Below are 71,454 nucleotides of genomic sequence, written 5' to 3'. Positions count from 1 at the left end.
CACATTCGGTGTAGAGATTACTTAAAAAAATAAATTAAAATAAAAATTAAATTTTAAAAAAGTTGCTGTTGAAGCACTAATTTTTAAAAAATGGGGGTGCCTGGCTGGCCCAGTCATTGGAGTATGTGACTCTTGATCTCCATGTCGTGAGTTCAAACCCCACATCGGCCACAGAGCTTACTTAAAAATAAAAAGGAAAAAAGAGAGAGAAAAGACAAGAAATAACAAGTATTGGTGAGAATGTGGAGAAGAGGGAACACTTGTGCACTGTGGGTGGCAATGTAAACTGCTGCAGCAGAACAATATGGAGGTTTCTCAAAAAATTAAAAACAGGGGTACCTGAGTGGCTTGGTGTGTTAGGTGTTCAACTTCAGTTCAGGTCATGATGTTAGGGTTCGTGAATTTGAACGCTGCGTGGGGCTCTGTGCTGAGTTAGTGGGGCTGGATCCCACTAACCCTGAGGTCATGAACTGAGCCAAAATCAAGAGTTGAACATTTAACCAGCTGAGTCCCCTAGCCCCACACATTACTATTTTTTTTGTTTTACATTTATTTATTTTTGAGAGACAGAGTGAGACAGAGCATGAGCAGAGGAGGGGCAGAGAGAGAATCTGAAGCAGGCTCCAGGCTCTGAGCAAGCATTTAGCACAAAGCTCCAGGTTCTGAGCGAGCATTCAGCACAGAGCCTGATGCAGGGCTCAAACCTACGAATCGTGAGATTATGACCTGAGCCAAAGTCAGACACTTAACCAACTGAGCCACCCAGGCACCCCACACATTACTACCTTTAACCAAAGTAGCCAACTTTTGTTTTGTCCTGACATAGAAAAGCCTAGAAGACAGTAAACTAAGAAATATCCACCTAATTTTTGAGCACACATTTTAGATAATCTTTACAAATTTTAAGCTGATAAAACAAACCTAGGGATGCCTGGCTAGCTCATTTGGTGGAGTATGTGACTCTTGATCTTTGAGTTTGAGCCTCATATTGGATATAGAGATTACTTAAAAATTAAAAAAAAAAATCTTTAGGGCACATACACCCCAATATTTATAGCAGCGCTATCAACAATAGCCAAATTATGGAAAGAGTCCAAATGTCCATCGACTGATGAATGGATAAAGAAGGTGTGGTATATATACACAATGGAATACTACGTGGCAATGAAAAAGAATGAAATCTTGCCATTTGCAACAATGTGGATGGAACTAGAGTGTATTATGCTAAGCGAAGTAAGTCAGAGAAAGACAAGTATCATATGATTTCACTCGTATGTGGAATTTAAGAAACACAACAAATGAACATAGGGGAAGAGAAAGAAAAATAAGATGAAAAGAGAGTGGGAGGCAACCATAAAAGACTCTTAAATATAGAGAATAAACTGAGGGTTGCTGGAGGGGAGGTAGGTGGGGGGGATGAGTTAAATGGATCATGGGCATTAAGGAGAGCACTTTTTGGGATGCACACTGGGTGTTATAGGCAAGTGATGAATCACTAAATTCTGCTCCTGAAACCACGACTACACCATATGTTAACTAACTTGAATTTAAATAAAAAAAAATCTTTAAAATTTTTTTTAAATAAAAACCATTTTATATTTTTAATCTTAAACAATTATTAGAAAGGATAACTTACTTAACTTATAAGGTCAATATAAAAATTTATATAAATTAAAGCATGAGAATTTTAATTTTAGTCCTATAAAGGTTAAAATATAGTGTTAGCATTAATTTTATACAATAAAACACAGTTTGGGGCGCCTGGGTGGCGCAGTCGGTTAAGCGTCCGACTTCAGCCAGGTCACGATCTCGCGGTCCGTGAGTTCGAGCCCCGCGTCGGGCTCTGGGCTGATGGCTCAGAGCCTGGAGCCTGTTTCCAATTCTGTGTCTCCCTCTCTCTCTGCCCCTCCCCCGTTCATGCTCTGTCTCTCTCTGTCCCAAAAATAAAAAAAAAAAAAAAATTAAAAAAACGTTGAAAAAAAAAAACACAGTTTACTTTTTCTTTCTTTTAGAGATGTTTATTTACATGGACTAGGTATTCCTAAACTGCATAGATGGCAACAGAATTATTTTTTTTCTAGTCAATCCACCTTTAAAATTTCTCAAGTGAGGGGAAGAGGGATAGGACAGAAGGGGGAAAAAGTGAGTGGGAACAAGCTTTAGACAAATACAAAATTATCATTGGAGAAAGGCTAATAATCTTTCTGTTGCAAGGTGAGAAAAAAGTTTAGATTTAGAAAAACTCATTTCAACACACACACACACACACACACACACACACACATGAGTCGTTAACAACCGGTTTAAACAGTAACTTGGGCTCTTGGCAATTTTATCAAGTCAAAGAATAGGAATGGAAATGAAGGATGTTTATGGAAGGAGGGAGTCTTCCTTAAAAGAAATCTCTTTTAGACAGATAAGATAGACAGTCCCAGGGTACCTGGGTGGCTCATTTGGTTAAGCTTCTTGATTTTGGCTCAGGTCATGATCCCAGAGTGGAGCACTGTGTTGGGCTCCATGCTGAGCATGGAGATTGAGATTCTCTCTCTCTCCCTCACTCTGCCCCTCTCCCTAGCTTGGGCTCGAAAGAAAGAAAGAAAGAAAGAAAGAAAGAAAGAAAGAAAGGTAAAGAAACAAAGAAAGAAAAAAACAAAGAAACAAAGAAACAAAGAAAAAAGAAAAGGTAGACAATCCCCTTACAAGAGGTTCTTTCCCCTTTTCATTCTAAGGCATCTCCAAAATGAAAAATATAATTTATGTCAAAATTCTTCAGAGTAGCCACTACAACTCCAAACCATCCTCTGTGAAGTTATGTCAGTGAGCAGTGCAAATTCATTAGTAGGCAACCCATTAGAAGTTGGTTGACAGCTGGTCAAAAATAAAAGTATCACAGAGTTTTGGACCCTAACCCCAAGGATAAGTTGCCCTGCCTACTTACTCAAGAAATCAGCATGACCCTGAAGCGACAGAGAGATCATAAAAGTCTAGATATAGCACAAAATCCATGCAATCAAGGACAGAGAGCCCTCGAGCAGGGGTAACTCAAATGGTCTCAGATGTGCATGTTCTTACTGAATGGAGGTCCGAGTCATAGCAGGAGGGTCTTAGCCATCCGTGGTAGTAATTGTTCTGGCCCAATCAGCCAAAGACCATCTGGGACAAACCTGTAGTCAAACAAAGTGAGATTCACTCATTTGTTGCAATGAGAGACACTGCACATGGAGAAACTATGGGATGTCCCACTAAACAAAGGAGAAGATGAGTTATAGGATTTGGGGGAAGAGTGACATTTAGGCGAAATTTAAATGAAGTAGTGTTTTGATAGGATCAAAGCAAAGCAAGGTCATATATAAAGGAGGCAAGGTCAGATCTGGACTGCAAAATTGAACAGGCACCTGTTTCTTTGAAAATTGCGAAGTTGAAGTAAGGGTGGAATATTGTCTTCAGAAACCTCTTCTCTGAAGTTCCACACCTGGACTGCAAATCAGTTTTGCTTCTGTGGGCCTTAGATTCTCTGAGAAAGAGTGGGATATTTCATTCTTCTTGATGTTATTTCAAACAGCAAAGTTTCTAGTCTATGATTTCAAGCATCAAGTCACTCAGCATAGGGGGCTGTTTTGATACTTTACCACTGCACCATGTCTCTGGGGGGAACATTATTATTCCTTGTTAAATTTATGCTAACTTTATCTGTATCTGTCCTCCTAGACTGACACATAGCAGGGCATATTTTTACTTTGCCAGCTCCGGCCAATTTAATACTTTCTCAAGTTTAAAGCCTGCCAAAAAGTGATGCTCTTTCTAACACTATTCAGGACAGAAAAAAAAAATAGGATTGAGATATTATAAATCAATTCTTACTGGTTGAATATACTTAAGGGGTATATACTGGTATATAGATGATCTTTTTTTTAAGTTTATTTATTTATTTTGAGGAAGAGAGAGTGTGGGTCTACAGGGGAAAGGCAGAGAGAGAGGGAGAGAGAATCCCAAGTCGGTTCCACGCTGTCAGCACGGAGCCTGATGTGGGGCTCTATCCCACAAACCATGAGATCATGGCCTGAGCTGAAATCAAGAGTTGGAGGCTCAATCAACTGAGCCACCCAGACGCCACTAGAGCATCTCGATAAACTTTTCCATAAGGATCCAAGCTAGGGAAAACAACTCTGAATACAAAACTGCAATGTTGCACACATAAAAGGGCACAGGTTTCTACACATTCACGTTTGAAATCCTGGCTGTAAAAGGATGAGACATTGGACAAATTAGATGCCTTTGCTGAAGTTTTCATCAACTTGTACTCAGCAAGTTACTTCACACTCTAAGCTGGATTTCTCTCATCAGGTTAGTGTGAGAATTAAATAGGTTAACAGCTAAATAGATCTATCATTGTTCTTTGAAATGTAAAAGAAAGTGTGGAGGAGGGGACCCTAGAATTACAGATGTATTCCTCCTAGCAGATGGGGGGGGGAGAGAAATAATTGTAGCTTGCACAGGGGGAGCAGGGGTCTAAAAAGATAGTCTCTATGGTGTGTTGTCTTTTCTAAAATGATCTTTTTCACATTAAAACATTTTTTAAATGTTTATTTTTGAGAGAGAGGGAGACTGAGCACGAGCAAGGGAGGGGCAGGGAGGGAGACACAGAAACTGATACAGGCTCCAGACTCTGAGCTGTCAGCACAGAGCCCGACGCAGGGTTCGACCTGGGGCTCGAACTCACAGACTGTGAGATCATGACCTGAGCCAGAGTCAAATGCTTAACTGATTGAGCCACCCAGGCATCCCGATCTTTTTCATATTAAAACATTTTTAAAGTTAGGTTACAGGTTAAAGGCTGTATATACATTTAATACAGTATTTCTTAATTTCAACATGTTTGGATTTCTTAATGACTGTTATTTTCTTTTAATTTTATTGCATTGACGTTAGTGAAACTGGCCTGATTTCTGTGTTTTGAATTGTGTTTGGTTCATAAAGGCTCAAAACTAGTATATCTTCCTTGCGTTTTATACTTTTATTAATATGAGATATTTCACATTACCTTCTTTGCTTTTTTTTTTTTTAACGTTTATTTATTTTTGAGACAGAGAGAGACAGAGCATGAACGGGGGGAGGGGCAGAGAGAGAGGGAGACACAGAATCAGAAACAGGCTCCAGGCTCTGAGCCATCAGCCCAGAGCCTGACGCGGGGCTCGAACTCACGGACCGCGAGATCGTGACCTGGCTGAAGTCGGATGCTTAACCGACTGCGCCACCCAGGCGCCCCCCTTCTTTGCTTTTTACCTTGAATTCACTTTTCCCTTATACCAGTATTGTTAGTATATTGTTGTAATGTTGTATATTTTCTGATGTCAACATATATTTTTTAAGTTTACTTATTTATTTGAGAGATAGAGCGAGAGATCACAAGCAGGGTAGGGCAGAGAGAAAAGGGAGAGAGACAGAATCCCAAGCAGGCTCTGCATTGTCAGCGTGAAGCCCGCCATGGGGCTGAACCCAGGAACCCACAAGATCATGACTTGAGCCAAAGTCAAGAGTTAGACCCTTAACTGACTGAGCCACCCAGGCGCCTCCCCCCCCCCCCCACCGATGTCACAATCTTTAATCTTCTTGCATCATTTTCTTTTGGATATATCTCTTATAAATGGCATCTAACGTGTCTTTATTTTACCCATTCTGTCTTATATCATTTGAATTTAATTCATCCATGCCATGGTTTCTGTTATGTTTGGACTTACTCCAGCCACCTGAATTTGTGCCTCGAATTTATCATTTTTTCTTCAAGTATATTATCTTTCTTTTTAACTTTCTTTCTTTCCAACTATGTCAGATAAACTCTAAGGTGGCAAACACCCCGTTATCCCGTCTTCCTCATATGCACGCTTTTTTGTTAATGATCTACCCTTGACTGTGGATGGGATTTCTTAATTGCTTCTAATGAACAGACTACGGCAAAGGTGGTGAGATATCACCCCCATGATTACCTTACCTTGCATAAGACTCTGTTTTGCTATCTGACTCACTCCAGAGACTCTTCATACGGGCTTAATGAATCTGAATGGATCATTTAGACAAAGCTTATCCTGGATTGGATATTTAATAATTTTCTTTCCCACTAAAGCAGAGGGAGAGCAGATTAATTTTAGGTTAAAAAAAATTGTGATTGAGTGCCTGGCTAGCTCAGTTGGAAAAGCATGTGACTCTTGATCTCGGAGTTGTCAGTTCAAGCTCCATGGTAGGTGTGGAGATTACTTAAAAGTAAAATCTTAAAAAAAAAATCCCAAACAAACACACAATTGTGTTGTGCCCTACAGTGTTGTTTTATTGGTGGGAAATTGGCCAGACTTCAATATACATCAGTGGGGGTAACAAATGCATTATGGTACAGCCTTATGATGATTTATTACATAGCCATGAATTCTTATTTGGAACAAACAAATCACAGAATCCTAGAATATCAGGATTGACTAGAATGTCATACTTCCACTGAATAAAAGGTCCAGTGTAAGAGGAAAACAAAAAAACAACTTCTGTTTTTTACCCTGTACATCTGAATTGTAGTAGGAAATAAAATTTTGAAGTTATTTCACAAGGCTGTCATCAGGAAATGAAGACAAAAGAAAAAAATCAACAAATAAAAATAATATTTTTAACCCATTCACGCCCCAATCTAATATGAAATTAAGAGTTTTTTTTTTTTTTTTTTTTAACGTTTATTTATTTTTGAGACAGAGAGAGAGCATGAACAGGGGAGGGTCAGAGAGAGGGAGACACAGAATCTGAAACAGGCTCCAGGCTCTGAGCTGTGAGCACAGAGCCCAACACGGGGCTCGAACTCACGTACTGTGAGATCATGACCTGAGCTGAAGTTGGCCGCTTAACCGACTGAGCCACCCAGGCGCCCCGAAATTAAGAGTTTTTATACCATCTATAGACCAACTTCCCTGATGAACATGGATGCAAAAAATCTTCAACAAGATACTAGCCAACTGGATCCAACAACACATTAAAAAAGGTTATTCACCAGGACCAAGTGGGATTTATACCTGGGATACAGGGCTGGTTCAATATCCGCAAAACAATCAGTGTGATTCATCACATCAATAGAAGAAAGGACAAGAACCATATGATCCTCTCAATAGATGCAGAGAAAGCATTTGACAAAATACAGCATCCTTTCTTGATAAAAACTCTTAAGAAAGTAGGGATAGAAGGATCATACCTCGGGGCGCCTGGGTGGCTCAGTCGGTTAAGCGTCCGACTTCAGCTCAGGTCATGATCTCACGGTCCGTGAGTTCGAGCCCCGCGTCGGGCCCTGGGCTGACAGCTCAGAGCCTGGAGCCTGTTTCAGATTCTGTGTCTCCCTCTCTCTCTGCCCCTCCCCTGTTCATGCTCTCTCTCTGTCTCAAAAATAAATAAACGTTAAAAAAAATTAAAAAAAAAAAAAAAAAAAAAAAAGAAGGATCATACCTCGAGATCATAAAAGCCATATATGAAGACCCTCATTACCTCAGTGGGTAATGAGGAGACTTAGCTCCTCATTACCAACCAACCATGAGCTCCCAGATTCGTCAGAATTATACCACCGAGGTGGAGGCCGCCGTCAACCGCCTGGTCAACATGCATCTGTGGGCCTCCTACACCTACCTCTCTCTGGGCTTCTATTTCGACCGTGACGATGTGGCTCTGGAGGGCGTGGGCCACTTCTTCCGAGAGTTGGCTGAGGAGAAGCGGGAGGGCGCAGAGTGCCTCTTGAAGATGCAAAACCAGAGCAGCGGACGCGCCCTCTTCCTGGACGTGCAGAAGCCGTCCCAAGATGAGTGGGGTAAAACCCTGGACGCCATGGAAGCCGCCCTGCTTCTGGAGAAGAACTTCAACCAGGGCCTTTTGGATCTGCATGCCCTGGGTTCTGCCCGCGCAGACCCCCATCTCTGTGACTTCCTGGAGAATCACTTTCTAGATGAGGAGGTGAAACTCATTAAGAAGATGGGCGACCATCTGACTAATCTCCGCAGGCTGTCAGACCCCCAGGCCGAGCTGGGCGAGTATCTCTTCGAAAGACTCACCCTCAAGCACGACTAGAAGTCTCTGGAGCCCAGCAGCCTTTGAGAGGGGCCCTCTGGCATTCCCCCCAGATGTCAGGGCTTGTGCCTGAGTCTCTCCTTGCAGCCACTAGGCAGCTTTTTAACCAACCTAGAGCCCTTTCCCAAGCCATGGACCAAATGAAAACAATAAAGCTTTTTTGCAGCAAACAAACAAACAAAAAGACCCAATGTTATTATCCTCAGTGGGGAAAAACTGACAGCTTTCCCCCTAAGGTCAGGGACAAGACAGGGATGTCCACTCTCACCACTGTTATTCAACATAGTATTGGAAGTCTTAGCCTCAGCCATCACACAGCACAAAGAAATAAAAGGCATCCAAATTGTCCAGGAGGAGGTCAAACTTTCATTCTTCGCAGATGATGTGATAGTCTATATGGAAAACCCAAAATATTCCATCCAAAAACTACCAGAACTAATCCATGAATTCAGCAAAGTCGTAGGATGTAAAATAAATGCACAGAAACTGGTTGTATTCCTATACACCAACAATGAAGCGATAGAAAGAGAAATCAAGGAATCGATCCCATTTACAATTGCACCAAAAACCATAAAATACCTAGGAATAAATCTAACCAAAGAAGTGAAAAATCTATACAATGAAAACTATAGAAAGCTTATGAAAGAAATTGAAGACACAAAAAAATGGAAAAAGATTCCATGCTCCTGGATAGGAAGAACAAATATTGTTAAAATGTCGACACTACCCAAAGCAATCTACGTATTCAAAGCAATCCCTATCAAAATAACACCAGCATTCTTCACAGAGCTAGAACAAACAATCCTAAAATTTGTATGGAACCAGAAAAGACCCTGAATAGCCAAAGCAATCTTGAAAAAGAAAACCAAAGCGGGAGGCATCACAATCCCAGACTTCAAGCTATACTTCAAAGCTGTAATCATCACGACAGTATGGTACTGGCACAAGAACATACACTTAGGTCAATGGAACAGAATAGAGTACCCAGAAATGGACCCACAAACAAATGGCCAAATAATCTTTGACAAAGCAGGAAAGAATATTCATTGGAATAAAGACAGTCTCTTCAGCAAGTGGTGCTGGAAAAACTGGACAGAGACATGCAGAAGAATGAACCTGGACCACTTTCTTAAACCATTCACAAAAATAAACTCAAAATGGGTGAAAGACCTAAACATGAGACAGGAAGCCATCAAAATCCTCAAGGAGAAAACAGGCAAAAACCTCTTTGATCTTGGCCACAGCAACTTCTTACTCAACATGTCTCCAGAGGCAAGGGAAACAAAAGCAAAAATGAACTACTGGGACGTCAAGATAAAAAGCTTCTGCACAGTGAAGGAGACAATCAGCAAAACTAAAAGACAACTGACGGAATGGAAGAAGATATTTGCAAACGACATATCAAATAAAGGGTTAGTATCCAAAATCTATAAAGAACTTATCAAACTCAGCACCCAAAAAAGCAAATAATCCAGTGAAAAAATGGGCCAAAGACATGAATAGACACTTCTCCAAAGAAGACATCCAGATGGCCAACTGACACATGAAAAAATGCTCAACATCACTCATCATCAGGGAAATACAAATCAAAACCACAATGAGATACCACCTCACACCTGTCAGAATGTCTAACATTAACAACTCAGGCAATACAGATGTTGGCAAGGATGCAAAGAGGATCTCTTTTGCACTGCTGGGATGGGAATGCAAACTGGTGCAGCCAATATGGGAAACAGTCTGGAGGTTCTTTAAAAAATTAAAAATAGAACTACCGTACGACCCAGCAATTGCACTGCTAGGTATTTATCCAAGGGATACAGATATGCTGTTCCAAAGGGGCACATGAGCCCCAATGTTTATAGCAGCACTATCAACAATAGCCAAAGTATGGAAAGAGCTCAAATGTCCATTGATGGATGAATGGATAAAGAAGATGTGGGGTGTGTGTGTGTATATATATATATATATATATACATATGTATATATATATATACACATATACATTGTGTATATATATGTGTATATATACATTGTATATATATACAATGTATATATATATATACAATATATATACAATGTGTGTGTATATATATATATACATATGTATATATATATACACAAATACATATGTGTGTATATATATATACACACACACACATTGTATATATATTGTATATATATATATATACACATTGTATATATACACAAAATATATATATATATACATATACAAAGATAAAGATAAAGAAGATGTATATATACACACACACATTGTATATATATTGTATATATATATATACAATGTATATATACACAAAATATATATATATATATATATATATATACATATACAAAGATAAAGATAAAGAAGATGTGGGGTATATATATATATATATATACACATTGTATATATATACATTGTATACAATGTGTGTGTATATATATATATACACAATGTATATATATACAAATATATATATAATGGAGTATTACTCAGCAATCAAAAAGAATGAAGTCTTGCCATTTGCAACTAAAGGGTATTATGCTAAGTGAAATTAGTCAGAGAAAGACAAATACCATAACACTTCACTCATATGAGGACTTTAAGATACAAAACAGGTGAACATGAAGGGAAGCAAAAGTAATATAAAAACAGGGAGGAGAACAAAAATAAAAGAGACTCTTAAATATGGAGAACAAACAGAAGTTTGCAGGACAGGTTGTGGGAGGGGGGATGGGCCAAATGGGCACTAAGGAATTTACTCCTGAAATAATTGTTGCACTATATGCTAACTTGGATGTAAATTTTAAAAAATAAATTTTAAATAAGTTTTTATGCCACTATTTTGAAATTAGAAAAATTTTTATCATATATTTTTTATTAAAAATATTTCAATAGAATGTTAATTTGATCAATTATCAAATCTCTAGGTGAATATAAAGTAAATTTAAATTTTTAATTTCATATGTAGAGCAGTAAAAACATTTCTAATGTTTTTCATTTTCTTTTTATGTCTCTGAAATTATTTAAACAGAATCAATTCTTTATTTTGAAGATTTAGTCATGTTTTGCCCATGTCTAATTTTATCATTGAAGATTTTGCCACTAAATTTTCTTTTCTTTTCTTTTCTTTTTTCTTCTCTTTTCTTTTCTTTTGTAAGTAAGCCCTACACCCAATGTGGAACTTGAACTCATGACTCTGAGATCAAGAGTTGCATATTCTATCAACTGAGCCAGCCAGGCACCCCACTATCATTTCTTTTTATGACCATAATGTCTACCAAATCACATTTTCCCAGCTCTAATATTCACATCTAAATTTTGTCAAAAAAAGATTTTGTTCTTTAAGTTTTAGTTAATAAAGGTTTTCCTTTTTTCAGTTGAAAGTTTTTAAAATAAAATTTTAAGTTTATTTATTTATTTTCAAGTGGGGAAAGTGCAGAGAAAAAGAGAGAGAGATTCTTAAGCAGGCTCCCCAGTGTCAGCGCAGAGCCCCATGCAGGCCTCAAACCCACAAACCATGAGATCTTGAGCTGAGCTAAAATCAAGAGAAGGACCCTTAACTGACTGAACCATTCAGGTACCTTGAAAGTATTGTCTTTTAGTTCAATATTTCTAAGGTTTCCTGGGTCAATATATAAAATTTTCCATGATATGAAAAGAGATGTGATTTTTAGAAATAAAATTTACATCATTAATTTCACCATATGCAGTTTTAGGTGAAATTATTTTTATTTTATGTCATTCATACCAGTAATATTCATTTTGGATTTAACAAAAGACTGATAATTTGTATTTCTCTCTTAGAAAATCCATGAGAAAATTACACACTTTTTGTGTGTAATTACTCAAGCTTCCTCCATTGTACTGGATGGTCTAATATTTGGCCAGTCTAATTTCTCCACATACTTAGGTCAGTTTCTATATGATGTAACAACTTTCCACACTATGGCTAATACAAAGAATAAATAGTGGTATATGAAAATATTCTCAATGTCCCAAATGACAGAGTCAAAGTATCCTACTTCAGTAACACAATTATAAGGTGGATAATAAAATTTATTTTGCATTTTAGGAACTAACTAGTTCAGTCATATTAAGATATAATGAAAGCAAACTAAAAGGGCTTAAGCTAACATTGTATCTCTCTTAAACTAGAAAAAACAAGTAAAGACCAATGTTGGCACACACACAAGAATAAAATGAATTAGTACAAATATGTTATAAGTAGCCCTGTAGATTATTCAGCCTTTTTGGAGAGCACAATAGATACACAGGTATACTACTTTGAGAAATGTACAAGAATTACTCAAATCCAAAGGAATAAAAAATATTATGCAAAGCTATTTATAGCCTTCTTCATACCAACTGAATTCTGAAAACCCCAAATTGTAACCATGATCTTATGAAAATGGTGGAATGTATACAAGAACACATACCTCTTTATGAACATTTACTTTTTCTTTAAAAAAAATTTTTTTAATGTTTATTTTTGACAGAGAGGGAGAGACAGAGTGTGAGCAGGGAAGGTTCAGAGCAAGAGGGAGACACAGAATCTGAAGCAGGCTCCAGGCTCTAAGCTGTCAGCACTGAGCCCAACATGGGGCTTGAACCCACAAACTGGGAGATCATGACCTGAGCTGAAGTTGGACGCTTAGCCGACTGAGCCACCCAGGTGCCCCTATTTTTTCACAGTGAAAATTCATTTACATTTCCCCACATTTACACTAACTCTTCCATTTCTTTTTGTATCTCAGGACTTTTCTCTGAGGTTCACTTATTTTCTATATTTACTTAGGCTTTAACATTTCCTTTAGTGAAAACTTCCTCATGGTGAAGTGTTAATTTTTTTCCAGAAAATATCTTAATTTCACCTCCAATCTTGAAAAAGGTTTGGCTGATAGAGAATTCTTGGTCACAGTTAGCCTATTTCAGCATAGTAAATATATCGTTCCACTGTCGACTGGCTTCCATACTTTCCACTCAGAAGTCAGCTATAAGCCTTACTGCTGCTCCTTTGGAAATAATACTTCTCTCCCCAGTTGCTTCTTATTTTACTCCCTTATTTATAGTTTTTTCATATTTTTAAAGGGAAACTTCCAAGAATACACTAGACTAGAAATAATCATATAAAGGACTCATGTACCCATCACCCATTTAAAAAAATTATCAGTGTTATTCCTATCTTTTTTTTTCTATGTTTTCTTCTTATGCTGTAAATACCATATACCATACCATGTTAGCACAAATGTTTTTTGTATGTATCTCTAACAGGTAAGAACTTTCTAAAAAATAACTATGTACTATTGTGATGTCCGTATTTTAACTTAATGTGTTTTAAAACTGTCTTGTCATAGTTGATTGAATCTGTTTCAAATAAAGGCATATAATTTGTACTGGATGGATTTGTATTTTTTTAGTAATAACTTGAAGGAGATATAACTCATATAGTTAAAAAATTCATCTTTTTTAAATGTACAATTTAATGGTTTGCAGTTCACAGAGTTATGCAACCATCACCACTTTACAACTTTTTCTTCACCCAAAAAGAATCTCATACATAAAAGCAATAATTTTCTACATCTTCTTCTAGCCCCTGGGCAACTGTTAATCTTTTTTAGGTCTTTATGGATTTACATAAATGGAATCACATAGTATGCGACCTTTTGTGTCCAGCTACTTTCAGTTAGCATGATGTTTTCAATTTTCATCCATGTCGTAGTATGTACCAGTGCTCTATGATATTTTACAGCCAAATAATATTCTATCATATGGATATACCACACTTTGTTTATCCATTCTTTAATTGATGAACATTTGGATTGTTTCTATTTTTTGGCTATTATGAATAATGTTACTATGAATATTTAAGTACCAGTTTTTGTGTGGACATGTTTACATTTTTTTGGTATATATTTAAGAATGAAATTGCTGGGGGGTGGGAGGGAGAGGAGGGTGGGTGATGGGTATTGAGGAGGGCACCTTTTGGGATGAGCACTGGGTGTTGTATGGAAACCAATCTGACAATAAATTTCATATATTGAAAAAAAAAAAGAATGAAATTGCTGGGCCCTATGATAATTCTACATGTAACTTTTTGAGGACTATGTCACATTGTTTTCCAAAGTTGCTCCTATTTCACATTCCAACCAATAATATATGAGGGTTCTAATTTCTCCATATTCTCACCAAAACTTGTTATTGTCTGTTTTTTTTATTTAGTTATCCTAGGGTGTGTGAAGCAGTATCTCATTGTGGTTTTGATATTTTCGTTTCCCTAATGACTAATGATGTTCAATATCTTTTCATGTACTTTTTGACCATTTGCATATCTTCTCTGGAGAAATGTCTATTTGGATGTTTTTGCACATTTAACAATTGGGTTTTTTTTTTCTGAGTTGTAAGTGTTCCTTATATATTCTAGATACAAGTCTTTTTATCACATATATGTTTTTGCAATATGCTCTCCCATTCTATGTGCTGCCTTTTTACTTACTTGATGTTGTCCTTTGAAGTACATGCTTTTAATTTTGATGAAATCCACTTTATCTATTTTTTTCTTTTGCATTTTTTCTTTCAGAAAGTGTTGCCTAAACACAAAGATTTACTCCTATGCCTCTACATTTTCTTCTAAGAATATTATAGTTTTAGCTATTGTATTTAGATGTTATATCTATCTGCAGTTAATGTTCGTATATGTTATGAAGTATGGGTCCAAATGCAATTTTTTTGCATGTTGATATCAAATTGCCCCAATACTGTTTGTTTAATTTTTAAAAATGTTTTATTTACTTTTGAGAGAGAGACAGAGAGACAAAGTGTGAGCGGGGTAGGGTCAGAGAGAGAGGGAGACACAGAATCAAAAGCAAGGTGCAGTCTCTGAGTTGTCAGCACAGAGCCTGATGCAAGGCTCAAACTTGTGAACCTCAAGGTCATGACCTGAGACAAAGTTGGACGGACGCTTAATATACTGAGCCACCCAGGCGCTCCAATGCTGTTTGTTTAAAATATTATGCTTCCTCCATTGAATTGTGTTGGTAACATTGTCAAAATTCAATTAATTATAAACATAATGATTTATTTCTGTACCCTCAACTCTATCTCATTGATCTATACGTCTATCTTTATGCCAGTACAACACTGTCTTGATTAATGTAGTAGGAAGTTTTTGAAGGAAGTTTTGTAGGAAGTTTTGAAATCAGGAAGGGTGAGTCCTCCAACTTTGTTCTTTTTTCCCCCTAAGATTGTTTGGCTATTCTGGGTCATGTAAATTTACACAAGAATTTTAAGGTTAGCTTGTCAATATCCGCAGAATATGCAGCTGAGGTTTTGATAGTGATTGCATTGAATCTATAGATCAAGTTAGGGAACACTGTCATTTTAACAACATTAAGCCTAGTCCCTGAGCACAGGATTTCCATTTAACAATGTCTTCTTTCATTTCTTTCAGCAATATTTTATAGTTAGATATTTACAAGTCTTACACTTATTTTGTTAAATATATTCCTAAGCCTTTCACTCTTTTTGATGCTATTATAAAAATTATTGTTTTCTTAATTTTATTTTTGGATTGTTCATTGCTAATGTATAGAAATAAAGCTGATTTTCATGTATTTATCTTGTACCCTGCAACCTTGCTGAGCTCATTCATTACTTCTAATATTTTGTGGAGTCTTTAGGATTTTCTATATACAAGATTATGTCATCTGCAAATAGAGATCATTTTACTTCTTTTTCAATCTGGAAACCTTTTATTTTTCAATCTTGCCTAACCAGTTTGATTAGAAACTTCAGTACAATAGAAGCATCAAGAGTTGACATCTTTAGGGGCGCCTGGGTGGCTCAGTCGGTTAAGCGTCCGACTTCAGCCAGGTCACGATCTCGCGGTCCGTGAGTTCGAGCCCCGCGTCGGGCTCTGGGCTGATGGCTCGGAGCCTGGAGCCTGTTTCCGATTCTGTGTCTCCCTCTCTCTCTGCCCCTCCCCCGTTCATGCTCTGTCTCTCTCTGTCCCAAAAATAAATAAACGTTGAAAAAAAAAAAATTAAAAAAAAAAAGAGTTGACATCTTTGTGTAGTTACTCATTTAGGGAGAAAGCATTCAGTATTTTTGTTTTTGTTTTCTTTTTTGCATCCAGTCTTTCTTAAGCATGATATTAGCTGTGGCATTGTCTAGATAGTTTTTATCAGGTTGAGGAAGTTCCCTTCTATATGTCTGCTCAGGCTGCCATAACAAAATATTATAAACTGGGTGATTTAAACAGTAGGCATTTATTTTCTCACAGTTGTGGAGGGTAGAAGTCCAAGATCAAGGTGCCAGCAGGGATGAATTCTGGTGAGGCATTTTTTACTGGCTTACACATGTCCTCCTTCTTGCTGTGTCCTAGCATGGTCTTTTCTGTGTATGTGTGTTGAGGAAGAGATTGATCTCGGGTGTTTCTTCCCTTTCATATAAGGATACCAGGTCTATCAGATTAGGATCATACCCTTATGACTTCATTTAACCTTAATTACCTCCTTAAAGGTCCTATTTCCAAATACAGTTGGGGGTTAGGGACTTAACATATGAATTTTAGCAAGGGAACACAATTTAGTTCATAACACTTTGTATTCCTAGTTTGTTGAATTTTTTTTTTTTTATCATGGAAGGGCATTGGATTTTGTCAAATGCTTTTCTGCAACTGTTGAGGTTATCATATAGTTTTTGTTCTTTCGTATATTAATATGGTATGTTATGTGGCATTGATTTTTTATTTTTATTTTTATTTTTTTTAATTTTTTTTCAACGTTTATTATTTATTTTTGGGACAGAGAGAGACAGAGCATGAACGGGGGAGGGGCAGAGAGAGAGGGAGACACAGAATCGGAAACAGGCTCCAGGCTCTGAGCCATCAGCCCAGAGCCCGACGCGGGGCTCGAACTCACGGACCGCGAGATCGTGACCTGGCTGAAGTCGGACGCTTAACCGACTGCGCCACCCAGGCGCCCCGTGGCATTGATTTTTTAAATGTTAAGCCAACCTTGCATTCCTGGGATAAATTCCACTTGGTCATAGTGTGTAATTGTTTTTATATGTTGCTGGATTCTCTTTACTAGAATTTTCCTAGAATTCCTAGAATTTTTTTAAGACTTTAGGTGTATAAATATTCATAAGAGATATTAATCTGTAGTGTTCTTGTTATATCTTTGCCAGGTTTTGATATTAGGGTAATACTGGCCTCATAGAATAAGTCAGGAAGTGTTCTCTCCTCTTTTGTTTTTTGGAAGAGTTCATGAAGGATTGGTTTTAATTACTTGGGGGGGGGGCGCTGTCTGTTAATTCTTTAAACATTTTGGTAAAATTCACCAGTGAAGCATCAGGTTCTTCATAGAAAGTTTTTTTTTTAACTTAAAATTTTTATTTTGTAATTTTGTACTTTTTATGTTTATTTTTTTTTTAATTTTTTTAATGTTTTATTTATTTTTGAGACAGAGAGCATGAACAGGGGAGGGTCAGCGAGAGGGAGACACAGAATCTGAAACAGGCTCCAGGTTCTGAGCTGTCAGCACAGAGCCCGACGCGGGGCTCGAACCCACGGACCGCGAGATCATGACCTGAGCCGAAGTCAGCCGCCCAACCAACTGAGCCACCCAGGCGCCCCAAGTACTTTTTATGTTTAAAAAATTTTAGGGGCGCCTGGGTGGCGCAGTCGGTTAAGCGTCCGACTTCAGCCAGGTCACGATCTTGCGGTCCGGGAGTTCGAGCCCCGCATCGGGCTCTGGGCTGATGGCTCAGAGCCTAGAGCCTGTTTCCGATTCTGTGTCTCCCTCTCTCTCTGCCCCTCCCCCGTTCATGCTCTGTCTCTCTCTGTCCCAAAAATAAATAAACGTTAAAAAATTTTATTTGGGGGCACCTGGGTGGCTCAGTTGGTTAAGTGTCCAACTCTTAATTTCAGCTCAGGTCATGATCTCATGGTTCATGGGTTCAAGCCCTGTGTTGGGATCCACACTGGCAGTGGGAAGCCTGCTTGAGATTCTCTCTCTCTCTCCCTCTCTCTCTGCTCATGTGCTCTCTCTCTCAAAATAAATAAACTTAAAAAATACTTTCTTCAATTTTTAAGTTTTAAAGTAATCTCTATCCTCAACGTGGGCTTGAACTCACAACCCCAAGATCAAGAGTTGCATGCTCTACCAACTGAGCCAGCCAGGCACCCCTCTTCAAAGAAAGTTTTAAAAAAACTATTAATTCAATCTCTTGTTCAATTTGTCTATTTCTTCTTATATAGTTTCAGTAGTTCTTATCTTTCTAGGAATGTGTTCACTTCACCTGGGTAGCTAATTTGTTGGTATACAATTGTTCATTATATTCCCTTAAAGGGGAGTTACAACACCATAAAGTTCTGAGTCGGTCATTAAAAAAAAAAAAAAGAATCTTGGATTGTTGCAAGACTATTTCCAGAGACCTAAAAAAAAGTTGATTTTGACAGTTTTTTGCCACTGCACTCATTGCTTTTATAGCGAAATGAAATTTTGGATGTCCTCACTCTGCTGTTCTGTAAGTGCTTCTGATTACTGTCTGTTGTATATCTACTCCATATACACATATACATATATATTTAATAATGACTAATAAATTTAGTAATTTAATAATGACTATTTTAGTATCTCACACCCTCTAGGAGAGTTGGAAAGCCACACTTTGAAACTCTTATCCAGGAACAATTTCCAAATCATACCACAGAATTGGTTCCATAAGGATTCCTCTGTTTCTACTGCTGCTCCTGTTGCACACAGATGCTGCCACTAGAACCTTTAGGAAATTAGCTCCTTTAAGAAAGTACCTGCAACCATGGCTGCCACCTGTCCTAGCACTGACTCCACTAAATCACTTTGATTCACTAGCTCCCTGTCTCCAAGTCTAATGTAGGAGGATTTTGATTGATAGGTCACAAATCTGTGCTCTGGCTGTGAGCCTGGGAAGGTGATTATTAAATTACTATTTTAGGGACATCTGGGTGGCTCAGTCAGTTAAGTGTCTGACTCTGGATTTCAGCTCAGGTCATGATCTCACAATTCATGACCTCAAGCCCCACGTCTGGCTCTATGCTGACAGCGCAGAGCCTGCTTGGGATTCGTTCTCTCTCTCTCTCTCTCAAAATAAACCAAACCAACCAACAAACAAAAATCTTTAATATTTGTTTAATATTTATTTATTTTTGAGAGAGAAAGACAGAGAATGAGTAGGGAAGGGGCAGAGATAGGGGGAGACACAGAATCTGAAGCAGGCTCCAGGCTCTGAGCCATCAGCACAGTGCCTGATGCAGGCTGGAACTCACAAACCATGAGATCATGACCTGAGCCGAAGTCATATGCTTAACTGACTGAGCCACACAGGTGCCCCCCAAAAATGTCTTAAAAATTTTTTTGAGTGTTTCTCCTTACTTCTTGCCAGGCCTCCTATGATAAGAATTCTCCAGACATGGGGAAGTTCTCTCCATTTTGCATATAATCCATACAATGTCATAATTAAGGCATAATGATTTGTACATTAAATGGTTGCTTGCGATAATAATTTTGCTTTCCATAAGTCTTCTTTACTCTTGGAACCACCTCACTGCACACTTTTTTCAAGTCACTTATTTGTTGAAGAAATGGAACATTCTAATTGTTGAATTTTCCATATTCCAGATTTAGATGGTTGCATTCTCATGGTAATTTAACATGTGTCTCCATTTCTTGTATTTCCTTGTTACTGGTGGTTGGATCTAGACTTAGCTGCCTTTAAGGTTTTTCTCTTTGTTGTTAAATATTTTGGCTTCACCAAGATGTATCTCTGTATAGATTTCACTGTATTTTTCCTACTTGCAATTTGTTGGTATATTGAATCTGTAGATTGTCTTTCATCAATTCTGGAAAAAATTCAGCCATTTTCTCTTCATATATTGCCTCTTATTCTGTCTCTTTTTCTGGGGGGGGGGGGGCAGGCCTCCCTGCAGGAAGACCTTAGTGCTCCTCTCCCATCCCTCAGCCATGCACCTTGCTCACCTTTTCAGCTGGCTGCTATATCCTTTATGTCATTTGTTCTCCATGGCAATTTTCATGTGTTTGTCTTTCCATGCTACATTTTAGATAGTTTCTTCTCATCTGTCCTTCAGTTTACTAATTTTAAGTTGCATCTACTCTTGTTTTCAGACTCATCCATCCTTGGTTTTTAATTTCATTTATTGTATTGTTTTATTTGTATAAGTTCTGATACTTTATCAGATCTACTATTGCTTTAAAAAAAAAATGTATTTAAAAAGAGGGGCAGGGGGAGAGAGAGAATCCCAAGCAAGCTCCAAGCTCAGTGTGGAGCCAACACCAGGCTTGATCCTGTGACCCTGGGATCATGACCTGAGCCAAAATTAAGAGTTGGACACTCAACCAACTGAGCCACCCAGGTGCCACTACTATGTTGCTTTAATAGCTTCCTCTTCTTTGGAGATATTTTCAAGCTTATATTTTATTTCAATGTAATAAGCATGGGGGGGCCTAATATCTGCTGGGTTTGTTCACTGTGTTCTCACTCATGGTGGATTTTATTATGTATTGGTTATTATGTTTGAAAAAACATTCATAGAAACAATCAGAAATCAAGGATGAAGAAATTATTTTCATTTGCTTTTCCAGGCACTTGTGGCCCCTTACTTTACTAGAACTATCTTAATCTAAATTCTGAGATTAAAGTTCCCTTAACTGCCCAGGTAAGGAAACTGGTTTCTCTTGTCTTTTGTAAGCCTTTAATTTGACTAATTGGGGTATCAGAGTCTCCCCTTGGGGGTGGCCTAGGGTTTTGACTTCTGTGCCCATTGGTAAGGCCATCAAACCCAACTTTGAGTGCTAGGCTTATTCTCCTGGTTTTAACATTCTCTTAGATTAGATTTTAGTCAGGTGGATTATTCATGATCTTTTTAGCTCTTTTAAGGATATTTAAAAATATTTTGCATCCTGCTGGTCTTCCATAGGATTGGTTTGAATTACTTAGGCCATAATTGCTGAAAACAGAAGTATGGAATACTTTTTGAAAAAATTATGTCTGATAATTCTAATATAGTTATAGACATACACTTGAGTACATATTATTACCCTATATGGAGGAATGTGCTAATGCATGGAAATGTATGTACTACTAAATAAAAAAATAGAATATGATCTTAGGAGCATTTTATGGAATAATTTTAAGAACCTTTGACATCTTCATGTAATGCTTTTTCTTTTCTCATGGCAACAAATGTAGTTAATAAATTGTGACCACTGTTCCTAAATTGTACTGAAAATTTGCATACCTTTTCCAGAATTGCCAAGAGAACAGTAATTAATGCCTAATGCCTATGTATTTCCTGGTTAAGAGTATCTGATTGATTCTATTAAAAGGCAAAGGAGAGAAATTTGTCCCCTGTGTCTCTAAATGAAGAGAGGGATGATTTCATCAAGGGGCAAATATTTATACCCAGGAGAATTTAAATAGAAAGATTTAAACAACAGTAACACTAGTCTAGTAGTATTGTGGAACTTGGCTATGGGTCATTGGTAAATCTCTGTACCTGCCACTAACACCAAGACCCTCCTCTCTTGGGGTTGAAGATTTAAAAAAAAGGAAAGAATCCCACTGTCAGCAGAGAACTGAAAGTGATATGATACGGTGTGACTGAATGTCACTGTGTTGGTTGGGGAACAACAACAAAAAAACCCTTTTGTTGATGTCTGTATCTTCGTGTTCTAAAACATCATGCTAATAGTAATTAAAATAGCTTTTAATTAAAAGAATAAGGTAAGATCTAGGCCAAGGTGAACTTATTCTCAGTTTTGACAGGATCTAAGTCCTACGTTTACATGGATTATAACTAAAGAATAAATACATGAAAAACATAGAAGTGTATTTTAAAATTTTTTTTGCGTTTTTATTTTATTTTTGAGAGAGAGACAGATCACTAGTGGAGAAGGGGCAGAGAGGGAGACACAGAATCTGAAACAGGCTCCAGGATCTGAGGTGTCGGCACAGAGTATGACGTGGGGCTCAAACTCACGGATGGTGAGATCATGACCTGAGACGAAGTCGGACGCTTAACCAACAGAGACACTCAGGTGCCACAGAAGTATATATTTTAAATAAGATCAAAAGTAAAATGGGGGGAGTCTTTTTGTTTCTGATGCAGTCGTTCAAATGTATAATTTAAAAGAACTTGAATTGTATCCATACTGCATGTATTTTAAAATCACTTTTCATCCAGAATATGAAGTAACGCATACTCGAAAATGCCTTTTCCTTTTCCTTATTTCCAATGATATGTTAAGTGCAGTGCTACAGTCCTAGAAAGTAGTAATGAAAATTCTTAGACTTATTTTCAGTATTTAAAAAAAAATTTTTTTAACGTTTATTTTTGAGACAGAGAGAGAGCACGAACAGGGGAGGAGCAGAGAGAGAGGGAGATACAGAATCTGAAACAGGCTCCAGGCTCTGAGCTGTCAGCACAGAGCCCGACGCGGGGCTCAAATTCACGGACCGTGAGATCATAACCTGAGCCAAAGTCGGACGCTTAACCGACCAAGCCTCCCAGGCGCCCCTATTTTCAGTATTTTAAAAGTCTGATAGAAATCACAGATTTTAAAAAATCTGCACAAGCCAATGAAAATATTATTGCTTTGATTTTGACTGGCAATAAATTTGGTGGTATGATGCTTATTATCACACTATGGAAATTCTGATTGGCTCAGTTGTTTAAGCATTGGACTTTTGATTTTGGCTCAGGTCATGATCTCACAGGTTCATGGGATTGAGCCCTGCAGCAGTCTCGGGATCTGCCAACAGCAGAGAGCCTACTTGGGATTCTCTCTCTCTCTCTCTCTCTCTCTCTGCCCCTCTCCCCAGCTTGTGCGAGCACTCGCTCTCTAAAAAAAAAAAAAAAAAAAAAAAAAAGTATCATCACATGAGAGCAATATACTTGATAACATGTATTCAAAACATATAGTCCATGGAAGAATATATTTAAAAGACTTGTCCTGGTAATGGAAAATGTTGGAACTATCCTAAAATACCACTTAGCCCCCACTATCACATCATTCTTTCATCCTTTCACTTACATGGTCTATGAGAAACTTATGTCTCAAATGTCTCATGGTTCAAGAGACAACCTAAATAATCACTGTCAATCCCATTGGACAGATCTGTCATGAGAATAAGGAGTTTGCTACAGATTATCAAGGCTTCAGTGTCATCAGAGGAAAAAGAATCAATCAATTGTACTAAAATCTTATTTTCCTACAAAAGATCTCAGTACTTACAAATTAATTGTATTAAAGACTGCTGACCAATCTTAATGCTAACAGATCATTCCCATAGGTGGCAAAAGCTTGTTCAAAATCTAGGACTCAAGAGATGCTTAAGGGAATAGAAATCTAAGATTCCAAAATGTAGTGCATTTTTTTTTCTTTAAAGATTGTTTGAGAGAGAGAGAAAGTGCAGGCACACATGAGTGGCAAAGGGGTAGAGAGAGAGAGAGACAGCAAGTGAGAATTCCAAGCAGGCTCTGTGCTGTCAGCCCAGACATCTGCACAGGGCTTGAACTAACTGTGATATCACGACCTGAGCCGAAACCATGAGTTGGATGCTTAACTGAGACACGCAGGTGCCCTGTGAGTTGGTATTTTTAATTAGCTAACTTCTACAATTTTAAAATCAGGAGATTAACCAAAATTTTGCATAGGGCCTTTTGTGGGGTTGTTAGTTCCTGTCTTTTAATAAAACTATCACCCTATGTAAGTGTTGACAACCCAAGACACAAATACCGAAGTAGAGAACATCTGAAGACACCCCTTGTGCAACCTCATCAATGATAGCAAATTCAGTAAATTTTAGTCAGTTACCATAAAAGCCACCAACTGCAAGAGCCTTTTAAAGTAGATAGCTTTCAAAGAATTTCTCTGAATCCACCCTTAAAATATTTATGTATGGATAGGCATTTTTCTGTCAGAAGAGAATTCATTTTTGGTCAGATTCTCGAAAGGACATAACCACTGGAACAGCATAAGGAAAATTTTTTTTTTTAGAGAGAGCACGTGCGAGCAAGCACATGAGCAGGGGAGGGGCAGAGAGAGGGAGAGAATCCCAAGCAGCTCCACACTGTCAGTGCAGAGTCTGTTAGGGGACTCTATCTCACAAACCCTGACATCCTGTCCTGAACTGAAAATTGAGTAGGATGCTTAACCAACTGAGCCATCCAAGCACCCCTGCAAGATACTTTCTTATATATTTCTAATTTGTGTTGGCCTTTGATAAACTCTAACCATTCTGTTATTCAACATTTCTAGGTTTTAAGTAAATCAGAAATTATACTGAATATCCTTTTTAAAACTACAACTCCAGGCACCTGGATGGCTCGATCAGTTGAGTGTCTGACTCTGGATTTTGGCTCAGGTAATGACCTCATGGTTTGTGGGACTCTCTTCCCCTCTTCTCAAAACAAACTTAAAAGAACAAACACCCTACAACTTACTCCCAACACCCTCTGACAACATACCTCCCCCCAAATGGGGGTACACCTTTTTAAAAAGATTTTTAAGTTTTCTCTACCCCCAACATGGCACTCAAGCTTACAACCCTGGGATCAACACACATGCTCCACTGCCTAAGCCAGACAGCAAGCCAAAGGGGTGCACCTCTTAAATGACTCCTAAAAGAATAAAACCAGGGGTCAAACTGCCACATAAACACAAATCTTCAGAATGTTTATTTTCCTGTAATCCCCAGGACAGCACTATATTCTATCCTAGTTTATAAAATGCAGTGGTTGAAGTGTTATAGGTGGTTTCTTACCATTTCAACCAAAATTTGTTGCAATTCCACATCCAACCCAAGACAAAAATACAAAACCCCATCTAATCCTAACAGACCATATTTTATGAATGACTTCATAGAAAAGGCAATAAAAAAGTTTCTACAACTGCAGCATCCTTAAAAGCGATTCAGTGAAATTTAGCATCCCGTGGTTGACATCTTATCAAATCTTGGTATTGGGTAGTGATGAAGTTTTCATATATTAAAAAATTATTAAAGTGTAAGATTATCAAGAAGTCCAGTCCCTATCACCATCTTGAATGATGCATCTGAGAATGGAATAAAAGCTCTGCTTATCCACATTAGTACCCCAACACACATCTTAATTCTTAATATCCCCAATTATATAAATTTAACTGAAACTAATGAAATCAAGTTTCTATTAGGATGAGGAACACCACACAGAACTTGATCAAAACCATTCAGATAGCATACTTAACAAAATACACAGGCTACTTGAATGTTTGTCATAGGCTTTCAGAATTTCCATCCTCACCCCTTCAATAAATTATCAAATTAGTTCTAAATGAATACTTCAGGGTATCTTGATAACTTTCATTCATCAAAATCAAGTGCCTAGAGCACTTTTCTTGGCTTATTTAAAATTTACATCATTTGGCACTTATAGAGCCTAAATTCTTAGTAAGAGTCCAAAGCCTCTTGAGGGGGTAAAAAACCAAGCACATTGTTTTTTGCAAACCTCAGACAATAATCTCTAGATGTAGTGTATTTCTTCAAAGCCATATATACCAAGACTTGATTGAAGAGTTTGGATTTTGTTTAAAAAGCCTTTATTCATTTTTGATCAGGGAAAGGACAATCTCAATGTCAACTTGTCACCTAATCATAAATTTGAACTTAACAGGATTCACTGCCCTAGACACTGCACCTACAGACTTTGACAACATAACTTAAAATGAAAATCTCCCTTGTTCCCTAAGGTTGCATGTTGAAAGAATAAACAGTCCCTTGCAATAACCAACATTGGTACTTGGCCTAGGTTTAAGGTCAAATAGCAAAACAGGAGCAGAACAAGGCCAAGTGCATTGTAACTTGATAGCCAGCGAGTACAAACATCATTAAACAAAGAAAGCTGCAGGCACCAAATAAAACAAAAGGCAGGTTCATCAGCATAAAAAATTTACATTTGGTTGAAGGTGAGGTCAACTGCTCTGCATATGAACACGTATGCCAATCCTAAAGGCTAATGTAGAACCACAGAAACAAAACTTAAAAAAAACCCTTAAATCCAACTACACTGAATGTAAAATTTGAAGCTTAGATTTACCCAGGAATTTCTCCAAAACCTAGAGCTAAAACTGCTTGATTCACCAGGAAAATCTGTTGTAATGACTCAGTCACCTTAGATTTGCATTGACATACATAAAATTTAAATTATACTTTTCCTCACTACTCCTATGTCTGAATATGGAATGCTTAACTATGCAGCTCATGCACTAATGCATTAAAAATGATGGGATCTACTAGCATGACTTTTTCTAAGAACTCACACCACATTAACAGTTAACACCCAATATAGCTTCCTAAAAACCCCCCAAAAGAAAACATTTTGTTCAGTTTGGTGCTTGCTGTGACAATACCAATAGAATACAACTGACTTCCTCAAGTCACTACTTCAAATATCTGCATCTAACTTTTGCTCAAATTTTAACCACCTCATACCTATCTGCCAAAATCCTTGTAACGATTTCGGATACTCAAACTGTAGCTCCAACACACTGTTTAACAGTGCCTTTTCCCTGGGTATATCTGGATGTTTTAATCAAGAAAACAAATAAAGTCATGGTATTACAATTAGCCAAAGCTCTAACAGACCAGATTCTGAATGAGCTTACCCTAATCAATGGCTTTCCAGAGACAGGAACAAAGCACAATCACTTCTATTTACGAAAAGGAACTACCAACATGCTTTGTGCTAAAAAGGTACAGTTCTTCAAAATATAATCCAGAAGACTGATGGTCTGCTAGAAAGCTTCCACTAATGACAACACTATGACAAGGTCTCCAAATACACAGAGAAACGTTACAGGTGTGGTGGAAACCTCAGCAGGGAAATGAAGCCTTAGAGCATAGACTACATCTAACAAAAAGGGGGAACAGGGGCACACTGTAGCTGGCTATTCATAAAAGGACCACAGTTTCTCCCTATGGACCAATATTCCCTACAAAATAAACTGTGCCTTAATTATTGCTTATTTTAAATTACACTTTTACAGAGCTATTTAGTACCTGACGCAGAAAAACAATCACATAAGGAAGCATTTATTTGAGGTTTAACATGAAATCATACAAATAAAATTTGTATAAACACAAATCCACATTGAGTCATAACACAGATAGCAAAAGACAAAGTAAAAACAAAGAAAACTAATTGGCGGCTATATACAGTTGGACACAGTTGTATCTTGTACACTAGAAAGTCTTTTACAAAATAATCATCTTAGATCAACAGAAGACCAATCTTCAATGTCGTCCTGCAAGATGGGTTAACTTTAGCAATCTCCTCCTAAAAACAAAAACAAAATAGCAATTAGATTTGTGTAACTCTGAAAGCTTTCAAAGGTCCACTTTCATGAATTGTTTTAAGTCCTCAATTTATTCTTTTCTTCAATAATTAAAGATCACATGCATATTCAATTGCAAAATGTAGATTGGGTAATTAATATTCACCCTGCAGTTCCCAAATGATAGTGAATTTAAATTTAGTAAGGAATCAGGGAATGCAATGTTCCCATATTCAGACTGAAAGTATACTAGATTTAGGTCTACTAGAAACATCTCTAGTAAGCCAAAAAATGCTCTTACAAAAATGAATTCCTAATAGGCTTATTATATTATAAGAAAACGAATTGCTGTGTGCATATGATCTTTAATTTATATCCCAGATTTTAAAGTTCTTGTTTTGGTTTGTAGATTTCACTATTAGCTATAAAAAGAAAAAGCAAGCATTAAATCTTAAAGAATGAACACTTAAAATGAGGCTCCACAATTGAAATACAACACTAAACAGAAGACCAAAATGATTAAGCTGTAAAAAGGCATTTATGTACTTTAACTCCTGTAAAAAACCATTTAAGTTAAGTTTAGACACTTAATCTTCAAAAAGATTAAAAAAGAAGCCAAAGTCTGAAGTTTTCCACTTTAATCTTTACGCTGGTACATGAAGTTGGAAGAGACCATACCACAGGACAGCGTTTTCTGGTGTATGCCTTGCGCTCTGCCCGCAACGTGCGACCCCCAGAGATAGACGTGGTCAGGGTGACACACGGCCTGCAATGAAGTTCCCGCTGGCGGGTACAAACAAGGTATAATGTCAGAGTTAGAAGACAACATTCTTGTTTTCCTTAAGTTGTACCCATTTCAGTACTTTACCTGTTAATAGTTCTAAAAATGTTTAATTATTCCTCTAGACCACCTGGTACACAAAGCAAACAGAAAAACTCTTAAGTTTTTCTGTAATACTAAAGAAGGTGAGATAAGACTTTAAAGTTAAAGATCTATAGACACTTTAGGCAAAACAGGCTCATAAAGCAATTAAAAAATTAACAATTTAGTAAAAACAGACTACATAATATTTTGTTTTTACTTATTTTTCATTTGTCTATTGATCTTTAAATTAAATTAGACATTTCCACTGGTTTCTTGTACTCTTATACACACCTGTTTTCTCCAACGTCCTCCTTTAGTATGGCTGGTAATTGTTTTGGTGATTGCCACCCCCTCGAGACGCCTTGCCGTAAGTGCTCTGTTGGCCTATTTTGAAAACACAAAAAAATTACATTAAGAATGCTTTCTATAAAAGTTTCATCATAAATATTAATAGAAAACTATTAAATGTGTAATACTCTGCATGCCAAAACATCAAAACCATGTATTTTAAATAGCTATTATAAACTAGTCATGTATCACATACTCCAGAACATTTCTAACCAAAGTCTTTGTCAGTAACCATCCTATGACTATCAAATGCTTCAAAAACTCCCAAACACTTCAAAAAATGGAAAACCCACACACAATTGCAGAATGGGATTGCACTTTTAACACTGAATTTTAATACCATTGGTTTATGAAATTAAGTTAAATATTCTTACCACTGTAGTCTGCATATCCCTGTCCATATCCATAGTTCCCATAGTTATACCCAGTATAATCATAGCCGCCATAGCCACTATAGTTTTGATCACCACCATAGGCACTATTGTAATTTCCATATCCTTGATCATAATAGTTATTAAATCCTTGGTTCCAGTTTTGGCCCTGACCTGAAACAATGCACAATGATTGTTAGGAGACAACTTCTGACCCCCAATCCTAACATAAAATGTTGTGTTCCTGTCTCTCACTCCACAAATCTTAAACAAGCAGAATGTACATCTATATTGCTATCTGACTGGAGAAAATTATTATTTTAATTATCATAAAAGGGGGCAGAAAGTCCAATTGTGCCAGTTATCAAGCTTCCTACATGTAATGGAAAATCAGGACAGGGGCACCTGGGTGGCTCAGTTGGTTAAACAACAGACTTGATTTCAGCTCAGGTCATGATCTCAAGGTTTGTTGAGTTCAAGCAGAGCCTGCCTTTGATTATCTCTTTCTGCCCCTCCGCCATGCGCACAGGTGCGCACTGTCCTTCAAAATAAATAAACTTTAACAGGAAGGAAAATCAGGAGGTGAAAACAGGTAGATTGTTTAGCTTTAAAACAAGGACTCCTGCCCAAAAAAAACCCTATCATGCCATGATGTACCATGTAATCTTAACCACATTAAGTGGTATTATTTCTCCATTCGTAATGGCTCTGTCAGGCTGGCCATTCTTTGAAGAGGTGAAACCAGTAAACTAACAAAAACCCACCCACTAACCTGAGAATTTTTCATATTCGAACAGTTTAAAACTAGCTTTACTTTCTTATGGGCTTATTCCTATTTAGCAATTTGCAGCCTAAACCACTGAGCCATCTTCAAAGAATTAAGTCTCACCTCGTCCACGACCCCTAGTACCACCTCGTCCACCAGCTGCAGCACCTCTTCCTCCTTTTTGTTGTTGCTGTTGCTGCCTATAGACCTCTTTGGGTTGTGCAACTTTGATTTCACACTATAAACACATTAAAAAAACAAATAGAATTTTTACTATGTCAAGCCCTTTTATTCTTCTCAAAACAGATTGAGAAATTCACTAAAAAAAACAAAACAAAAACCACCCTCAACATTTTCACTTAATAGAATCAAGATGGCTTTACCTTCCCAGAACCAATTTGATGATATCTGCTTTCTAACAATTTCTTTACTGGCTCTTCATCTGTGTATGTAATAAAGCAAAATCCTCTTCTTTCATTTGTTTTTGTATCCATGGGAAGTTCAATATTTTCAATCTGAAATCAAGAAGCACACTCACGATCATCCAGTAATGATAAAAGCTACCAAAAGGTTTTAGAATACCCCAGGTCCTTTCCAAGTTTCAAACACATATTGCATGTTACTCTAGTCACATTACATCTGTATAAAAGCTCCTACTTTACTGTCAACTCAAACTGCAAAGATTCGTCTGTGAAGCATTTAGAAAGGAGAGCAAAACTTCATTTATTATTTTGTACCCAATAGATGCCATTGGTAGAAGTCCAAACACTGACCACACCAAAGCACCTGTGATTTGGCCAAAACAAATTCAGTATGGGTTTCCATCATAGCACAGTAAACAGTGATTAAGGTAGTGACTAAAAAGGACCTGAGTAGTTAAATTTAATCTCTTCCACATCGGATAATGTTCTTTTCTGTAAAAAGCCGGGATTACATAAACATACACAAAAGTAGTCATAAAGCGCACCTCTCCAAAGGCTCCAAAATATTCTTTAATTTGTTCTTCAGAAGTATCTGGGCTCAATCCACCCACAAAAACCTTTTTGGGAGGTTCTTTCCCTTTTAAAGCTTTGGCCCTTTTGGGGTCTATCAATTTGCCATCCAGTTTGTGTTCTTTCAGTTCCAAAACCTAGAAGACAAATTTAATCTGACAACGCTATGCAAGGAAAACCCCCAGACAATTTGCAAAAGTACACAGAAGGACTACAATGCAAAACCTGCTCCTACCTTATCAACACTAGCAGCATCTTTGAAAAGCACAAATCCAAATCCTCTTGATCTTCCAGTCACTGGATCTGTTTTTATTGTACAGTCTACAACTTCCCCAAATCGAGACAAATATTCAGTCAGATCTTTCTTGCTTGTATCCCAGCTCAAGCCTCCAATAAACATTTTACTAGAAATAAAGTTATTTTTTTAAAAAAGATTAGCAGCGCCTCACACGATTACTTCAGTTCTGGAGTTATGTTAACTACGAACCAAGCACGGGGAAGTTTAACTGTATATGCAAGGAATTCAATCCGGGTCTACAGATCAAGTATTAAAACAAAAAACACAAACCCTCTCCCCAATTCCATCGAGGTCGCTTATTCGGAACAGTGGACAGCGTGCTCGCCATACTTCATGATACGAAGTTTAAACAAGATCAGCAAAGTATGTTCGATTGCTTTAAGATTTAAAAACCCCAACTTCCTAAGCTGATCCCTCACAACTTAGGTTCATCCTCTTTCACAGCTGTCAAGCCAACATGCCACCTAAAGAACTCTTAACACGTCCTGGGGATCCAAGTACCACTCACACACCGATTCCAAACGAGTATTTCCGTAACACCGCCCAGGAAAACTGCGCGGGGCCCTAGCACAGACACAATGAAAAGGCGGCAGCAGCTGCAGCATGTGGCGCAGCGAGGCCGGCCCCTCCCCCTCGGGCCCCACGCGGCGCCTGCGCACTCGGGACACAGACGCCGCCGCCGCCCTCCTCCTCCAACTCCTCCGCCCTTCCCCCACCCTCCGCTGGAGTCACCCCTCCGTTTCCTACTTTCCTCTTTCCTCTAAGCTAGTGGGGCCCGGCGGGCACGCGAGGAATCGACTCGGGGCAAGAACCGGGATAGCGCGCGGCTCCCGGCGGATGAAGGGCGCGTGCGGCGCGCTGGGGGAGGGGGAAGAGAGAAGCGTGCGGTACCCGTCATCCTGCTGATTCTTGCTCGCGTTGATCTTGGATCCCTCTGCGAATTCCTCTATGTTGCTGTACTCGTTCATGTCCTCCATGGTGGCGGAGCTGTCGGCCGGGGGATGCTGGCGCGCAGTCCGGGTCGCGGCAGCAGCGGCGGCGGAGCGTTGTATGGAGCTGGATTTAAAATGGCGGCGGAAGAGATCCGGGCGCCGCCTGCGCCCTCCCTTTATAGCCGCCCCTCCCGCCAATCGGGAGGGCTGCTGGGCGGTGACGTGGCGCTGGGCCCGGCGCGCCCCCTGCCGGGCGGAGCTGGGAGCGAGCGAAGGGAGGAGCGGGGCGAGCTGCCGAGGCGCCCGCGGCCGCCAATGGGAAAGGCTGCGGGAGGCTAAAGTAGCGGGAGCAGAGGGGAACAATGGCGGCGGCACATGGGAGAGCCGGGGCGGGACCTCCATCGCGGCCCTCCCGGTGAGGAGCGAGGTCGCGGGTGAGGGGACGCGGGCTTAAGATGAGAGAAGCGTCAGAAGAGAAAAACGAAGGGGCGAAAAGTCCTGGGGTCAAAAATCCCGAGCAGTGCCGTCGCAGGGCCACAGTCCCTCTTGTCTTGAGAGCCTTTGTCTCTGGCGTCCGGTCCAGCCCACTCCTAGTACAGAGCCATCAACCCCGCCTTTTTCCAAAGCCCTCGGTCCCCCAGTGCGGACTGCTGCGGTGGCGGCTGCTGCTATCGATTAGCACCGTGGCCGGGTCGCTCCAGAAAAAGGCGGACTGCGCCCGGCGCCGGCGGCTGAGACAGCGAGCGCGCTCCGCCGCGCGCACGCGTGTTTTGTCCTCGAGCTGGCTGGAACCAGCCGAACAGGAAGCGGGCGCGCGGTGGCCCCTCCGGACAGCGGCGCGGCGCGGGCGCCTCTTCCGCTACCGCCACAGGCGCGCGGGCCGAGGAAGCGCGGCGGGCCTCCCTAACCGATCGGCGGGAGCCCGGGCCGACGTAGTCAGGCAAACCAGTCCCGGTACGGCCTCTTTTGCTGGCTGAGGACGGGAGGAGGGGCGCGAGCCCGGTCAGGTTACTGTAAATATGCAAAAGCGGAGGCAGTGGGCGGGGAGGGGGCTAGGTGCCGTAGAGGGCAAGGGGCACTCACATCCCCGGCGCGCCACTCGCGGGGCTCCCGTCTGCACGTGCCCCGGGCCTCTCCCGCTCGCTCAACCAGTCTGCGGAGAGCGCGCGCGCGCCCGCGGACCCGGCTCCCGCGTTCGCTTCTTTGTTCCCGCCCACGCGAGGCCCATTTTGACGGATCGGGTTCGAGGCCCTCTGGCGGCCAATCGGCATCGACGCATTTACCTCCCCCCACCCCTTCGGAACCCTGCGAGGACCGCCCCCTTTCCCTGCCCACGTGGTCTCGTCCTCTGGCCCTTGGCAGCTCTGTACTTCTGGGCCCCTGTACGGCCGTGTGATCCACCTTTAGGGGCGTGGAGGTGGTCCTGTACCTTAAGCTTCGGGCCGCACGCGGTTGCCGGGTGGGCGATTCTTGCGGGGCTGTCGGAAGCCTAGAACGGTGCTGAGGGCGCAGCCGGCGCCGCCCTCTGCCCTACCTACCAGTAGGCCGATTCTGGTAGTTGCATCCGGTAGGGAAATGGTCGTGCTTTCCGTGCCCGCCGAAGTCACTGTGATCCTGTTAGATATCGAAGGTACCACAACCCCGATTGCTTTCGTGAAGGTGAGGGGCGGAAGGGAGCGGGGAAGTGACTTGTGCTTAAAAGCATTAAAAACATTTTTTTTAGGTATTGCAGGCCTTGTACCACAGACGCGAGGCGTAGGAAAGATGGTGTGGCTTTGCGCCGCTCTGAGATGGGAGGAAGTAGAAAGGCTGCGGCAGGTTGCGGGGATCTTTTCGTCACCGCACCCTGTTCATCATCCTCGCCATTCCCTGTCCTTGGTTAGATGCTGATGGGTGGGGAATGGGTGGAGATGGTGGCGAAAAAGGGTGGAGGAGGGCAGATGCACTTGGACTGGGAGAAGCGAGGTGGGCGCCCCCCGCCGGCCAGGTGTGCGCCCTGTCGCCCCGCAGGTGAGCGCCTGCTTGGCTCTAGGTTGGGCCTGGCTAGGCGGTGGCTGCGGTGGAGTGGTCCTGGAGACATCTAGTCGCGCAAAACGTAGAGTGAAGTGTCAAGATAACTTTTCAGGTAACCCTGGTATCTTGGACCATGGTGGTTATTCTTCGCCCCTTCCCACTCTTGCAACATTAGTGGCCAACTGCACGCTTCGTGTTATTGGATTGGGCAAGGTGGAATGTAGCGCTGATTTATTAAGCTATAGATCAAACATGTCTAGATTCCGTTCATTTTCCTCTGAACACCATGGAAACTTGAAGCTCTTACACAGAGCCTTTCTTCTAGGGTGTCATTATTAACCAAACACTTGCCTACACGTAATTCATAAGCATATAGCTCTGCTTTTAGCAGAGTTTTAAAAAATACATACATTCTATCAGAGTAAGTAGCAAGCATTAGTGTAATTTGTAAAAGAATTCCTTGGTCTAGTCTACCCTTTATTTGATTTCTAGAGGTTTAAGATAAAAGCATTAACTAGAAGCGTTTACATACAGTAATAGGTTACTTACAACGTAGGAAAAACCCATCTTTCAACAAACAAATTGGTCTGAGTTTTAAGTATTTTTACGTTTATTTGTTTATTTTGAGAGACAGAGAGAGTAGGGAAGGCGCAGAGAGAAAGAGGGAGAGAATCCCAGCAGGCTCAGTGCTGTCAGCACAGAGATCATGATCTGAGCTGAAATCCAGTCGGTGACTTAACTGACTGAGCTACCCAGGCACCCTGCGTTAAAAATTTATTTTATTTTATTTTATTTTTTTTATTTTTGAGAGAGAGAGAGAGAAAGAGCACAAGCAGGGGAGGGACAGAGAGAGAATCTGAAGCAGGCTCCAGGCTCCAAGGTGTCAGCTCAGAGTCCTAGGCGGGACTTGAACCCACAAACCGAGAGATCATGACCTGAGCTGAAGTTGTCCGCTTCACCAACTAAGCCACCCAGGCACCCTGTGAGTTTTAAAATTTTTTGTTAGATTTATTTATTTATTTATTTATTTATTTATTTATTTATTTATTTATCTTAAAATGCTTATTGGGGCACCTGGGTGGCTCAGTCCGTTAAGCATCTGACTTTGAGCCCTGCGTCAGGCTCTGCGCTGACAGCTCAGAGCCTGGAACCTGCTTCGAATTTTGTGTCTCTGTCTGCTTCTTCCTCACTCATACTCTCTCAAATAAACATTAAAATTGTTTTTTAAAAATGTTGATTTATTTTGAGAGAGAAAGAGGAGCAGAGGGAGAGGGAATCCTCAGCACGCTCCATGTTCAGCACAGAGCTGGAAATGGGACTTCATCTCACAACCTTGAGATCGTGCATGACCTGAGCCAAACAGGAGTCCCACTCTCAACTGACTGAGCCACCCAGGCACCCAAGTTAGTTTTATTTTGAAAATTACCTGTGAAGAATGATTTTCTTGATGTCAATCAAATAAACATTTTAGGACTTCAATATAGAACCACTTGCAAATTTTTTAGAAGAATCACAATACCATCTTAGCACATGTTCCTAAGAAATCTAATTTGACATTTTTTCTCATTTTTTTTTTTTAATTTTTTTTTTTTTTTTCAACGTTTATTTATTTCTGGGACAGAGAGAGACAGAGCATGAACGGGGGAGGGGCAGAGAGAGAGGGAGACACAGAATCGGAAACAGGCTCCAGGCTCTGAGCCATCAGCCCAGAGCCTGACGCGGGGCTCGAACTCACAGACCGCGAGATCGTGACCTGGCTGAAGTCGGACACTTAACCGACTGCGCCACCCAGGCGCCGCTTTTTTTTTTATTTTTTTTTTTATTTTTTTTTTTCATTTTTTCTCAGTTTTTAATCATGTCAGAGGCCTCTGCAGAAATGTTCAGGATTGACCAAATGCTGTTAATGGAGTTGACTTTCTTTTTCCTACTGATTGTGACAGAACCATTGCTTTCTTAGAGTTTTCAGAGAAAAAAATGATTCCTCATATTTGTGGTTTGTAGTTCACAGCTTATTATCTCCACCAAGGGTAATCACAGCAGAGGTAGTGATGTGGCATAAGATATATACATACCATTCTTGGAAAGTTGGTTAGGGAATAGGATACTTCATGCAAATCAGTTTTTTAATGCTTATTTTGAGAGAGAGAGCAAGAGCAAGGAATAGGCAGAGAGTGAGGGAGAGAGAGAGACTCCCAATCAGGTTCTGTGCTGCCAGTACAGAGCCCAATGTGGGACTTGAACCCACAAACTATGAGTTCGTGGCCTGAGCTGAAACCAGGAGTCGGATGCTTAACCAACTGAGCCACCCAGGTAGCCCCATGCAAATCAGTTTTATAACAAAATATAGGTGCCTCTCCCACCTCTTCCCAATCCTGTCTTCTGCCAGATGACATTATGAGCCACTTCTTGAAATCTTTGTTTGTGGTAGACTTATTCTGACATCTTCCTGAGAGTTAAAATGCCTTCATGGCCTAAATAGATTTTTCTTTTTTTTAAGTGTGACACTGATCTATAGGTAAAGTCAAGGCAGGCTACAAAAATGATTTGGGGATTTTATTCAAAGGATAGTTTCTTGTGCTTTGTCCTATAATCTATTATTATTTTTTCATAATGATTATCGATCTATTGTAGTCTAATAACCTGTTATTAATTTGTTACACATTACTTTATCAAAACTGGTGTTTCTAAAAGTATGTTCGTCACTTCTCTGCCTTTTGGCTAAGATCAAGTATAAAAGTATGTTGTGTTTTTTTATTAAAAAAAAATTTTTTTTTAACATTTATTATTGAGAGATGGAGAGACACAGAACATGGGCAGGAGAGGGGCTGAGAGATGGAGAGACACAGAATCTGAAGCAGGCTCCAGGCTCTGAGCTGTCAGCACAGAGCCTGACACGGGGCTCGAACTCACAAACCGCAAGATCATGACCTGAACCGAAGTCAGACGCTAAACCGACTGAGCCACCCAGGTGCCCCAAGTATAAAAGTATGTTAAGAAGAGCATTAAGTCTGTGTGGATATTTATAGTAACTATGCAAAAAGGATTCCATTATTAAATGCACTTTTGGGAAATGTTAGGCTATACATATTCAACTAGGTTTCTTCATTGCACAGCTTCTCTGAGCTTTTCTATCATACGTACACACACACACACACACACACACACACACACACACGTTTTATAAGTCTTCAAGAGAGTGGCATTTCACAAATTTACTTGAACAAAAAACTTTGAAGACTATGTCAGAGACTAACTTTTGGACATCTTTTATTTATTCATTTTTGTTTGTTTTTGAACATCTTTTTTTAAATTTTTTTTTTTCAACTTTTTTTTATTTATTTTTTTGGGACAGAGAGAGACAGAGCATGAACGGGGGAGGGGCAGAGAGAGAGGGAGACACAGAATCGGAAACAGGCTCCAGGCTCCGAGCCATCAGCCCAGAGCCGGACGCGGGGCTCGAACTCACGGACCGCGAGATCGTGACCTGGCTGAAGTCGGACGCTTAACCGACTGCGCCACCCAGGCGCCCCTGTTTTTGAACATCTTTTAAAGAGGTACTAAATTATGTCCTTCTTGAATCTCTGAGGATGGAAGTGGCAATCAGACTTTATTTACTTTGGACTTTATTAGTCACATTAGGTGTATGGAACATGTAGCCCCACTTCCTATGGAAACAAACATTGAGTATTGTATATAGGTGACTTGTATACTTGACTCATTCTCAGAAACTCTGAGGTGTGTGCACTGTCTGCATTTTACTGATAGGAAATTAAGGTTCTTAAAAGTTGAACTATTATACCTAGGATTTGAACCCAGATTGTCTGTCTGAGAAACTCTTACATTTTACATTATTGCACTTGATCTCTAAAATGGAAACCACAGTGCTTGTTCCGTGTCTTTGCTTGGCTTCTGTGTATGTTAAATGACACAGTTGATATGATAACACTTCAATCAACACGAAGTATCATAAAAGGATATGGTAACAAATTTTAATTTATACTACCTCTTGGAGGGACGCCTGGGTGGCTCAATTGGTTGAGCGACCGACTTCAGCTCAGGTCATGATCTCACGGTTTGTGAGTTCGAGACCCATGTCGGTCTCTGTGCTGACAGCTCAGAGCCTGGAGTCTGCTTCTGATTCTGTGTCTCCCTCTCTCTCTGCCCCTCCCCCACTCATGCTCTGTCTCTCTCTGTCTCAGAAATAAATAAGCATTAAAAAAAAAAAATATACTGCCTCTTGGTGATAGGTTTAGGAGTGAACCCTTGAACCATAATAACTATAGTTGAGTCTTTATTTCCAGATTTGGTTCTGTAGTTGAATATACTATGAAAATTGAGCATTGTCAAAAATTGCTCTTGAAGCAATTAGGAATTAGGAAGCAATTTAGGAAGTCATTCCTCTTTATAGGCTGATTTCCATTTTCAGTAAGTCATGCATTCATTTTTCCTTTAGGGTGGAAACATATCTCTGCTTCTTCCCTTTAGCATCAGAGGAAGTAGTTGGTTTGGGATTAGGTGATATAAATGAAAAATATGTTGTGTCAAACATTGGCCTCATACTGAGCCACTCACACTGTAAGAGATAGTGGGAAACTGAGACTGTTTCATTGGGCAACAGAACACCCCCATTAAGTGGAATAACAGATTGCCAGCACTGGCTCTGGTTATTTTTTCCTCTCCTTTTTTTTTGGGGGGGGGGGCTGAGCACTTACAGTTAAATGTGTATATGATGTACCTTAACTATATAAGATAGCACTTTTTAAAAATAAATTTTATTAATGTTTATTTTTGAGAGAAAGACAGTGTGAGAGAGGGAAGGGCAGAGAGAGAGGGAGACACAGAATCTGAAGCGGGCTCTAGACTCTGAGCGACATGTCAGCACAGAGCCCAATGTGGGGCTCGAACTCACAATCCGCAAGATCATGACCTGAGCCAAAGTTGGATGTTTAACCAACTGAGCCGCCCAGGCGCTCCTATGTGAGATAAAACTTAACAGTTTGGAATAGCTCATGGGATTCCCTAGACTCCTCCCAGTCTGGGAAATGGTGTTCTCTGGACAGCCTGCTGCTCTATTACGACATGCCTCAGCCCTTAGGTGTCAGACAACAAAAACAATGGTTTTATTTACCAGCTAGTGTATCTTATTTTCTCTTGAGTCATAGCATTGTCTAATTTTTAGAACAGGAGGGGCTCCTAGATGGAATCCTGCAGTGAATGTTCAACCGACTAATTGATTTCTCATGAGTTGATGCCTGGAGGGATGTCCTGTGTGAAGATCATTACAATTTGTTGGAGGCAGAGCAGCGGCAGAGCCCAGCTTTCCTTAGATATTCACAGTGCATCTGAATTCTCAAAGCCTCTAGCCCCGCCCCTCACTGCAGGCAATATGCCTCTGGAGTTTGTTTTCTTTTCAGGTGCTGATTCTGATCCTTTACAGTGCTGATCTCCTAACATTTTTTGGTCATATACACCATCAGCAGAATTGGAGCATGCATTGCCAGTAGAATTTATAAATTGTGAACACATTTTATGGTCTAATTATGAAGTTATAAAACACATTGGAATTTGAAGTTGAGATTAAAGTAATAAATGTAAACAAAGGTTGTTACACTCTGTTCCCTTACTCTGTTGAATCATCTTGCATGGCCGTGGAGCCACCACTTGATTTTTGTCCATGTGTTGTAATACTCACTTTCTGACTTTGCATGGTGTATTATTCCAGTGTTTTTAATCTATAAGCCTGTGAAATAACACCATCACCTGTCTCTGTGGTTATCGTGTCAAGAGCCTTCAACTATTGTTTCTGGGTTTGGAGACAATTATCCTCTTGTTTCTGAAAATACTCTTTAATTTGGTGGGTTTCCTGTTGTTACGTGCTGAATCTGTACACCTAACAGTTGACGTAGTTATGTTCTATAAAGTCACCGAGAATCTTATATTAGCAAATAATGAATCATTGCCCCTAGAGAAAATACAGGGTTAGGTTCCTGTGAGCCTCTGGTCATAGCGTTTCTGTGAGCTGATCAGTAGTAACCTTGTCTCATGTGTGTTTCTGTTGCCCTTAATATATATTATTGATAGATTAACATTGAACTCACAGCCAGTGGCACTGTAACTCATGCTGTAGTGTAGCCTATCTAAACACCTGTATTTTCTCCCTAAGGCACATCACAGTTTCTTGGGCTTAGGAACATTAGGCAGCACTTAGGCACTTTGCTTGGGAGCCCTTTTGAAGTGCAAGGTCACCAACAAAAAGCACAAAATGCAAAAAATATGGCAGTAAATCGACTCTGGAAAGGAAACTTGTTTAAACTATGAGAGGTGAAACAAGTCAAATCATCACTTTGTGTGGGGGAATGTGTACATCAAGTGTTTACAGATTTTTGCCACTTTGCACGTGTACCTGTTTCTGAATGATCAGGAAAGTGCAGCAAGTATTGATTTGGGGGTTACAAATAAACTTTAGTGAGTAGGAGAATTTGTAAGTACGGAACCGACAAATAATGAGGATTGACAGTATAGAGTAGCAGTTACAGGGATAGGTTTGGAGACTATACAGGTCTGGATTAGCATTCTGGCTTCTCCGAAATGTTTTATGACAAGTTAGTTAATGTCTCTGAGTGTAGGTACATATTTCCTCAGCTATATTGTGTGGATCTCTACCTCATAAGGCTACTGATAACATTTACTGAATGCTTAACCCTTGAAAAAACTTTGTAAAATAAATGAATATGTTTACATCAATATTTCATCCTACCACTCCAACAAATTGTAGTAGTGAGTAGTGGGCAGGGAGCATGTTTTTCATTTATGCCTTAAGAAAACTTTGTGCTTGAAAAGAAAATCTTGGTAATTAAGAAGATTCCATTAACTGAAAATAAGAACCTGATTGGGATTTTTGTCCCTAAAATATATTAAGTGGGGCATGGTGGGTACCCTTGCCAGAGGCTCTTTGTATTTGTGCTTCTCAGACTTGAATGTGTATACAAATAATTTAGGGACCTTGCTAAAATGTAGTTGGCTCTTTTTTTCTAAAGATTTATTTATTTATTTATTTATTTATTTATTTATTTATTTATTTAAAAAACATTTTTTTTTTCCAGTTTATTTTGAGAGAACACACAAGCAGGGCAGGGGCAGAGAGAGAGGGAGAGAGAGAATCCCAAGCAGTCTCTGCACATCAGTGCAGAGCCTGATTCGGGGACCGGACTCATGAACCTATAGATCATGACTTGAACTGAAACCAAGAGTCGGATGCTTAACCGACTGAGCCACCCAGGTGCCCCCCCCCTTTTTAAATTAAAGTTGTTTTTTATTTTTATTTAGAGTGAGAGAGAGAGAGCATGAGTGGGGTTAGGGCAGAGAGGGAGACAGAGAATCCCAAGCAGGCTCTGTGCTGTCAGCGCAGAGCCTGACATGGGGCTTGAACTTGCAGACGGTGAGATCATCACCTGGAGCCGAAATCAAGAGTTGGACACTTAACTGACTGAACCATCCAGGCACCCCCCTTTCTAAAAAATTTTTAAAGGATTTATTTATTTAGAGAGAGCACGAGTGGGGTTAGGGTGGAGAGGGAGAGAGAGAATCCCAAGCAGACTTCACACTGTCAGTGCAGAGCCTGGTGCGGGGGAACTCATGAGCCGTGAGATCATGACCTGAGCCGAAATCAAGAGTTGGACACTTAACTGACTGAGCCAGCCAGGTGCCCCTAAAATGGAGTTTCTGGTATAAAGATCTGGAACGGGACTTGAAGCTGAGTTTCTCACAGATGCCCAGGTGATGCCACTGCTGCCGTTCTATGTACCACACTTTTAAGGATTTAGGCGTCATAGAAATTTGCAAGTTATACCTATGTGTAGGCCTGTTAGCACTGCTCTTTTCTGATGGCCCATTTGATATGGTAAAGCAGACCAAGAAAGAGTATAGATGAATTAGAGATCTGTCACCATTAACAGAACCACAACCTCTGAGAGAGAGGTTAAGTAAATTGATTATGAATCAGTAAGGCTGTATACAAGGGAACAAGGTCATGCAGTAAGCCTGGTAGACACCAAGGATTAATAGCAGGTCGCCACTTCCCCAGCTTTTTTTGCAAATTGCCTTCCAAAACTGAACTGTAAAGCAAAAGCCCCTTTCTTAAAGGACAAATAGAATTGTTAGCAAGGAGTTATGTGTACTTGCAGGAGTAACTAGATAGTACACTTAAGTGTTTATTTAGTTGAATGTATATATATAATAGGGACTTGCATATAATAAGCCTTTGGATATCCTGGCAGAGGGGCAGGTAAATAGTGCCTTGCTAAACCTGTTGTATTATTTTCCTCTGGTCGCTGTAACAAAATTACCACATACTTAGTGGTTTAAGACAATACAGATTTATCATGTTATACTTCTAGAGGCTCAACTGAAGTGGATCTCACGGAGTTAAAAAAAGGTATTGGCAGGGTTGTGTCCCTTCTGAAGATTTTAGAAAATTCTAGAAAAATTTCTTTGCCATTCCCAGTTTCTAGAGGCTGCCCACATTTCCTGGTTCTTGGGCCTTTCCTCTGTCTTCAGAATCAACAGTATGGCATCTTCAGACCAGCCTTTCAGTCTCTGACTTTGACCTTCCTACTTCCTTTTACCTATAAGGACCCTTGGGATTGCATCAGGCCCAACCACATAATCCAAAGATAATCTTGCCATCTTGAGAATCTTAATTTATTATATCTACAGTCCCTTTGCCATATAAAGTAACATATTCATAGGTTTTGAGGTTTAGGATATGGACATCTGAGGGTGGGGGAATTTTCCCCTCTACCATGCTTGGTTAGCACAAACATCTCTAATAGATGCCTTTAGAGGATCTAGGCTATAAAGGAATTAGAATTTATATTTGCTCCACTTTTCAAATTTATCATTAATCGTGTTGGATACAATCTATAGTGTTTTCTTTAAGATTTGACAGTTTTTTTCTTATTTTTATTAATATTTATATTTGAGAGAGAGAGTGTGCACGAGCAGGGGAAAGACAGAGAGAGAGAGATGGAGACAGAATCTGAGCAGGCTTCAGGCTCTGTGCTGACAGCTCGGCCCGAGCTCAGTTCAACGTGGGGCTCAAATTCATGAGCCATGAGATCATGACCTGAGCCGAAGTCGCACACTCAACCGCCTGAGCCACCCAAGTGTCCCTGACAGTTTTTGTTTTAAAGATTGTGTTGATATTTAAGGATTGTGCTGATATGGAGGTTGGTAAAGACATTGTTTAAGGGCTAGAGTTTTACCTTAGAGAATGAGGTATTTGGCAAGGTTTTGAGTTAGATTAAGGGAAAAAAAAGATCTCAAACTAAACCTTCTATGTTTTAGTAAATATGAATTAAACAGACAAATCCTTGATCCTATAAATATTTGTTTGAGGTAGTGGATACCCGTTTATTTTTTTTTTTCCAGTTTATTTTTGAGACAGCATGTGCACACGCTAGCAGGGGAGAAGGAGAGAGAGAGAGACACACACAGACACACACACACACACACACAATCCCAAGCAGGCTGTGTGCTTTCAGTGCAGAGCCTGACTCGGGGCTCAAACCCATGAGCTGTGAGATCATGACCTGAGCCAAAATCAAGAGTCAGACACTAAACTGACTGAGCCACCCAGGCACCCCAGCAGATACCCATTGAGAGCAAATGATTGAGATCAAAATGATACAGGTTTTGATTCTATTTACTTATTTATTATTTATTTTTAAAGATTTTATTTTTAAGCAATCTCAACACCCGATGTGGGGCTTGAGCTCACAACCCCAAGATCAAGAATAGAACAATCCACCCACTGAGCCAGCCAGGTGCTTCTTGATTCCCTTTAGAAACATAATCCTGCTTATATACTTTTCTAGTGTTAGTTTAATATGTATATTTTTGAAATATATTTTAGGTTAAAACACTTTTAGAAATGACTGATGTATTCTTGATTGTTTACCGATGCTTGTAATTTACTCTTATATGTTCTTTTATATTTCAGCAGTGTATTTTAAAAGATAATAATTGAGAAATGTTGAGGTTGACATTTCTTTCTCATGAGAACTGCTATGTTACTTTTTTTTTTAATTTTTTTTTTTTTAACGTTTATTTATTTTTGAGACAGAGAGAGACAGAGCATGAACAGGGGAGGGGCAGAGAGAGAGGGAGACACAGAATCGGAAGCAGGCTCCAGGCTCTGAGCCATCAGCCCAGAGCCCGACGCGGGGCTCGAACTCACAGACTGCGAGATCGTGACCTGAGTTGAAGTCGGACGCTTAACCGACTGAGCCACCCAGGCGCCCCAACTGCTATGTTAATTTTATGGTTTTTCTGGGAAGAGAGCTTGTGTTGTCTGACAGTATATCCCAACTTTGGTTAAACATCCAAATGATAAGTATTGTCACTTCTACCGTTTTTAGCACTGAGAAATATATGATGCCCATTCTGCCCTCAATATGAAACCGGCTAGAAGACAGCCCTCAAGGGACAGCAAACTAGAAAATTCCTTCTACCTATACTGTTTATTATTGACACCAGTAACTGCAATTGAGTTACGTTCCCCGTCTTCATTGAATCTCTGAATTTAGGCTTTTTCATCTGCAAGGATGAGATAGTAGGATCTGGGGTGCTTATCAGGTGGTGATGAAGACTGAATGGAATAGAACGCAGAACACTTTGAAAAATTGTAAAGCTCTGTAGAAACACTGATGATAATGCAAGAAGTATCAGACTAAGGGATACAGAGAGTGCTTGTGAAGATTCAGTAAGGAAAAGGGGCAACTAACATTTACTGGCACCTGCTCCACATATTTTCCCCACCATGATTACCTCCACCTCTACTCCTTATGGCTCTAGTCAAAAATACAGTAAGAATGAGACCAGTGTATCTACTTTCAAAGAATTTGTGGAAGCACTAGAATGGCAGGACTGTCTTGATAAGTAGCTGTTGGGTGGTTTACTTAACATTCTCCCAAACCTTCCCCATTGCTTCATTCTGTTTCCGAAAGGGACATATACCCATGTTTGGTACATGAGAGGATTTTTGTTGATTCAACCAGAAACAAAGGGAAGAGGCTTTGGAGAATCACTGTATTAGGTCTGAGTATATCAAGAAGTGGATGGAAAGCACCCCTGGCTTGACTTTCTGGTCTCTTACTCTAGAACCTTTTGTGTCACTGCACTTGTATGATCTTTCCTTCCTTTCTCTCACATTTATTTAAATACCAATCATGTGCCAGGCTCTTCTAGGATCCAGAATCCTTAAGACCCAGCCGTCACCCTCACGGAACCTGGTAAGGAGGACAGGTACATAAATAGGTTGTCTTTACACCATGGAAATCCTTTCTGGTTTCCTGTTGGCTGAGAGATAAAGTTTCAACTTCTGCACTTCAGTGAACAGGATTTTCCAATTTCCTGTCCGTTTATTCTGTTACACGTTTCATAGCTGAAAATGCCCATTCAGGTCATGCCCTTTCATGCCACCACTGTTTCTTCAGCTTAGAATGTAATACTTTTTCCTCTCCAAGTGCAGGTTGGTTCCATGTACTCATTAACTTAAAAAATATTTATTGTGCTAGGCTATGGAAACGCAGAAGTAAGATCTGCTTCTGCTCTCAAAGGAGTTTTGTTTGAGCAGGAATTTCAGAATCCTCTCCCTCCTTTGTAGGGCCGTATATTTGCCACTGCAGCACATGCTGCCTCTGGTGTTATATTTGTGTCCTGTCTCCCAGCAATGTTGAGAGCTCCTCATGGACAGAGACTGAAGCCTTTCTTTCCTTTTTTTTTTTTTTTTTAAATTTTGATAGCAACTGTTTAATTTACTTATTTCTTAGATGGAAAACCTGGTAGGTTATTTGGGTAATGGTCGACAATTACATAGCGTAACTTTGTATGTATGAATTGATTGGGGCCCAATACAATCTAAAACATAAGAATTTTTAAAAAAAGGCACATAAGGCATTCAGTAAATGCTCTGTGATGGTGGTATGATGTGTTCCAGAATGGTCATGGGCAGGGTTGAGACTGAGTTTTTCCCCACCGTGTCTGTCCTTGCTATTTCACATTTCCTCAAGGTAGTACTTTATCTCATTTGAACAGCATATAACTTATCTGAAGTGTTTCTAGAGTGACATTAGAATTTTCATTGATCAACATTTCTAAAACCTAGAAGTCCGAAGGAAGAAATCAGCAAAAAATGGACCTTAAAAACTATGAAAGAGGGGCGCCTGGCGGGCTCAGTTGGGGAGCATGTGACTCTTGATTTCGGTGTAATGACTTGGTGTCATGAGTTCGAGCCCCGTCTTGGGGATAGAGTTTACTTAAAAAAAAAAATGAAAGGTAGAAATTTTATTAACAATTAAAATTAAGTTAAAAGGCTGTGGGGTTGGGGCACCTGGGTGGCTCAATCAGTTAAGCATCCTACTTCAGCTCAGGTCACGATCTTATGGTTCCTGAGTTTAAGCCCTGCAATGGGCTCACTGCTGTCAGCACAGAGCTGGCTTGAGATCTTCTGTCTGCCCCTCCCCCACTGGTTTTCTTTCCCTCTCTCTGCCCCCCAAATAAATAAATAAACTTTAAAAAAAATTAGAGAAAAAAAAGCTATGGGGCACCTGGGTGGCACAGTTGGTTGAGCATCCTATTCTTAATCTCGGCTCAGGTCATGATCTCATGGTTCATGAGTTCGAGCCCCACGTCTGCACTGGGGGTGTGGAGCCTGCTTGGGATTTTCTCTCTGCCCCTCCTCAGCTCTTGTGCTCTCTCTCTCTCTCTCAAAATAAATAAGTAAACATTTAAAAAATTAAGTTTAAAAGTTAAATATATTCTCCTATGGAAACTTGTATCTGTTATTGTGAGAATAGAGGAAAGTCTTTTCCCCCCAAGTTTTTCTCAAAGTAATTCATGTTTGTTATAAATTGCACACATCATGGAAGAGTATAATATAGTAATATAGAGAGTGAATGTCTCCTTTTGCTCCTGCCACCCAGAGATGACCGTTAAGAATTTGGTGAATGTTCCTTCTGATTTTTTTCCTTTGCGTAGAGCAGTTGAGATTATTGAAATAAATGTAGTCTGATCTACTCCAAAAAAAGGCACCAATTATAATATCTAAATCCCACTTTTTAAATCTAAATCCCACCAATTATAATATCTAACTCCCACAAGTAGGTAGGCCTCTATCTTGCCCAGATAAACTTTTTAAGTATATCCTGTATTTAGCTCTGAGAAGTCCTTCCCTGTTTGATGATTCTTTTAAATTTTATTTTTTAATGTTTATTTATTTTTGACACAGAGACAGAGCATGAACAGGGGAGGGGCAGAGAGAGAGGGAGACACAGAATCTGAAACAGGCTCCAGGCTCTGAGCTGTCAGCACAGAGCCCGATGCGGGACTCGAACCCTTGAACTGTGAGATCATGACCTGAGCCGAAGTTGGACGCTTAACCGACTGAGCCACCCAGGCGCCCTCCCGTGTTTGATGATTCTTAACATTTTCCATTCTTACAGCTTACCCCCACATTACTCCTTTACCAAAGAAAACAAGGTATTCTTTTTATAGTAAAAAAAAAAAAAACAAAAACTTGTTTTTGTATCATACTTTTGATTTTCATAATTAATTGCTCATTTAATTTTCAAAATTGGCTTTGGTGTATGTAGGAGTCAGAGAGGGGTGGAAGGCAACCCCCGGTGAGCCTGTTGTACCCAGTTTTCCATCACTCCTCTAAAGAAAGTGAACATAGTCAATAGCTCTGTCCTTAGAGGCCCTCCTGGAACCTCTTGGGACCTCTTCCCAGGGGATTCTATTTCAGAAACACAGATTTCTTTTCAAAGACAGAAGTCTTAAATACAAAAAAAGGTTCTTTGTCTTCTGGGTGTGTATATGAGGGGTTCGTTAACTTGATTTTTTTCCCAATGATTCATTATTGTGACCTTTGAACAAATTCCTTTTCTTAAGTCTAAAAAGTGTGGAGCTAACACCCTTCACTGAGGAAAGAGACTAAGACACATAGTTTGGAAACTAGTGGTAATCCCAAGAGTGGGACCTGGGTGGGACTTTGAAGAGGAGCCGTGGTCAGGCCAGTGTTCGCAGTTCTGTTGGTATGCTCCAAGAGGCTGGCTGACTCCTGGGCTGGACGTTGTGTGGGTCTAAGTCACTGTAGGTTCAGTTAAGCTCATTAGATCCCTGCAGCCAGGGTGATGAAGCTCTGGGATCTGGTTCTTCAAACAAAACAGAACAAGACCTGATTGATAAACTGTTACCATAGTCTATTAATTTGTACTTAGCCTTTATGTGTTTGTGTAAAATGGGAGAAATAATAATACTTGTTTCATTAGGGTTATTAAGAGAATTGAAATGAGATCATTCAGACCGTTCATTAATCCATTGAATAAATTTGGAGTGCTTGGTAGTTCAGGGAGAAGTTATGTGCTAAAGCTGTGGATTTGAGGGTCAGTAGCAAGAGATGGTATTTGAAATCATGAAATTAGATGAGAGGTCACTAAAGATTGACTATAGATAGAGAGTGCCTGGAATAATAAGGACTTAGTAAATGTTGGCAGTTACTCCCACTATTATAAAACTTACTTATATTATTACTACTGTTTATTGGAAATGTTATAGAACTGCCAGGTGAACTCACATCTCTCATTTTCTTTTTCTTTTTTTTTCTATTTTTTCTATTTTTTAATTTTCTTAATGTTTATTTATTTTTGAGAGAGAGAGAAAGAGCGCAAGCAGGGGAGGGCAGAGAGAGAGGGAGATACAAAATCTGAAGTGGGCTCCAGGCTCTGAGCTGTCCACACAGAGCCCAATGCGGGGCTTGAACTCACATGATCTTAAACTGCAAGATCGTGACCTGAGCCCAAGTCAGACGTTCAACCGACTGAGCCACCCAGGTGCCCCTCAAATCTCTCATTTGCTTTGTACAAATGTCTTTGAGAAACCAAAGGTATATTAGAATTATCTGTAGAGAATATCACGATCCCCAGGGTGTTGGGTGATCCCAAGAGTAGTGCTCCCCAACGTCATCTACCCACAGAGCTGGATAGACTCAGGCATTGGGATTTCATAGGCCTGGGTTTGAGTTGTGCCTTTACTTTGTACCAGCAATGAAACCTTTTAGAACCCAGGCTTCATCATGTGTTGAGGGGTCGCCATCAGGGATGGTAGGTGGATTCAAAAAGCTAATTGTCAATTCCTTTCCTTTCCCTTCTACTGTTTGGGGCTAGGACTCCAGGCCAATCTGGTTTCCTTCTCTGAAATTCATGAGATACTGATAATTCTGTCTCTGTGCGTCTTTTTTAAACCTTATCCCAGCTACTAGCCCCTTGTAATGACAACTTTCCCTTGTGTGATGTGATTCATTGCAATTAATTAGATTATAGTTTATCTTTCTTTAATTACAGTTTAATCTCCTTAACGGGATTTAGAAGACACTTTTTTTTTTTTTTTATCAGCAACATATTTAATCATTTTGAATTCAGGTGATGAAATCTAATGTTTATTCCTAAAGGCTTCTGCTTTCAAAGAGGAATGGTTACATCCCTTCCTACCCCACTGAAGATAGGGACACCAAAGTCATAATTTCTGAGCTCCTGTGGCCCCATGTAGCAGCCAGAGCACCAAACTTTTGGTAGCTCCTAGTAGGGTCTTCAGGAAGGATATTGAAGGAGCAATTTTAATACCACCACTGCTGAAGCTGTCTTAACAGGTGGCATGGACCACTCCAAGAAGTAGTAAATTCCCAACATTGGAAGTGTTCAAGCAGGTACAAACTTAGAGTTATAAAATAAGTAAGTTCTGGAATATAATGTACAGCATGGTGACTGTATTGTATATTTTGAAAGTTGCTAAGAAAAATCTTAAAAGTTCTCATCACAAGATAAAATTTATAACTGTGTGGTGATGGATGTTAACTAGGCTTATTGTGGTGACCATTTTGCAGTATTATATACATGTATCAAATCACTGTGTTGTACGCTCCAAACTAATATATGTCAATTATATCTCAATTTTAAAAAAAGATTATACGCTGTCATTGTAGAAATTGACCTCCTGACCCAGTGAGAATGTAATGTAGTGTAAATGTCCATGTTCCCCTCAATTTTGTTCTGTGCATTAGATATTCCCCAGAGTGGGATTATGTTCTTTATTTTTAACCTGTTTTATTTCTTATTTAGAGAATGTGATTTGCTTAGAGAATTAAGACCCCACTTAATTTTCCTTTGCTTTTTATCTTCTGAGATTAATAGAAAAATAGTAGCCTAAAAGTATTGCCTTCGTGTTTAATTTTCTGGCCGAAAAAGTTCTAAGTTCTCAAATACTTGGAATCATTTGTCGTACTATGTGGTTCATTGGAAGGCTTTTAAAATAGTTTCTTTAAATAGCTGTACTCTAAGTATTACCCATTACCTTTTTATTACCCATTTTCCTCAGAGGAGTCTTGAGTAAACATTATAGCAACTATTTTATTTTTATTGATTCTATGACCTTTTTATTAAAACGACCAGACCACTTGACTGTAAAGCAAATCCATATTTGGACTTCTAAACATTAATGAGGCAACTTCTTTAATTAGATGTTCAGAAATTTTGTGGCCCTTCAGGAGCCTTAATGGAGCTCTTTCAGAAAGCTACCATTGAGCTGTGCAGAGTAATGTAAATTGCTGCTTGCATAGTATCCCCTCCAGCATTTAGTGGAATTTAATCATAGTCGCCTGAAAGACAAATACTCTCATTTAGTTCTATGGCCTTTTGTTATATGTACTACTAAAGCATAATAGCCCCTTCGGTGCCTGGTGGACTAAAAACATTCACACACTTGTAGAATCCTGGGTTTACTGCAGCATTGTTTTCATGCTATAATATTCTGAAATTATCCATAAATGGATTATGACTGAAGTTAAAGCGTTTATCATTACAGTTCTTTCTGGAATTACTTTTAAAGCCTGAAAATGTTCAATGGGCAGGGTTGGGCGAGAAGCACTAGCTCTTTGAAATCTATTTTTAGAGCTTTCTTATATGTTATCATAGCATATATAATCGATATTGTTACTGACTTTAAAAATAAGCAACTTGAAGGCATTTTATTTGTCTCACAGAATAGATTGCTCAGAAAGTATGTTGAAAGAACAGGATAAAATCTTCACAATTTAGTTATGTGCCCCATGTACTTTTATACGATGCAGTAACACTTTTGCACTAAAATAGAAGTCAGCTAACATGTCAGCCCCAGGTGGTCTTGTTGTTCCATGTGTCATACTAAGTTCTGCTTTCATTGCCTAGCTTTGCGTGTGTACTTAGTGCAGAAGGGAGTTTTATGTCTAGAGGAAAGGGGCAAATTGGATGAACAGGAATTCCAAAGTGATGTTTAACTTTTAAAGCTTTTCCTAAAAGTTCAAAATTGTTTGAAACCTTGCACCTGTGAGTTCGCTGAGGCGAGGCTGTGGTTCATAACTCTGTTATCAGCGGCGTCTGGCACTCAGTAGGTCCTCAGTAAAACTTGAATGTATGACTTGATTGTGCTTGTGATTTATCCTCTGGGAACTTCTCTGCTATTATTTGTCACTCAGTTTGGGTCAAAGGTGATCCTTGTCCAGTTTAAATGTTTGTGCTGGAGAATATGATAAGTGGTAAGGTCTAGGTGCTTTCTAGCTAATTATCTCTAATTTCTGCAGTGACTGCTTGGTATTATCATTCCCATTTAACAGGTGAGAAAACTGAGGCTCAGAGGGGGTAAGTTGAATATGGCAGTAAAAAGCAGAGGTAGGACCCCCTGGCCTGGCATACTGCCTATAGTCTATTTCTTCTCTTCTGCCAGAGAGGTTAAAGACTTGGGCTCTCAGGATTCACAGGCTCTCCATAAATTGTTCTTGGGGTCAGTAAAGCTGGATATGGGAAATTGGGCTTTGTGAAACACAAAGTACTATAGCATTGTATCTGTTTTTATACCTTTCAAGTACTTCAACTTTTCAGTTACTGAGAGGCCATGAATCTAGCCCAATAGTTTTTCCCCAGGAATGTTTCCAGTTGCTTGGGAGTTGAGGAATAATGGAGATAGGACATTGGAGGAGGATGACCAAGTGAGAAAGAAGCAGGTAGAGGATGAGGGATCAAAGTTGCCTTGTGTTTTAATTGTGAAACATTTTACATAAGCAAGAATACGGATTAATATAATGACCATGCATCCACCACAAAGCTTTTTAAATTTGAGACTATTTTGTTTTAGATCCTAAAGAAATAAAACATTATAAATATAAGTCAGACTCTTGAGTACCTCTCATTTTGTATGAATTTTATTTATACATTAGGGTTTATATTCACATTTATAATCATAATTTCAGTACATTGATGTTTTTTCAAGTATTTTATTTTTTTTATTTAAGTAATCTCTACACCCAACGTGGGGCTCAAACTTACCCAAGATCAGGAGTCATATGCTTCTCCGACTGAGCCTGCCGGGTGCCCCTCAGTACATTGAGTTTTTAACTGCTGTATGTTGTTGTATTTTTTATTTTTATTATTTATTTATTTATTTATTTATTTATATGTTGTTTTAGAGAATGAAAGAATATACTGGACTTTATTCTTTAGCTAATAAAGATTTAGATTGTTTCCATTGATTTTGTTATTATACCCAGTACTAAAATAAACATTTTTTTTACTTCTCTCTTTGTGTACCTGTGTTAGCGTTTGTCTATGATATATGCTTAGGAGAGGACTGGCTGTGTGTGTACCTTCAGTTTTTGTGTATCTTCTCAGCATTCTTGAGTAGGGGGCCAGCTTGCAGTCCTGCTACAGTACATGAGTCGGGGAGAAATTAGTAGGTGAAAGGAAGGATAAGGAGGGGCACGATGTAGGGCATGATGGGAAAACCAAGTATTTAAAGAACAGAAGCCTATCAGTATGGTAAAAGGAGTCTCTTGCGGAAAAAGCAAGCTGTCAATCTCAGCTCTTCATTTTCCTTCTTTTAGATCAGGATTGAGTTTTTATTGAGTTTAAACAAGGCTGTTCTGTCAAGTATGCTGAACAATTTGCTTGATTACACTGTACACTTTTGAATCTGCTGAATGATCCATTACTTACTGGAACGCCATGTGGGAACGAGCAAAATTGAATGACTTTATTTTTACTAGGCCAGGTGAAATTTGAATAATGTGTTATGAAGAGAGGTACACACATCAGCCCTACTCTTCACTTATTTTTCTGTTGAAATGCAGTTGACGTGCAATATTATATTAGTTTCAGGTGTGCAACGTAGTGATTGGACATTTTTTTACATTAGGAAACTCTCACCATAATAAGTTTAATTACCATCCATAACCATATAAAGTTACTACAGTATTATCGAGTATATTCCCCATGCTGTACTTTATATCCCTGTGACTTACTTATTTTGTAACTGGAAGTTATAAGGGCATTCTGTAAATATTTGAGTAAAGAAATAAGTGAGTGAGGGGCACCTGGGGGGCTCAGTTGGTTGAGCATCCAACTTCGGCTCAGGTCATGATCTCGTGGTTCATAGGTTTGAACCCCACATAGGACTCGCTGCTATTGGTGCAGAACCCCCTTCGGATCCTCTACCCCCCCTTTGCCCCTTCCCTACTTGCGCTGTCTCAAAAATAAATAATAAAAACATTAAAAAAATAAGTGGATAAGTTTAGATAAACAGACTTCTTTTTAAAAAACTTTATTTTTTTAAGAGAGAGACAGAGAGAGCATGCAAGCAATAGAGAGGAGCACGGAAAGAGAGAGAAATTCAAGCAGGCTCCATGCTCTGCACAGAGCCTGATGGAGGACTTTATCTCACAACCCTGGGATCGTGACCTGAGCCAAAATCAAGAGTTGGATGCTCAACCAACTGAGCCACTTAGGTGCCCCTAAATAAACTGACTTCTTTTTTAATGTTTATTTATTTTTGAGACAGAGACAGGGACAAAGAGAGGGAGGCACAGAATCCAAAGTAGGCTCTAGGCTCCAAGCTGTCAGCACAGAGCCTGATATGGGACTTGAACCCATGGACCCTGAGTTCATCACCTGAGCCGAAGTTGGATGCTTAACCAACTGAGCCACCCAGGCACCCCAATAAACTGACTTATTGAGTTCAACTTGATTATACAGTTTTCCTTAAAGTATGAGACCTTCTCTGAATTGTATACTTGGGGTGTACATCATAGTGTATATTAATTTTTCTGTATTTTTTAGAAAAATACAATATTTAGAAAATACTGGTAATTGCTAAGACTCTTGCAGGTTATCATACTCTGGATTTGTACAGCATTCTGCTTATACTCTGCTTGTCTCACCCTTTGCCCCATATCACAAGTTTTTGTTTGCTTGCCATCCTCCTGTCCCCCCACTAAATTCTTAAGCTTTTGGAGAAAAGGGACTCTGATTTATTTTATCTTTTCAATTCCCTTTTCTGTGCCCCACTAGTAGACACTAAAAAACAAAACAAAACAAAAAAAAACCTTATTGAATGTACCACATTTACTTTGAAAAGATACATAGACTTGGAACATCTGGGTGGCTCAGTAGGTTAAATGTCAACTCTTGATTTCGGCTCCAGGTCATGATCTCATAGTTTATGGGGTTAAGCCCCGAGTTGGGCTCTGCACTGCCAGCATGGAGCCTGCTTAGGATTCTCTCTCTCCCTATCTCTCTGTCCCTTCTCCCATTTGCTCACTCTACTTCTCTCTCAAAATAAATAAACAAAAAAAAAAAAAAAAAAAAGAAAAGATACATAAGCTCAGTGGTAAGTAAATAAAAATTTTGACCTAAGAGAAATCATGGTCCTCGTGTATGGATTACCGACAGGGTATTTATTTTTGAATTATTTTGCCCATCACTGTCTTACAGGGTATTCTATAGGTAGTCTGATTACCAAGAAAAAATCATGGTGATCAAATTGTCTTTTTTTTTTGGAATATTTGTCATCCATGGACATGGGCCAAATAGTGTGTGTGTGTATTGATGATAACAGCTGTGAGCAAAGTATATTTGATCCCTACCCTCAAGGACCTATGGTCAACAATCTAGTTTAGGAGTCAGTGGACTTTTTCTGTAAAGGGCTGAACAGTAAATGTTTAGACTTTGCGGACCATATGGTCTTGGTTACAGATATTCAACTCTGCCATTGTGGCCCCAAAGTAGCCACTGACAATGCAAGCAAGTGAGAGTGGCTGTGTTCCAATAAAACTTGCTTTACAGGAGCGCCTGGCTGGCTCAGTTGGTAGAACATATGACTGTTGATCTTGGGATTGTGAGTTCAAGACCCATGTTGGACACAGAGCTTACTTTAAAAAAAAACAAAAACAAAAACAAAACTTCATTTACAAAAACAGGAGGTAGACTGGATTTGGCCCATGGGCTATAGTTTGCTGACTCGATCTAATTCATTTGTTTCTTGGTCTCTGTTTCTGTTTCACTCCTATATCCACAGCAGTAATTTTCATATTTTCAATGTAGTTTTCAGTGGCTTACATGCCACAACTAGCAAAGTGAGATTGTTGAAGAACTTGATCTCATACAAATGACTGAAGCTAATTCTTTTTTTTTTTTTTTTTTAACTCATTTACCCAGGACATTTTATTTCCTTACATCAAAGAAAATGTTAAAGAGTATCTGCAGACACATTGGGAAGAAGAGGAGTGCCAGCAGGATGTCAATCTTCTGAGGAAACAGGTTGGGACACTTCTCTTCCATTGCTTCCACATTCCCAAGTGTCTGAGAATTGAGGATGCCTGGAGACTTAGAACGCGCTCTGAGCATATTGTAAAAGAAGCTCTCTGGGCTCGCAGGGCATGGCAGTTGCAGTGACTTGCCTGCTTAGGAATTCACAGTACATAATTAAACGGGCAGATCATGGCAGTTCATTGTCTCTACAGTTGCTTCTCTCTGGAGCTATTCCAAAAGCATAAAAATGTCATGTATTTTTAAAACGAAGCTTTTTCTGGGTAGTGTGTAAAAGGTTTTGTGCTGTCTTGTCACATTTTTCATTAATGTCTCCCAGTGACAGCACCTCAGCACCTCATTCTCCACTCTCTTCTGCCTCTTGGTAGGAGCCGTGCCGCCCTCCGCACAGTCCTCCTCGGGCTTCACATCCACATCCTCTAGACCTGTCTCCCTGCTCATGGGCCAGCGTCTGTCTCTTGTGGTACTCTGCTCTATTCTCCCTCCAGTTTACAGTCCGTTTTTCCCTTCCACATTGTGGAACTGGGAAAGAACTGATTTTTTCCTTTCTTTCTCTCTTTTTATTTTATTTTATTTTATTTTATTTATTTATTTATTTATTTATTTATTTATTTATTTATTTATATTTTATTTTTATTGTCTTGAAAAGTTAAAAATTCCTTAATTTTTTTTTCCCTGGTACCAGTACCACAATTTACAGGGCAATATACCTGATGTAATGAAAAGAAAAAGACAAAGCTACAACAGAAAGAAGACCTCAGGAATACACATCTAATTGACACTACATTGCATTAATCAATAGCTGCACTTTTTGCCAACTGTGGCTATGACCGTCCTGAACAAGAAGGGTTTCCTGTTGAAGCTGCAGGAACTTTTCTGACTATGGAGCGTCGTTCCTTCTGTGGCAGATTTTTACAGTTCCTCTAATGCATTTGGGACGACTGTCTCAAAGTAACCTGAAGCTTTCCTGACAACTCCTCGCTCTCTCTCCTGCTGAGAACTGTAGCCCTTCTGAAAATTTTTAGAACCTTCTGCTACCGCATCTACCACTTCCACCACCAGATCCATAACCACCACCTTAGGGACTACCTGAGCTTCTTCCACCAAAACCGCCCCCCTTCATGGGTCCGTAATTTGATTGCTGTTGTCCCCTATAATTTCCAAAATCGTTACAGTTCCCACCACCACCATACTTACCACCTCCAAAATTTCCTCCTTCATTGTAACGATCATATCCGCCACCACCGCCACCATATCCACCTCCTTGGTTTCCATATCCTGGTCCACCACCACCATAGCCTCCTCCACCTCTAGAACCAGGACCACCACCATAGTTGCCACCATCACCTCCAAATCCATTATATCCACCATCACCTCCTCCATAACTACCCCTGCTGCCACCACCTCCACCACCATAGCCTCCTCTTCCACCAGAGTTTCCACCACGGCCAAAGTTACCACCACCTCCCAAGTTTCCTCCACAACCCATAAAGTTGCCAGATCCACCTCCACGACCTCTTTGCGATCCAGCAGACCGCATTTCTTGTTTGGAAAGGGCCTTTTCCACTTCACAGTTATGCCCATTAATTGTGTGGTATTTCTGAACAACAGTTGTATCAATTGTATCAGAAGTTACAAAAGCAAATCCTCTCTTTGTTCCACTCTGCCTGTCCTCCATAACTTCTGTGGTTTCCATCTTGCCATAGTTTTCAAAGTAGTCTCTCAAATTATATTCTTCTGTATCTTCTTTAATACCACCAACGAAAATTTTCTTCACAGTTAGATGGGTGCCAGGCTTTACAGAATCCTCTTTAGAAACAGCTCTCTTTGGTTCCACTACATGCCCATCAACCTTGTGTGGTCGAGCACACATTGCTACATCCACCTTCTCCACACAAGAGTAAGTCACAAAACCGAAACCTCTGGAACATTTTGTTTGGGGGTCTCTCATCACCACACAGTCTGTAAGTGTGCCCCACTTTTCACAATTTTCTCTTAAACCATCATCTGTAGTTTCAAAGCTGAAACCACCAATAAACAGTTTTCTCAACTGCTCTAGTTCCTTTGGATCATGGCCCTCCTCTCCCCGGTGGTAGCAGCGACGGACAGAGTTGGGCTGGGGGCGACTGGGCGGCGGTTTTACCTCCATTTTGAGACCAGACTCGCCTCTTCCAACTTAAGTTCAATATGGGACTCTTTCTTTCTTTTTCAAACGTTTATTTATTTGAGAGAGCGAGAGAGCACACGCACACGCACACGCACACGAGGGGGGGGCAGGGGGAGCAAAATGAGGGAGACCGAGGATCCAAAGTAGGCCCTGCATTGAGAGCAGAGAGCCCGATGTGGGGCTGTAACACAAACTGTGAGATCATGACCTGAGCTGAAAGCAAACGTTTAACCTCCTGAGCCACCCAGCCACCCCTCTGTTGTTGCTGCTTTTTTTTTTTCCTTATTAAAATTGCCTCAGTGGCAAAGATCTTATAGGCTGTGCAGGGTGAACTCTGGCAGTTACTTTCTAGTTAGTTTTCTACATCGGGCAATGTGGAACGCTCTGGAAATGTTTTAATGGTTGAATTTGGGATTGGACGTACAGTCCCTTCCTTTGGGCCGCGGAGTATTTGGGTTTGTTAAATATTCTAGATAACTCAGGGTTCGTCTGAAACTCCCCTCCCTCAGCTTTGTCTTGTCTTACAACTCTTGTTGTTGAAACATACATACATATTCCCGCATTGTAGTGTATAAATCATTGGAATATGCTTACTCACAGTCATTGTTCTAAATAGCTGTTAGGGTTTTGTTTTTTTTTGTTTTTTTGCAAAGAAAAAATTCCTTTCATATTGACAGATACTGAAAAAGAACCAACCCCAGACATTGCTTTGCTAGCTTCTTTTCATTGAATTCCAGGCAGAAATGGATTTTGTTGAGATTTTGTTTCTTCCTCAGTTCATTATAGTGCAGAAAAAATGATCAGATGTAATTAAAGTCCTGGTATGTTGATCCCAGTAAGTGAATCAACACACTGGGTCTTACTGTATATCATTTTATACCATTATATGCTGTGTCTTTTCTCATGTACAACATGCCTCTTGATTTAAATTTCAGCTTTAACAATATAGGAAAGGTAATGTAAATTCATTAATTAGAATCCACTTTTCCTTTAGGAATCATTCACTATCCTCCTCCAAAGTGTAAGACACTTTAATTTGTCACAGTGCTAGGTGCTAATAATGATAGTTGGAGAAAATTGTTCAGCTTGGTTTTCAGGTCTCATTTTAAGTGATCTTTTTAAAAATAAGTCCGAACCAAATGTCTTGTTTACGACTTCAAGGCTGAAGAGGATTCCCACCTGGATGGGGCTGTTCCCATCCCTGCTGCATCTGGGAATGGAGCGGATGACCTGCAGCAGATGATCCAGGCCGTGGTGGATAACGTGTGCTGGCAGATGTCTCTGGATCGAAAGACCACGGCGCTGAAACAGCTGCAGGGCCACATGTGGAGGGCGGCTTTTGCAGCTGGGCGCATGAAAGCAGAGTATGTAACTCAAAACATTTCACCAGCCCCAAAACCGAATGCGTTTTCCACTAGTCCTCTCTGTCCAGTGTTCGTTGTGTGATTCATAAAATAGATAAAGTCAACATTCTTTTTATTTTAACAAGTGAGGGTTGTTTTGTTTGTTTCAGAGCTGGGGGAAAGCGTTCCATCTGGCTAAATTCCCCAGACCAGCATGCCTGGCTTTGTGGGATGGCCGAAGGACTTTTTATCCCAGTGTAAAACAGCTTCCTAGAAGATGGTGACTTCCTTGAACTAAGTCCTGTTTGATCCTTAGCATACGAGTGGCGGCACTGTCGGGCTATGTCTCAGGACCATTCAATCACTTGCTTTCTGCTCTGTTAGAGGAGAAAGATGGGTGCCATTATTTACGTGTTACTTTGGGGTTACTCAGGGTGTTAGGAGTACCACCCTGACTGGAGTCTTGGCTGTGGTGTTCTGGGAGTGCTCCTGCCAAAGGAGACTGGGAGTCCTGTATTGCTCAGAAATTCTTTTTTTTTTTTTTTCAATATTTTTAAGTAATCTCTACATCCGATATGGGGCTGAAACTTAGAACCTTAAGAGCAAGAAGCTCATGCTCTACTGACTGAACCAGCCAGGCACCCTGATAAATTCTTTTTTATTTTTAAGTTTATTTATTTTGAGAGACAGCGAGAACGGGGGAGGGGCAGAGAGAGGGAGAGAAAGAATCCCAGGCAGGCTCCACACTGTCAGTATGGAGGCAGATTTGGGGCTTGAACCCACAAACCATGAGATCATGAGTTGAACTGAAATCAAGAGTCAGACGCTCAACTGACTGAGCTACCCAGGCGCCCAAGAAATTCTTAGACACTGCCAACTAAGGGTTTTAGGCCATTGCCTGATGTAAACCCTAAGATCCAAGTCTACTTCTAGCTGTTGTATTTCTTTTGTTTTTCTGTCAAATGAGATACCATTCCTTTATGTACTTTACAAGGGGCTTCCACTTTTTAAAGGCTGCATTAGAATTTCCAGATAGGCCGGGGAGCCTGGGTGGCTCAGTCGGTTAAGGGTCCAACTTTGGCTCAGGTCATGATCTCACAGTTTGTGGGTTTGAGCCCTGCGTCGGGCTCTGTGCTGACAGCTCAGAGCCTGGAGCCTGCTTCTGATTCTGTGTCTCCCTCTCTGTCTGCCTCTCCCCTGCTCACGCTGTCTCTTTCTGTCTCTCAAAAACAAATGTAAAAAAAAAATTTTTTTTTTTTAAATAAAAAAAAAAAAAAAAAAAGAATTTCCAGATCGGCCAATGATCTGGGAATGTCTGCTGGTTCACTTTGTAAAACACAAGAGTGGAGCCAGGAGAGAATGCTTGAAGTAGTTAGTCCTTTCTTCTCTTGGTCTGGTTTCCTTAATTATAGAACCAGAGACGTGAAATAAGTTCTCTTAGACTTCTAAGCCCTGCATTGGCAACGTGTCTCTAGGAGACAGAAATCCTGTCTCTAGGAGTATAAAGTAATGCACAAAGTAACCCATAATTATGTATACTGGTTTTGAACTAGTTGATCTCTTTCCTTCAATTAGTATTACATATTAAGCTGTTTTATCCAGTAGGAGACTTCTCTGACATTTTCCAGTTAATCTTTTAGAGATGACTGGTTCCACATTCCAAGTTCCTTGTGGTTCTCTTTGCACCTATTTCCTGCGATATTATTTCCACCACCGGATAGGGAAGACCTTGTGGAACGGGTAAGCAGGACTTAGTGTCAGGAATCAAAAGCTAGACACTGCTGACCTGCTAATGTGAGATGGTACAAGTCTCTTAACTGGTTTATTTTGTAATTTTTTTTCTATAGAGTAAAACTTTAGGTTTTCTTAGTTCTCAAGAAGTGAAGTTCCATTTTCTAGCTGATCAGATATTAATAGCTTTGAACCCGCAAATGTTTTTCTTTTAATTGTTTGGAAGCACATCTTTTTAAAGGCATTGCCATGCTTTGTGAAGACACACTGGGCATAATTTAACCTTTTCTTGTCATGGATTACATCAAAGATTCCATGATTGTTATTTGCTTTTTGGAGTTCCTTGGGAACTTTAAAAAACACTGTTATTTCATCCCTTATTTGTAATCACTTTTTACTATCATTAGTGAGGCTGTCTGCCCAAAACTGTCCTCTCCACCTAAGTTGTTGGTTCTAATCCACTGTGATCCTGAATCTCCAGTGACAAGCTTATCAGACCGGACTCGAAGTCTCTTGGAGGTGCTTCTCATGGGCACAAATAGAGACACTTGTTCCAACTATTTTGCCTGGTTTTCATTTGGTTGAATAATGTGTTCCCTCACTTGACCTTGGTGGTCTTCCCTCCAGGTTCTTTGAAGATGTAGTTCCAGCAGTCAGGAAATGGAGAGAGGCTGGAATGAAGGTGTATATCTATTCTTCAGGGAGTGTAGAGGCCCAGAAGCTATTATTTGGGCATTCTACAGAGGGAGATATTCTTGAGGTAGGTTAACTGAGGTAGGTTACTTTGTTTTTTGACACTTTCAAAGCATGAAATAAAGAATCTTAAAGGAATATTCTACAGTTATAAGCTAAATCAACAATCAGATCATTGCATGCATATATGCTAAGCGGGTGGTAAAGAGATGTGGATAAACTGGAGAATACATTCGAGGGAAGGATAAACTGTTTCTGTGGAGCCAGTCTTGGCATTGGAGGTTCTTAAGCTATTGTGAATAACGATCACCTGGGAGTCTGTTAAAAGTGTAGATCCCTGGGCCATGCTTCCTAGCAGATCTGAATTGGCAGGTCTGGGATGGGGTCAGGAATATATAAATGTATATTATATATAGATGTATATGTAATACAGCTAATAAAATAGGAGCTGGCTTATAAATCAGCTACCTTGCCAACATCAGAAAATTGTCAACTCAGAGGACACTAATGGCCCGCTTCTTTTGGTTGTTTAAAGTCAGGTAAGTGGTCCACAGTGGCACATACCCCATTCAAACACATGCACACATAAACTTCTTTCATGAAGCAGAGTGCAGTGTGGGTTCATTTGCTTCTGGCGATTTGGAGAGACATTTCAGAAATTTCATTCTCTGTAAGAGAGACCTGGGCATGTTATTGAAGAGTGATACGTGCAGGCCACCTATTACGTTTCTTGTAGATGAGACAATTCCTGCCGGCTCCTCTGTCCCACCATCCCTACACCTTCTGGAGGATACGGTGGTCAGTGGAAGAAGGCAGGGCGTTTAGGACCTGAAAAGAAATGCCAGCTAACCAAATACAGGCCGAATGTAGTGATATATAGTAGGTCATCCAGCCAGCTATCTTTTAAACAAGTATTCATTGAGTCTCTACTGTGCACAGAGAATACTTTGGCTTTGGAGATTGTCATATTCTCATTTTAGTACTTCCCTGTGTTTTGTTTAAATCAAATATTAAGTCAGGAATAAAACCCTTGCATTATTGGTGTACAGATATCTGTATCTCTGAATACAGATGTAAACTACCGTTTTGCTCTCTCTAGTGGAACAGACATTAAGGTGATAGTAGATAAGACACAGTAATTACTGAATTCAATAATAAAAAAGTACTATGAGGCAGACTTGAGAAAGAAAGAAAATCTATAAAACCGATCTTAATTTTTTAAAAGTTTTAAAAAATCATAGTATTAATATTACCTTAATTTGTCTTTGAGTGTTGTTAGGCTTGTTTTTAGTTTGTGAAAAGTTCTGACAATATTCAAAGTATCACATAATAGCTGATCCTAAATGTGGACTTATTTTGGTTCATGTTAGTTAAATAAGCAAGTTACATATTTCGATCCCAGTTATCTTTAAGAAGGAAGGATATATATACTAGCTCTTGGGTAGAATTTCAAAATGTAAAAAATGAAAGTTTCTTGAAAGTTAAGTAACAGCTTATTAGTGAGACAGGTTAGAGAGATCTATTCATTCTGGGATCAGAGGACAGTGTTCAGGACCTGTCATCAGGAGTGAAACCCAGTCCAATAAGTAGTTTTTGAGTATAAATGGGGTTTTAAGGATAGAAAGTAGGGCATGTGTGTTTTAAAAGATTTTGGATATAAAATTAATGCTTCTCAAAGAAAACTAAGTAAATTAAAACATGATCTTATATACACATTGAATTGTTTACTTCTTCCAAATGTTTATTTCTATAAAATCTTACCTTATGTTTTCTTTCTGTAGCCTCCATAAGGCTTTCAGGGATTATTTACTGAGGGGATGAAATCGCTATGATTGTTACGTATCTCAGAAAATGGAAAGACAAAGGAGTTGGGTTGCAAGTGTATTTATGACGTCAGTCTTTTCTTCCCCTTTGTGCAGCTTGTTGATGGTCACTTTGATACCAAGATTGGACACAAAGTGGAGAGTGAGAGTTACCGAAAGATTGCAAACAGCATTGGGTGCTCAACCAACAACATCTTGTTTTTGACAGATGTTACTCTAGGTGAGTGATTGGACTCCTTTTTTTTTTTTTTTTGACAGAGAGAGAGAAAGCACATGCATGCATGAGACGGGGCAGGGCTGTGGTTAGGAGAGGGGGAGAAAGAGAATCCCAAGCAGGCTTCTCACTGTCAGCTCAGAGCCTGATGTGGGGCTCGAACTGTCAAACCGTGAGAGATCATGACCTGAGCCAAAATCAAGAGTTAAGACACTTAACCGGCTGAACTCCCCAGGTGCCCCGAGTAATCGGACTTCTTCTGTTGTATACTCCAGGGTAAGTGCTGGGCCTGGCGCTGCAAACATGTGGCCTCTGTAAAGAAAGTTTGTGTGGATCCTCAAAAAATGAAACAGGTTTATAAAAGGGAGCAGTGAATCAAATGACCCATGTTTCTCTCCATTTACCCTTCCTTGGGGGTTATGCGTGGGCAAGTGGTACTGGAAAGACTAGATCTTCTCACTGTAACTCTTATCCATGGTCTCCCACCCATCCTTCTGTATATACACACACATGGATGAAATGGCAAAATAACAAAGGACAACTTAAGGGGTGTCACTGGGTGATGGAGCATGCAGACACGAGTATGAGGGTAGGTGCGTGGTGAGGGACATCAGCTTACAGTAGACGTGATCATATGTATTTAACAGCACTGAGATGAGCTATGCACACTCAGAAAAATACCAAAAAAAGAAACAAAAAGCTAGAGGGGAGGAGAACTCTGAATGGTTTGAGAGCTTTTGTGTCATTCTTGTTCCAGTTGATAAGCACTCCCCCCTGGTGACTAGGAGCCTCCTCTCCACCTTCCCTCAGGTGACCCCAGTCCCCAGGCACCCGTCATGCTCTGAACCTCAGGACTTTCTTGGCGTGATCCACCTGTTTAAAGATACACATCTTTTTTACCCATTATAATAGTAGTTTATTATATGGGGTACGTTAGCCAGATGCATTATTATTTTAAGGATTGAATCCACGTAACAGTATATACTGTACCGTACTGGTAATATAAGTGACTTCAAGAGTACTTTGGGTCAGAATAGAAAGCTCACACTCCAGTTTCTGTGTACGAATGTAGATCCTCTAGAGATTTACAGAAGGAAACGGTAGTGAATGAGGAAACAAGCAGTGGCAGGTGAAGAGATAGTGGGTGCTGGGGGAAGGTTGGTCTCTGGTTGTTCTGTGAAAGCCTCTGCTTGGTAAGACTTGCCCGGACGCCTTCACCTGGTGCCAGCTGTTGATTGCATGCTCATTGTCCTTAGAGTTTGTGCGTCTTCCAGGGGGCCTAATTTTGGTGTGTTTATAATTGCACCTGTATTTGAGGGCAGTTTTTTTTTGTTTTTGTTTTTAAGATTTATTCATTTTTGAGAGAGAGAGTACAAGTGGGGAAGGGCAAAGAGAGAGGGAGGACAGGATCCGAAGCGGGCTCCGCACTGACAGCAGTGAGCCAGATGCGGGGCTCGAACTCATGAGCTGCAAGATCGTGACCTGAGGTGAAGTCGGACGCTCAACTGACTGAGCCACCCAGGTGCCCCATCTTTTTTTTTTTTTTTTTATGTTTTTTTATCTGAGAGAGAGAGAGAGCCTGAGCGGGGGGGGGGGGGGGGGGGACAGAAGATCTGAAACAGGCTCCCTCGCTGATAGCTGTGAGTCTGATGCAGAACTTGAAACTCATGAGCCTTGAGATGATCTGAGCTGAAGTCAGATGCTCAACCGACTGAGACACCCAGGTGCCCCAAGGGCAGTTCTTTATATTTGTTTCTTCTGTTTACCTTGGATTGGAAGTTTCATCTTCCGTTTATCCCCAGAACAAGACTTTGTGTATTGTGTGGCTGCCCTGACACACTGTTCCCCAGCAGGCTGGGAAGGGTGTCAGGGAGAAGAGGTGCAGGGCTGGGTGCTCTCTTGCCTAGTTGGCTCCGTGTGACTCCAGAGCCCCTCGGCGTCAGCTACAGTAGTCTGCAGGCCAAATCCCTCTCTCTAGTCCTTCGAGAACCCCCCACCCACTAGGACTTTCAGGCCAAATCCCTCTCTCTAGTCCTTCGAGAACCCCCCACCCACTAGGACTTTCAGAGATAGGGCCCAAAGGCAAACCCAAGCTGCTGACAGAGGTATCTTAGCAGAAGTGTGTATGAACTGTATTCTCTCTCTGCTGCCAGCCCTCCAGCTTTTGGTCTGTTCTGTTAGGCAAGAGTTACAGGTATCTAAGCAAGTACTAATTTGCTAAGCAGTTTAAAAAAAATCCTAACCAGCGTAGATCACATATAATGCCTTCCAAAAGTTATAATAATGCTTTCTAGAGAAAGAGGAACTTAATTTTACCTAACATGCGGTAGACATTTAGTAATTGTTAATATTTCTGTTAAATTTTAAGCCTTGGTGAATGTAGACTGAAATTTTGATCCAGGTGGATGGTACCAGATCACAGCCATTTGTTATCTCGAGTTTGAAAACTCAGCAGATGTGGGGATCAGCCCCTGTCTTGCATATCCTGGCTTGGGTCAGTTCAAAGTCCAAGGGTTCCTACAAACTGTTGTCTTGTTTTTCCCTGTCCTGGAAAACTTTACATTTACTGCTTGACTGCACCGAGGGAGAAGAGAGACAGATGTTTCAACATTTGCTGTGTACCTAGGTAGCCAGGCCACATAAATGTACCATAGACAAGTATCAACCTTGATAACAGCCATTTTACCTGGTTTCTCCCCCCGGACTATAAATATACTATAAATATTCGCCTATCTTATTTCTGTACAGAAACTTCTTCCGATTTAAAGTTATGATTTACCTTCTTTTAAGAATGGCTTTTGGGGACTTAGAGTGGTGGGGTGGGGAGGTTGCTCTACTGTCTACACAGGTTAAGGGTATGAAAGCCAGCAGTTTCTGTGAGGAATGATAATTTGAATACTTTTTATTTTGCTTTGTTCCTTATGGAAAGGAGATAGGCCCTGCTCTGCTGAGGTTAACTGGTTTAATCTGTGAATTGCTTTTCTGTCATTCATATAAATGAATGGTTTGCCTTCTATTTAATTTCCTAGCAGTTTGGATGATAAGTTTCTGCCGGCTTAGCATCAGAGATGTGCTTTGTGGCTGGAGCTCCGCATGGAGTCTGTCTTGAGCATTCTGGGATTGAATGTGTTATGATCCCCAGACTTTGCCCCCTCCCTCACTTTATGGTTACTATTAATAATTATAATCCCTGCCCTAGTAAGATCACATACAGGTTCTTCATAGTCTTGTCTGTAGCCACATTTTTTTTCTAGTTGTTATCATAGTACATCTATAATTTTATGTCTTTTCTCTTTTCACTGAAGCGATTTCCTTAGGCTGCAGTCCCAGAAACTATTCTTAACTTTAGCGAATAGAGATAATCCCCAAGTTGGCCTCAAAACAAAATTGACTTTCTCCAAGGCCTCCGCATGGAGGTTTTGTTCTTGTCCCTCATCTTCTGCCAGCTCCACACCCAGTGAAGCAGTAGGGCCAGAACTGGGCTCATGTGTAGCTGGGATGCGGCCAGGCAGCTGGCTGCTTGCCTTGTTCTTTTCTGTTATTTCTGATCCTGTGTTTTTGGTACCACATGCCCAGACTCCACTGCCAAGACAGAATGGAAGACTAACTATTTGGTATCCCAAATAACATCCAAGTATGAAAAAGAGACCCTGAAAGGCTTTTTCCTCTTGGAGGAAAGGAAGGAGGCCCAGGGTTTCAAGTCAATATTGTGCCAACAGGGCAAACAGATGCACAAGGACAACACTTGCCCCGTGGTGATGCCGGTAAGAGGCTGAATGTGCAAAAGTCATTGGCTAGTGTCAGGTCCCACGTGGATCGTGGATTGTGATGGCTCAACTCAGTTGAGATCCTGGGTTGCTAGTCAAGAGGAAAGCTTTGCTTGAGGCAGTCAGGCTGGGAACTAGGGGTGAAGGGGTCTGCAGAGCTTGCCTGAGGATGGGATTTCCACACGAAGAGGGGATTGTTGAGCACTTCGTTTGCTCTGGGAAGTGACAGCCCTTTCACAGGAAGAGCAGAAGCTGGACATGGAAGAGATGGCTCTGCCCCATTCACTCCCTCTGGGAGCTTCTTACCTCGCTCTGCACTGTTGCCCTGTAACCCATTTTGATGGTGCAACTGTTTTCCAAATGATAGGAAATGACTGTGGTTTCGTATTACATCAAATCTAAACTCAATAGAATGTGTTTCAGATTCTTCACCAGTTTTGCTCTGTCTGACCTGTGTGCTGTCTCCCACACTCACTCGCTATGTTCTTCCAATATACATGGCTTTATGTCTGCCCAGAATGCCTCCTCTCTTGCCAGTTTTCTTTCCTTGAGACTTCTGATCAAAACTTACCCTGTGTGCTCAGAAGTCAGTCATTTGTTAAATTGCAGATCCTAATTCAGTAGTTCCATGTTGGGGACTTGAGATTCTGCATTTCTAACAAGCTTCCAGGTGGTTGCCCCAACTATAAGTACATAGACCACACTTGGAATAGTATTGCTCTAGAGCAGGAGTTGGCAAGCTTGCTCCGTAAAGGGCCAGTAGTGTATTTTAGGCTTTGCAGGCCCTACAGCCTTTGTTTCTACTCTTAAAACTCTGTCCTGGGAGTGGAAAAGCAGCCATAGACAATGCACAAATGAATGGGCATGGCTGTGTTCTAATAAAACTTTATTTACAGAAGTAGGTGGTAGGTCATAATTTTTTCGCCCTTGTTCTAGAGCAGAGACCATAGAGTCAGGTTGACACTTTGAAACATTAGCTCTGCCACTTGCTAGCTCTCACTTTCCGTGTCTGTAGAATAGGGATAGTAATACTACCTACCTCAGGGTTGTTGTGAAGATTTAAATGAGAATGGGAGCTCCATGAAGACAGGAGCTTTGTTTTGTTCATATGTCTGTTCCTAGAATAGTACTTGGCACATAGTAGGTGCTAAACTAATATAAGGTATTAGCTGTTATCTTTCACATGGAAACAATGGAGAGAGGACCGTAACCCAAGGCATATTAGAGATGTTTCCTGCCATACCTAGCTTACCTAGTTTCATTTTACTAGTCCTATTTTCACTTCTGTCCACATGCAGTCACTGATCTTAAGGTACTCACTAAGTCTAATGAGAAGAGAGACAACAGATAATAACATGTCAATTCATATAGTCATGAGAGAGCAAAATACAAGGTGTTAAAGGAGCACATGGGATGCTCTAATACACATGGTAGGAATCTTATCTGGAAGATAAGATATCTTATCTGGAAGATATCTTATCTGGAAGATATCTTATCTGGAAGATAAGATATTTGAGCTGAATTTTGAAGAGTAGGAATTTTCCAGGCAAGTGACAGCAGGAATTTTGACCTGATTGAATCATGGGCTTCCATTTGTCCCATCTCTGCCTAACTGGTATTATTACGGACAGCCTGCCTTTTGGGAAACCCTCAGTTTTATGTGGGACTGATGAGAGGGAATGGAGGAGAGTCGTGGACAGAACATGGCCTTTACCTTCTGCATTCATAAGTACTTAATAAAAGCTCGGAAGTCTAGGGTACGCTATACACTATACACTGGGACAGGGAAGTCTAAACCATTCTAGTCTGTCAGGTATAGTTTTATAGTAAGAATAAAAAAAAAAGCAACTCTATTATGGAAACATTAAAAGTTACATAAAAGAGAATAATGTGGCCAGACCCCCATGTTGCCAACTTCTAGCTTCAACAATGATCAAATCAGGGCCAAACCTGTTTCCTAGTTTTCCACATCCCCCTAATTACTTTGAAGCAAATCTCAGACATCATATTGTGATGTCTCTGACACATACTTTGATTTTCACAGAGGCCAGTGCTGCTGAGGAAGCAGATGTTCATGTCGCTGTGGTGGTGAGACCCGGCAATGCGGGACTGACGGATGATGAAAAGACTTACTACAGCCTCATCACATCCTTCAGCGAACTGTACCTGCCTTCCTCAACCTAGAGGACGACTCATAGGGAAGACCAGCCTGTCTTCACAGAGTCGTCCCTGTAGTCTACTTGTATTCCAATGGTAAAAGTAACTTACTTAAAAAAGACATATATACACACACAGGTACGCGCGTGTATATATGTGTATGTTTAAATTGCCTTCCACGGGCACATAAGTGAAAAAAAAGTCTCAGTTCAGTGAAAAGGAAACTTATTTAAAGATGCTTTCTATGTAGAAATTGTTTGAAACCACAACCCTAACCCCAACTGAAAGCAAACTATAGCTGATAGAAGAATTACTGCAGTATAGATCACACGTGTTAGGTTTATCAAATTGTGTACCAACATGGAAAGGTAGGGTTGAGAAGTTATTCAGAAGCCTTGTTATTTTAAAAACTGGAAGTGTTTCACAGACTTACTCCTAATAATAATTCATTCCCCTTTCGAGTTATAAGTTAGAAGATTGCGACAGCTAAATTTCAAAGTATTAGCCTCCTTCTCTACAGAAGTCAAAGCCATTTGTTTCTGCTCCAAAAGACAGCAAACCTGGGAAAGGACACTCATTTGAGTCTTGATGACGCAAGCATCCATTACCAAGGAAACTTGCTCATCATTGTGGTGGCCCCAGCAAACGGTTGCCTTACCAATGATAAAGGTGCATTGATGTAACAGCTAAAATAGGAATGTGGTTCTTAATGTTTAACAGAATAGCACTAATCCTGCCGGTTGTTATCATCATACGTTTTCTGGTTGCCTTTCTAACTACTTTTTAGCAGTTTGAGAATATATGTTGCTATTTACTATTGAAAAGCAAAAGGTTTACTGAAATCATTCTGTAAGACCCTTCTACAAGAGCCCTAATAATGTAATATTTTCCTCTGAAATGGATATGAAGAGTGTAAATTTTATAACAGCATTATTTATCCTGGTTCAATCCTAATGGGATGTCATGTCAATTTCATGTTGTGATTAATAAAAACATTTTCTTCTTCACTCAGTTTTGTGTAGGTTCCTGAACCATGCCACCTATTGCCGTAAGCAAAAGAGAAACTGAAGAGAGATTGAAAAAATAAGAACTTCTGGTTTTTGCCTGAATCTTGTGGATGGGAGGTGTGTGTGTGTTGTGTGTGTATTTTAATGCATTGCCCATGAAAAGTCATTGACTACTATTTGAGTTATATACACATACATGACCTCACTGGTTATTATTCCATTTGGATAGTAAGCATTCATGTTATGAGTGGGTTTTCTTAGATTTTTGAGACTCTTACGTTTGAGGTATATAAAATAATGTTAGAAGGAGGCAAGTATTCTCTTAATTAAGAAAAGCTGTAATGAATCCTGGAGGAATAATTTTGGAAATGCTTTGAATAAGAAAAAGATTACAAATATGAGAGGACAGGGAATATAAAAGATTTTATGTTGATAATTTTTATCTTCCAGTAACTAATTAAAGAAGTCTAAGGACTATGAAAATATAGAAGGGTAATAAAAGGGAAATGAGTTTAAGTAAATTTTAGAAATGGTAGTAATTTGTAAATGATAAAGCTACAAATGACAATAAAAGGATGAACTTCCTACAGTTTTTGAAAAAGCTCATGAGAAGATGACAGGTAAGATGTCTCTTAATGCCAGTAAAGGAATAGTTGGAAAAGTAAGGAAGAAATGAGAGAAAATTATGCACCAGAGTCTAGATGACAAAGGAATTAAAGGAAAAGGGTGTTCACTATGTAGCTGACAGAGAGTTGGGGTGGAGAGTTTAGTCTGTTTGGACTGCTCTAACAAAATCCCAGGACTTGGGTGGCTTATAAACAAAAT

General features: G+C 40.0%; 4 protein-coding genes across 11 annotated transcripts in view; 2 read left to right on the top strand and 2 right to left on the bottom strand.

The window, feature by feature from the left end:
- The window catches only part of LOC115512494 (ferritin light chain-like), a 9,712-nt gene extending 1,511 nt beyond the window's left edge, over window positions 1-8,201 (top strand). Inside the window, exon 2 of one of the 3 annotated variants that reach the window (XM_032592960.1) lies at window positions 7,534-8,201. In XM_032592960.1, coding sequence (XP_032448851.1) covers window positions 7,555-8,082 — 528 coding nt within the window. In that variant the 5' untranslated portion in view covers window positions 7,534-7,554 and the 3' untranslated portion in view covers window positions 8,083-8,201. Of the gene's footprint in view, window positions 1-7,527 lie in introns of all 3 variants that reach the window. The other 2 variants (XM_032592962.1, XM_032592961.1) reach the window with 2 other exon arrangements.
- Window positions 8,202-25,705: 17,504 nt separating this feature from the next.
- Window positions 25,706-32,731, bottom strand: HNRNPDL (heterogeneous nuclear ribonucleoprotein D like). 5 transcript variants are annotated; one of them, XR_004343540.1, is made up of 8 exons: window positions 31,988-32,708; window positions 31,034-31,202; window positions 30,774-30,935; window positions 30,190-30,321; window positions 29,930-30,044; window positions 29,044-29,214; window positions 28,135-28,705; window positions 25,706-27,458 (listed from the first exon to the last, which is right to left on the bottom strand). XR_004343540.1 is itself a non-coding variant. In XM_030313590.2 (8 exons), the coding sequence occupies exons 1-7, from the start codon at window positions 32,428-32,430 to the stop codon at window positions 28,635-28,637; spliced, it is 1,263 nt and encodes a 420-aa protein (XP_030169450.1). In that variant the 5' UTR covers window positions 32,431-32,708; the 3' UTR covers window positions 25,706-28,239; window positions 28,613-28,634. The 5 variants fall into 5 exon arrangements, 4 of the variants coding, with proteins under 4 accessions (XP_030169450.1, XP_030169451.1, XP_030169449.1 ...); XM_030313590.2 differs by having other exon boundaries at window positions 25,706-28,239; window positions 28,613-28,705; XM_030313591.2 differs by having other exon boundaries at window positions 28,613-28,705.
- A 637-nt stretch (window positions 32,732-33,368) lies between these two features.
- ENOPH1 (enolase-phosphatase 1) lies at window positions 33,369-70,633 on the top strand. Of its 2 annotated transcripts, none has more exons than XM_030313594.1 (6): window positions 33,369-33,687; window positions 55,617-55,718; window positions 59,056-59,258; window positions 61,596-61,728; window positions 63,581-63,704; window positions 69,510-70,633. In XM_030313594.1, the coding sequence occupies exons 1-6, from the start codon at window positions 33,604-33,606 to the stop codon at window positions 69,647-69,649; spliced, it is 786 nt and encodes a 261-aa protein (XP_030169454.1). In that variant the 5' UTR covers window positions 33,369-33,603; the 3' UTR covers window positions 69,650-70,633. The 2 variants fall into 2 exon arrangements, with proteins under 2 accessions (XP_030169454.1, XP_032448850.1); XM_032592959.1 differs by having other exon boundaries at window positions 33,371-33,658.
- Window positions 56,480-57,887, bottom strand: LOC115512492 (heterogeneous nuclear ribonucleoprotein A3-like). Its single transcript, XM_032592958.1, has one exon. The coding sequence runs from the start codon at window positions 57,874-57,876 to the stop codon at window positions 56,806-56,808; it is 1,071 nt and encodes a 356-aa protein (XP_032448849.1). The 5' UTR covers window positions 57,877-57,887; the 3' UTR covers window positions 56,480-56,805.
- Window positions 70,634-71,454: the final 821 nt, after the last annotated feature.

This window comes from Lynx canadensis, chromosome B1, assembly GCF_007474595.2.
Source record: "Lynx canadensis isolate LIC74 chromosome B1, mLynCan4.pri.v2, whole genome shotgun sequence".
Lineage (NCBI taxonomy): Eukaryota > Metazoa > Chordata > Mammalia > Carnivora > Felidae > Lynx > Lynx canadensis.
This window is presented reverse-complemented; position numbering and strand designations above follow the sequence as displayed.

What these genes read in the sequence shown, in the direction of transcription:
- HNRNPDL (XM_030313589.2), bottom strand. Translation starts at nt 32,430, where the DNA reads ATGGAGGTCCCGCCCCGGCTCTCCCATGTGCCGCCGCCATTGTTCCCC. An exon ending in AAGAATCAGCAGGATGACGG is followed by an intron (nt 31,203 to 31,987) that starts GTACCGCACGCT and finishes CTTTATTTCTAG; the next exon opens with TAAAATGTTTATTGGAGGCT. An exon ending in ATTTTGGAGCCTTTGGAGAG is followed by an intron (nt 30,322 to 30,773) that starts GTGCGCTTTATG and finishes TCTTGATTTCAG; the next exon opens with ATTGAAAATATTGAACTTCC.
- ENOPH1 (XM_030313594.1), top strand. Translation starts at nt 33,604, where the DNA reads ATGGTCGTGCTTTCCGTGCCCGCCGAAGTCACTGTGATCCTGTTAGAT. An exon ending in CAGAGGGAGATATTCTTGAG is followed by an intron (nt 61,729 to 63,580) that starts GTAGGTTAACTG and finishes CCCTTTGTGCAG; the next exon opens with CTTGTTGATGGTCACTTTGA. An exon ending in TTTGACAGATGTTACTCTAG is followed by an intron (nt 63,705 to 69,509) that starts GTGAGTGATTGG and finishes TGATTTTCACAG; the next exon opens with AGGCCAGTGCTGCTGAGGAA.
- LOC115512492 (XM_032592958.1), bottom strand. Translation starts at nt 57,876, where the DNA reads ATGGAGGTAAAACCGCCGCCCAGTCGCCCCCAGCCCAACTCTGTCCGT.